This window comes from Cnephaeus nilssonii, assembly GCF_951640355.1.
Source record: "Cnephaeus nilssonii genome assembly, chromosome: 14".
Lineage (NCBI taxonomy): Eukaryota > Metazoa > Chordata > Mammalia > Chiroptera > Vespertilionidae > Cnephaeus > Cnephaeus nilssonii.
In genome coordinates this window covers 179,984-240,931 of record NC_137085.1, presented here as the reverse complement: position 1 = coordinate 240,931, position 60,948 = coordinate 179,984, and the positions used below count along the sequence as shown (strand labels likewise).

General features: G+C 65.2%; 2 protein-coding genes across 7 annotated transcripts in view; both read right to left on the bottom strand.

Moving 5' to 3' along the window:
- Positions 1–2,698: 2,698 nt before the first annotated feature.
- On the bottom strand, positions 2,699–46,667 carry NACC2 (NACC family member 2). Of its 4 annotated transcripts, none has more exons than XM_079790499.1 (7): positions 46,324–46,665; positions 24,587–25,018; positions 24,064–24,238; positions 8,733–8,897; positions 7,545–7,650; positions 7,125–7,222; positions 2,699–6,447 (listed from the first exon to the last, which is right to left on the bottom strand). In XM_079790499.1, exons 2-7 carry the CDS (start codon positions 24,950–24,952, stop codon positions 5,930–5,932), a joined length of 1,428 nt encoding a protein of 475 aa, XP_079646625.1. In that variant the 5' UTR covers positions 24,953–25,018; positions 46,324–46,665; the 3' UTR covers positions 2,699–5,929. The 4 variants fall into 4 exon arrangements, with proteins under 4 accessions (XP_079646625.1, XP_079646626.1, XP_079646627.1 ...); XM_079790500.1 differs by having other exon boundaries at positions 24,064–24,235; XM_079790501.1 differs by having other exon boundaries at positions 24,064–24,220.
- A 10,980-nt stretch (positions 46,668–57,647) lies between these two features.
- TMEM250 (transmembrane protein 250) overlaps positions 57,648–60,948 on the bottom strand; it is a 3,901-nt gene continuing 600 nt past the window's right edge. For 2 of the 3 annotated variants that reach the window (XM_079790504.1, XM_079790502.1), the window contains exon 2: positions 57,648–59,733. In XM_079790504.1, coding sequence (XP_079646630.1) covers positions 59,215–59,691 — 477 coding nt within the window. In that variant the 5' untranslated portion in view covers positions 59,692–59,733 and the 3' untranslated portion in view covers positions 57,648–59,214. Of the gene's footprint in view, positions 59,734–60,288; positions 60,437–60,948 lie in introns of all 3 variants that reach the window. The other variant, XM_079790503.1, reaches the window with a different exon arrangement.

Here is a 60,948-nt window from a genome sequence, read left to right as displayed (position 1 = left end):
CTCAGAGGCCCTCCACCCCATGTGGACATCGGGAGGGGTCCGCCGTGGGGCCCCACTTTGGACCCAGAGCAGGGCAGTCATTCCCCTGGGGTGGACGGTGGAGAGACAGGCCGGCCCAGCACCTGCACCCGCTCCTCTCTGCAGCCCCAGGACCCTGCAGCCCGGCCCCGAGCCCGAAGGACCCGTCGGCCCCCGCAGTGCCTCCGGAGGGGGGGTCCCCATCCCGCCTCCCCATCCCGCCCTGGCCCATGGCCCTACGGTGGAGAGCGGGGCCTTCGTTTTCACCCCACGAGGCGGGCGAAGAGGGGGGCCGCCACGCCAAGGCCCGGAGGGAGGACAAAGGGCTCTGGTCCTGCTGGCTCAGCACCCTCCTCCCCGGCAGCACAAAGGGCTGGGGGAGGGGAGGCTGGGGCTCGAGGACGAGGGCCAGGCAGGTTCGGATGCTTCAGCCAGTGTCTTCGGAGGCTGCAGGGGCGGAGAGGCCGCTGACGCACGGGCCGAGGGCTTGGAGCACGGGCAGGGGCCGCTCCGCTCCCAGACCCAGGAGGCCTGGGTTCTACCCAAGACGCCCTCACATACCCGCCCCCCCCCCCCCCACATACACACACCCCGTGGGCCTCAGCTGCCCTGGCCACAGAGGGCCGAGCTGGCCTGATTGCAGAGGGCCGAGCTGGCCTGGCCGCAGAGGGCCGAGCTGGCCTGGCCGCAGAGGGCCGAGCTGGCCTGGTGGGGGACTTGTGGGGGGCTTCGGGGCCCTCCTGACTGTCCACGGCCCACAGGCTGGTGTCTCCACTGGCCCAGGTGGGTGACCCGGAACCCACCCCGCCCACCGGCTTCGAGGCCTGCGGGGAGGGGCTTGCCCCCGGCTGAGTGGATGTGGGGGGAGCTGGGCGGGGTGGGGACAGGCCTCCTGGGCCTCCTGGGGGAGGGCTGGCTCAGGACGGCCCAGACCAGCACCCGTTGGTGCCGAGTCCCCAGCGAGGGCCCTTCTCCTGACCATGTCCATCCCCCTCCAACCTGTGCCTGCTCCGTGTGCCCAGGGGACCCCCTCACCTGGGGAGACCCCCACAAAACAGGGCCACCGAGCCCGCCCCCGAAACAAGCAAGCAGTGAGCCCCATCTCGCAGGCCGGGTGCTGCGAGGCCCGCGAAAGGCGGGGGAGACCCGGTGGGAGACCCGGTGGGGGTGGCCACCCTGGACCAGACCCTCCCGGGACAGGGGGAGGAGGCCCCGCCGGCAGGTGTCCGCTGTGGGAGGCAAACGCAGGGCCAGCGACCACACCCACCGATCGCCCCGATGCCAGGCCTGGCCGCCGGGGCCCGGGGGAGCTCAGGCAGGCGCCCTGGCTCCAGCAGAGAAGAGGGGCCAGGCCTGAACCCCACCCGCCTGCAGGGGGGACACTCCCTAGGCAGCTGGGAGGTGGAGCCCGCGCCGCTCCGGGGCTCCCAGGACCAGGTGACCGGCTCGCCCACCTGCAGTTCCCCCTCAGCCCACCGGGGGCAGGCCGGGCCCAGCAGGAGGGTGGGCATGGGAGGCAGGCAGGTGAGCCGGGTGAGGTGGCCCGCCCCGGTTGCACACAAGAAGGAAATGAGCCCTGGCCAGTGTGGCTCAGTGGATAGAGCATCGGCCTGCGGACCGAAGGGTCCCGGGTTCGGTTCCGGTCAAGGGCACGCACCTCGGTTGCAGGCTCCTCCCCGGCCGGAGCCCTGGTGGGGGTGCGTGCAGGAGGCAACCAATCGATGTGTCTCTCTCACATCGGTATTTCTCTCTGTCTTTCCCTCTCGCTTCCATTCTCCCTACGAGTCAATGGGAAATACCCTCAGGGGAGGATTTAGAAAAAGGAAGATAAGGAGGCCCTCAGCCAGGCCCGTGACCCCGGCCATCCTGCCCAGCAGCCCCTCCCCTCAGGAGACTTTGTGGGGGGAGGGAGAGGGGCCAGGTGCGGGCAGTGAGCAGCGAGCCTCCCCCCCCGGGGCTCCCGGGTCCTGAGGACAGCCCAGGACAGCCGGTCACTCTGCCGCGAACAGCCCAGCCCCCTCCCTGGCTTCTCAGTGTCCCCCCTCAACCCTCCCGTCCAAGCACAGCCCAGGCCACGCGGGTTTGAACTGACTTTATTATTCTGTAAATGTGAACTTTACAAAGCGCTTTACAATGACCGGTCATGTCCTTCTGTCTGTCTGTGACGGACATCCACTCCACGGAGTGGCTCTGAGCACGCCGGCGGGCGTCTCTGTGGGCTGAGTTATTGGAACAGCGTCAGCCACGGCTAAGAAGCGACAGCCCGGAGCCTGGCGCAGCAAGAACCAAGGTTTCCTCCTTCTTAAAAGAAAGAAAAAAGCAAAAAAAAAAAAGGCGAGGGTCTGAGGCCGAGGGCGGCCGCAGTGGTACATGCGTGGAGCCGACCTCGTCCGGCACAGGCGTGCGTGTTTGGTTTATTGGTTGTTAACAGTCGAGAGTTTCAGTGTCCCACACCCCACACCAGCCTCACAACCACCGGCTCCTGCGGAAAGCCCGGAGGACGAGGGTCTGTTTGCTCCCAGTGTCATCCAAAGGTTCAAGTCAAAAATATTCGTACGACGTTACACTCAGCTCTTTTTCTTGTCTGCTAAAAATAGTATTGCGAGTTTTGGCTTCTGTGGACGTAAAAATTACAGTCATGTGCAAAACGCGAACAAGGAAGCGACTGATCAGAATTTGAGCAGGTGGTCCAATCCGAATCTTTAGATTCTGCGTAATTTTCCTTTTCAGGTTTTTTTTTTTTTCCCCAAAGAAACACAACAAACAAACAAACAACCCAAAACCTTTGCCACGTTAGAAACAGCTTGCACCAGCCCTCACGGTCTCGGTCCCCGGGTGCTGCGTGGGGGTGCCGTGTGGAGCCGCTGGTGCCGGGTCCGGCAGCAGCAGTTAAAGCTCAGGGCACCTGTGCGCCCCGTTCTGCGGGGGTTACTGCGGCCGAGGCAACAGGCTTTCTCCAAGTTTTCAGGTGGTTTGTGGGTCATCGGCCTTTTCCTATGGCAAGATATTGCCATAAAAATCACCCGTCGAAGGGGAATCTGAGCAGCCACTGCCGGGGAGGCCGGCCCTGGGCCAATCCTGCCACCGAGGGGGACACACCAGGGCCGCACCCCAGAGTCCCTCACCCAGGGACCCCACTCCTGTCTTCCTCCCAGCTCTCAACACAAACACAGAATGAACTTTCCTGGAGGAGACGCCCACGAGGCTCAGGAGCCCTGCCCGGTCACCCACCTGCAGGGTCACCCACCTGCAGGGTCCCCCACCCCGGAGGCCGGGAGGGGCCGCAGGCTCACCCCGAGGGCTCTCCCGGCCTTGCGTCCGCAGCCACGTCCCGTCAGGGCACATAAGACAACAGGATCCAATGCACAGTTATTGACCACAGAGAACTCTGGCCGAGGCCAGACACAGTGCAGAAAACAAGACAGAATTCAAGTACCGAGGCAGCCGGCCGTGGCCGGGGGACCCCGCCGTGCTCACAGTATCCGTCCCATCGCTGGTCCCGCCCGTGGGACCGAGGGACCCTTGCACTCCACCACCCCAGCCGCCTCCTGCAGGAGGGTGGGGAGCGGCCGGACCCCGGGCCCTTGGCCGCCGCGTCAGCTACACACATGGGTGCCTGCTCCTCCCCGAGGCGCCGCTAGGCCTCACTCCGTGACAGATGCGTGGTGGGTGCGTGTCGCTAACAGTCAAGCTCGGGGGGAAGGCGCAGCTCCTCACAGACACTGAGTGGCTTGTCTCTCGTCTACAGGGCGTGGGGTCAGGGTGGCCGACAGGACAGGAATGAGTCGTCGTGTAAACAGAGGAGGGAGGCGGGTGGGGAAGAGGGAGAGGGGAAGGTGCTAAGGCACTCTGGAAGGCCCCGCGAGCCAGGCCGCGCCGCCCCCAGGAACGCTTGGGCCGGGGCGCCAGCACATACAACCATCAGCCACGCCCGCCCGCCCGCCCACGCGCCGAACCCACGCCCACGCGGGACACTTAGTGCAAAACGCCGGCCTGGCCCGCCCGGCCGGGAGCTCAGACCCGTTCACATTGAACGATTCAAGTTTCACCTCGCTCGGCCTTCCTCCCCCGGGCCCACAGAGCGGACGGCGATGGTCAACCATTCAGGGGCAGAGGTCACGGGACATTGTGCTGGCCTGAGCCGCGGCCAGGCCTTCTCTGTGCGGCCACCGCCGGCCAGGGCACCCTCCCTTCCTGGCCCTGGGCGGGCGCCGTGCCCACTTTGGGGTGGAGGAGAGAGAGGGAGACAGAGTGAGCCCCCTCTGTCCGTAGCCGGGAGAGGGGGGCCCGAGGGTCCCCAGGGAGCGTCAAATTAAAGTGCAAATTTGGGTCGGGGAGCAAATCAAGGAAACTCCGGCGGGGAGATGGGGGGAGTCAGCCGCACCCACCACCACCTGCAGGGCCCTGAGTCCACCTGAGGGTGCTGAGGGCACGGCCTCCTCTCACTCCCAGGAGGACCCAAGTCTGGTCCCTCATGGGCTGGGGCGGGGGGTGGGTGGGCGAGGCCAGGTGGCTGGTCTGAAGCCCCCAGAGACGCAGTCCCTTCAGGCGCAGGACCCCGGGCAGGGTCAGCGGTGGAGGGACTGAGCTCAGCCCCAGGTGGCTGCCCACCTAGGGTCCCGCCCCCCAGGTCCCCACCCCTTCCGGAAGCTGTCAGATCTATCTGGAGGCCAGGCACACATGTGGCGGGGCTGGGGGGTGGGGGGCAGGAGGCTCCATGCAGCCTGGGAAGGAGCCCCCCACCCCCGCCCCAGGCTACCTCACCTTGGGACCCCATGTGGCCCGGCGCTGGGGGGCTCGGCTCTGTGGGTCCTGAGTCACACACGGGTGGAGGGCCGGGGAGGCAGAGCCGGGTCAGGGCACCTGGCAACGCTGCCGGGACTCAGGACTGCGAGGGCGGCAGGAGCCCTGTTCCTTCCCCCAAACCAGCAGCTGAACTGCAGAGGGAACATCGCAGCCTCAGCGTGGGGCACCCCCCTCCCCCGGTCAGAGCACAGCACGGGGGCCCCACTCTGGCCCAGCTGGCTCCTGCCTCACCAAGCAGGCCCCCCACCTGCAGGCTGGCCCCTGAGTGGCCTCCCCCTCAGCACACACTCTGGCTGCCTGTCCGGGGGCCGCCTGCCCCCGACAGGTGAGTAAACCCTCACCTGTGTACAGAGGACCCGCCCCCAAGCCACAGTGGATGGGGGCAGAGACACCCCGTCCTCCCTCTTTTGGGTCTGAAAGGTTCCAAGTCGTGCATGGAAGAGCTGAATTCAGACCCAAACACACACACACAGAATCCTAACAAGGCCGAGCGCCGGGCACCCGGGTGGCGGCCCCGCCCCACAGGCCAGCGGGCAGCCTGGCCGGAGCCGGGGGCGGGGGGGGGGGGCCCAGGTGCGAGGGGGTGGGGGCGGCCGTGGGGGCGGAGCCCAGGTCCAGCCAGGAGCCCTTTCTCCTCTCCCTGGGATAGCAAGGCCCATCACGGCTCCGTCACCCTCCCACACGCACACGGACCAGGCCGGCCTGACCCCCGTTGCAGGAAGAAGGAAACACCAGGGGTTCAGCCACAGAGGGGCGGGCGGGGTCCCTGGCTTCGTCCTGGCAGAGGGGCAGGAAGGGGTGGGGGCTCGGGCAGGGCCGGGCACCGGGGCCCAGGGCCCGCCGGCCCGTTCCGTCCGAGCAGGGGGTGAAGCTACACGTGGAGACGGACCTCGAGTATCAAGGGGCCGGGCCGTTCGGGCGGCAGCCAGGCCTCCTTGTTTACAGTGTCCCGAATGCACTGTCTCCTTCATGAACCTTAAATACAAGCAGAATAAAATCACATTGTTTTCAGGCAACAGCCGTTCAGTAGGTGAGTGGCTTGATCACATTTGTTTCTATTAGTAACGCATGCAAGCAGCTAGTCCCGTCCCCGGCGCCCGGCCCGCTACAGAGTCCCCGCGTAGGCGCCGTCTGGCCTCCGGGCCGAGGGCGTCGGGGGCCGGGAGCCGGGGCCGCCCTGCTCGAAGGGCTGCGGGGGGCTCTGGCCGTCAGGGGGCAGCGGCTCGGGCGCGGCCACCTCCTGGATGACGGAGCCGGCCCCCTCGGCCTCCTCTCCGGCCTCGAAGGGGGGGTTGGCGGGGGCGCCCAGGTCGACGACGTTCACGGCGTCAGTTCTCAGGGCCACGATGGCGGCCGCGTCGCCCCGCCGCTCGGCGTACAGCCGCTGCTCGAACACCTGCGCGGCGGCGGCGGCGGCCGCAGCGGCCGGGAACTCGGGGTCCAGGGCCACGCCGGCGGCCGAGGAGCCCATGACCGTGCGGTACATCTCCACGCCCTCGGGGAGCATGGACTTGATCTTGGGCAGCCAGCGCTTCCGGACACGGCGGGCGTTGGTGCACATGTCGGCCGCGATCACGTTCATCTCGCTCTCCTTGAAGCTGGGCGCGAAGTTCTGGCAGTACACTGGAGGGACGGGGGACGGCGTGAGGGGCTGCCCTCAATGGGGGGACGGGGGACGGCGTGAGGGGCGGCCCTCACTGGAGGGACGGGGGACGGCGTGAGGGGCGGCCCTCACTGGAGGGACGGGGGACGGCGTGAGGGGCGGCCCTCACTGGAGGGACGGGGGACGGCGTGAGGGGCTGCTGCTCTCGGACTCCAAGCCGCCCCTCTGCCCGCCGGCCGCACCCACACTGTGCCGACTGCACAGGCCCCTTTTTGCTCTCAAACAACAGATGTTGTTTAAGCAGAAGCTGTGGCGTCTGCACCCCTGGCCACAGGAGGACGCACACTGGCCGTGGCCCGCCCGGCACCGCGGGCTTCTCCCCAGACGGGGGGCGGGGCGGCGGCGTCTGCCACCGCGGTGCCCGGCCTCACCCCATGCACCCAGGAGTGGGAGGCAGAGCCGCCGAGCAGATGGCAGAGGCTCAAAATAACCGCCGTGTCAGTAAAGCGTTTTGTTCAAAACGGAAAACCAGATCCATTTCGCGTGTTGAACCGTCCCACAGCTGCACTCCTCACCCCTGGGGACCTGGCTCCCGGGAGCCGGGCCCCCGAGAGCCATCCTTCCTCCTCCCCCGACCCCAACCGACCCGGGGAGGCCACCCCTCCGGCCGCGTCCCCCGCAGGCCCCGGGCCCTTACGTTTCACAGCGTTGAGGACCCGGCTGTCCAGCGGCTTGCGGCTGGGGTCGCTGGTGGACGAGCGGATGCCGGTGCCACAGCTGTTGGCCAGCGTGTTCCTGGGAGGGAGGGAGGAGGAGGCAGTGCGGCCGGGCCACAGCATGGCCTCCCCAGGGACCGCGCTCACCCCCGGGGGTGGGTACAGTTGGGGGGGGGGGGCGGCCCAGGCCCAGCGGGACGGGAGGAAGGAATGCCCTCGGGGAGGGCTGCTCTGTGCACCCCTGGGTGGAGGCGGCGGCTCCTCGCTTTGGGAGGGTCCCCAGGCCCGGACCTGGACCCTCCCCCACGTGCTGGGTGCTCGGGGTGAGGTCAGGAAGGGGGGGCTGGCGGGAGGCTGGCGGCCCGGGGGCGGGGGGGGGGGCCTCCGGGCGGGGGACCTACCTGTCGAAGAAGGTGGCGAGCAGCCTGCGCAGCAGCACCTTGTGCTTCACGCCCGCGCACAGGTGGCAGTTCATGAGCTGGCCCCGCGTGATGCAGACGCCCGAGCCTGCGCCAGACACACAGTGAGGCCGCCGCCCGCCCGGGCACAGAGGGCGGGGGGCGGGGGCAGGATGGGGGCAGCGGGGCCTCCTGAGCTCCGTGAGCAGGACCTGCCCAGGCCCGGGGCCCTGTCACCTGGGAGGCGGCCTCGGGACTCCCTCGAGGGCTGAACCTGAGCTACCCGCCCAGCCTCCCTCGAGGAACTCCCCGGCTGGCCCCCGAGATGCAGACACGGAGGTGGGTGAGGGCGGAGGCCGGGCAGGGCTGCAGGTCACCAGCGAGGGTGCCATGCCGTCAGCATCGTCTCCCCAGACAGCCTGACAGCCTAAGAGCAACTCCCACTGAAAAGAAAACCGCCGCTGGCCGGCCTGGCTCAGGGGGTGAGCGTCGACCTAGGAACCAGGAGGTTCCGGGTTCGATTGCAGACAGGGCACAGGCCCGGGTTGTAGGCTCGATCCCCAATGGGGGGCGTGCAGGAGGCAGCCGATCCATGATTCTCTCTCATCGTGGATGTTTCTCTCTCTCCCTCTCCCCTCTCTCAGAAATCAATTAAAAAAAGAAAAGAAAGAAAGAAAAAAAATAAAAATAAAAAAAGAAAAGAAAAGATAAATATTCTGACAAAGACATGGCCCTGATGGGCTTCTGACCTGCTCAGAACGCCCGGCCCTCACCCTGCAGACACGGCAAGGGGCATCATGGGGGTCAGGGGCACTCCGGGGGTCGGGGGGGCACCATGGGGGTTGGGGGACACCATGGGGGTCAGGGGGGCACTCCGGGGGTCGGGGGCACTCGGGCTCAGGGTCTGGGTGGGGGATTCCAAACTGCGTTCGACTTGGTTCTACCTTCGCCCTAAATTGCGACACAGTCATGGCGGCCGCCCCGCCATCAGAAGCCGGCCCAGCCCAGGGGATGAGATTGAAATGCTGATTAACGCCCCTGACTGACCCCTGATGGCACATTCTGAGAGGAAATGAGAGGGACAGAAGGTGCTCTGTCTTTCCTTCTGGCGGACGGCGATGAGGACATTGCTCACGGCTCTGAAGGAAAAATCACCCGCGGGCTCGGCTCCCAGGGGCCGGGGCGCCTCACCTGCCACCAGCTCCAGCTTCTCGCCCGGGTCGCCCTCCGAGTAGAGCTTGGGGTGGCAGCGGTACCCGATCTGGCTGATGAGGCTGGCGGGCAGGGCCACCAGGTCACGGCGGATGAGAACACAGGAGCGGCTCTCCAGCGGCACTGGCTCGGGCTTCTCTGGCACTGCGGGCACAGAACCCGCGGTCAGGGGTCCCCAGGAGCCGCCTGGGCAGGGGCGGAGGGCGGAAGCGCCTGCCCTGCCCGCCCAGCCTGGCGGAGCTGCTGTGCCCGACTCTGCACCCTCCCTGCCCGCCCAGCCTGGGGGACCCCTGCCGTCTGCAGGGAGGACCAGAATGAGCAAGTGGGCGGAGGAAGGCAGGGGAGGCATGCCCGCCCGGCCGTGGGTGCCCAGAATAAGTCACCGAGGCCCTGGGGGCTCCTGGGAGCGTCGACCTCAGGTAGGGGGCTCCATCTTGTCTGCTAAGCACTTGCCGCCATAACGACAGGTGGCAGCTGCGAATGTTCCTGACAAACCCCCCGGGGGAGGGAGTGGGGGTGCAGTCAGGGATCCCTGAGCGACCAGGCCCGCAGCTACATGGGGGGATGGGGGCCGGGTGGGGGCTCAAGGAGGCAGGTCTAAAGGGCACTTGCTGGGCACCCACCACGCCCACTGCTACCCCAGGGCCAGGAGACGAGGGGGGAGGGCCAGGCAGGGTGGTACCAACACAGAAGACAGAGGGCCCAGCCCCACCAGGTCCGAAGCCGCCCCGAATCCCCACCAGGGGCCCCAGGGCCCTTGGCTCGGACCCTTTGCAGGGAGGTACCGGCCAGTCCGTGACTTCAGTCCAGCTGCGGCCCAATTCCAGGAGGAGAAAGGGGATCCCCTGGCCCCCCAGTTAGCAGGCCTCGGCCCGCACAGATGAGGGCGGAGTTGGTGGGCATTCCCCAGGAGGCATGTGGGGGGGACACAGCGGGTTGGGGGGGATCAGCCGAGAGCAATAGAGAATCTTCCAAACCCGGAACCCCCCGGTACTTGGGGCGCAGGAACCCCCACGGCATTTCACAACAATTCCCGCCCCCCCGCCCCCGCCGCCGTGGGGATGGCGCAGCAGACAGGCAGCCTGGCGCCCACGGCGTTTACAGAGCCCTGGGTCCGCCCCCCATTCCTGCGCTTTCTCTAAACAGCACGCCACGTGCCCTGCGGGCCCCCCAGCCCAGCCCCCAAGAGCCAGAGACGTCAGATCCAGCACAGGCGAGTGCTCGCTATTCCTGCTGGGCCCGTGCCAGTGCCACGCCAGCTAAAAATACCAGCCCCAGGGGCGCACCTGCAGAGGTGCCCCGATTCCTCCCCGTTACACGGGGTTCTGGAAACCGGGGAGCTGTGCCAGGTGTGAGGGGCGGCCGTGTCCCTGTGGCCTCTGGGTGGGTCACTCAGCCTGGTGGCGAGGGGGCAGCCCCTGGTGGGCGGGGGCGTGGCCGCTGCAGAGACTCCGCCCAGGACACCGAGGTCCCCGAGCAGGGACCCAGGGGCCTCCTGCCACCCCAGGACCGGCTCCTGAGTGGGGCTGCGGCCTTCACCACCCACGGCCCCACTTCAACCAGCAGCCACGGGGCCTCCGGGCGGGGGCTCCGAACAGCGGGCACAGGACACGGGCGGGGGCTCCGAACAGCGGGCACAGGACAGGGGCGGGGGTTCCGAACAGCGGGCACAGGACAGGGGCGGGAGCTCCGAACAGCGGGCACAGGACACAGGGCGGGGGCTCCGAACAGCGGGCACAGGACAGGGGCGGGGGCTCCGAACAGCAGGTACAGGACATGGGGTATGGGCTCCGAACAGCGGGCACAGGACACGGGCGGGGGCTCCGAACAGCGGGCACAGGACACGGGCGGGGGCTCCGAACAGCGGGCACAGGACACGGGCGGGGGCTCCGAACAGCGGGCACAGGACAGGGGCGGGGGTTCCGAACAGCGGGCACAGGACAGGGGCGGGAGCTCCGAACAGCGGGCACAGGACACAGGGCGGGGGCTCCGAACAGCGGGCACAGGACAGGGGCGGGGGCTCCGAACAGCAGGTACAGGACATGGGGTATGGGCTCCGAACAGCGGGCACAGGACACGGGCGGGGGCTCCGAACAGCGGGCACAGGACACGGGCGGGGGCTCCGAACAGCGGGCACAGGACACGGGCGGGGGCTCCGAACAGCGGGCACAGGACACGGGCGGGGGCTCCGAACAGCGGGCACAGGACACGGGCGGGGGCTCCGAACAGCGGGCACAGGACAGGGGCGGGGGCTCCGAACAGCGGGCACAGGACAGGGGCGGGGGCTCCGAACAGCGGGCACAGGACACGGGGCGGGGGCTCCGAACAGCGGGCACAGGACAGGGGCGGGGGCTCCGAACAGCGGGCACAGGACAGGGGCGGGGGCTCTGAACAACGGGCACAGGACAGGGGCGGGGGCTCCGAACAGTGGGCACAGGACACGGGCGGGGGCTCCGAACAGCGGGCACAGGACAGGGGCGGGGGCTCCGAACAGCGGGCACAGGACACGGGGTATGGGCTCTGAACAGTGGGCACAGGACACGGGGCATGGGCTCCGAACAGCGGGCACAGGACACGGGCGGGGGCTCCGAACAGCGGGCACAGGACACAGGGCGGGGGCTCCGAACAACGGGCACAGGACACGGCGGGGCACCTGAGAGGAATGAGCTGTCGTCGAGGGGAGTGTTCTCGCGGTGGGAGGGGTCCCGGCGGGAACAGCGCCGCCTCACGAGCGGCGGGCAGTCACACGGCCAAAGAAAACGCAGGTGTGGTCAAGGGGCACATGGTGGCCCTCCAGGGGGTCCAGAAGGGTCCCCGTGTGCCGTGGGCCCTGCTGTGTCCGGCCAGTGAGAAGGACAGGCGGACAGTCCTGTGCGGATCCCACTCAGCCCAGGCCCTGGCGGACTCAGACCCACAGACACAGGAAGTCGTGGAGGGAGGGGGGAGGGGGAGGGGGCGTGAGTGTTCAATGAGTTTGTCTGGCAGAGTTTTTTTGGGACGATGAGAAGGTCCTGGAGATGGTGGTGGCTGCCGCCCAACAGCTTGAACGTACCCAACGCCGCTGAGCCGTGTGCTTAGAAAGGAGCAGGATGGCCCGGCCGGCCTGGCTCCGTGGTTGAGCATTGAACTATGAACCAGGAGGTCACAGGCCGATTCCCAGTTAGGGCACAAGCCCGGGTCTTCAGGCTCCATCCCCAGTGTGGGGTGTGCAGGGGGCAGCCAATCAATGATTCTCATCACTGATGTTTCTCTCTCTCTCTCCCTCTCCCTTCTTCTCTCAAATGAATAAAAATCCATTTTTAAAATATGAGTAGGGTGCCCTGGCCGGGTGGCTCAGTTGGTTAGAGCATCGTCCCGAACGTCAAAAGGTTGTGGGTTCAATTCCCAGTCAGGGCACATACCTAGGCTGCAGGTTTGATCCCTGGTCGGGGGAGTACAGGAGGCAACTGATGTTTCTCTCTCACATCAATGTTTCTCTCTCTCTCTCTCCCCTAAAAAATAAATAAATAAATAAAAGCATATTCTCAGGTAAGGATTTTTTTAAAAAATATATTTTATTGATTTTTTACAGAGAGGAAGGGAGAGGGATAGAGAGTCAGAAACATTGATCAGCTGCCTCCTGCACGCCCCCTACTGGGGATGTGCCCGCAACCAAGGCACATGCCCTTGACCGGAATCGAACCCGGGACCCTTCAGTCCGCAGGCCGATGCTCTTATCCACTGAGCCAAACCGGTTTCGGCTCAGGTAAGGATTTTTAAAAAAGGGTAAAATGGTCACTGTGATGTGTATTTTACCACAAGAAAGGAAAAAACGTACAAAGTCCCTGGGGAACCACTGGTGAGACCTCGGGGCAGCCCGGGCAGCCCCCCTTTGGGGGCCCCACCACAGGAGTGGAGCGGGCAGGGACAGGGAGGGGTGCCCCCTCCGCAGAGCAGATGCCTCTTGTTGGAACGGCAGAGCGGGAAGACGACCCCCCGGTCCTTCGTTACCTAGAAAAACACAATGGAAACCGGGCGGAGGAAGGAGCTGACGCACACCAGACGGAGGCAGCCCGTGGCCCAGAAACGGGGCCGTGTCCACGAACACGCTCGGCGGGTCTGTGACAGAGCGCACACGCCACTCCACGGGGGGGGGGGGGGGGGCGCGCCTGGTCCCCAGGCAACATACACAGAGACGCCCCCGGTCTCAACCTCACACCTCGCACAGCGACAACAGAAAGGGATCGCAGACCTGAACCTCAGACACAGAAGGACGAAACTTTCCGAAGAAAACGGGAGGCGGTCTCTGAGGTCTCGGGTTCGGCTAAAAGCGTGGCCATGGCTACAAGCGCCCCCCAGACAACAAGTACCTGACACACGGGGTCGATCCGACGGACAACTCCTGTCTGGGACGGTGGGAACCCGCTGGGTGTGGCCGGAGGGAGGAAGGAAGGAACGCGAAGGTGGGAACAGCACCCAAACACCTGAGTACAAACACCCGCTCCCCGGGCCCCGCCCCCCGAGGTGAGACAGAGGGGGCCACGGCGGGTGCCCAGGGCCTCCTGCTTGGGAGGTCCAGGCGCAGCTGCTGGGGACGACGCAGGGCGGGCAGCCATCAGACGCCGCGCGTGCTGCAGCATCGGCGTGCCGCCGGGAGGTGACAGCCCCCCCGCCCCAAACATGGAGCTAAAGGACCTCGAAACCCAAGGGAAGAGCACATGGACCTCAAAGAAAGAAGCAAAGTGAACGTGGAAGCACATGTGAGAGAAAGACAACCCGGAGGCTGGTCTCAGACAGGATGGTGGGGGTCCCTAGCAAGGCTCCATGAAGAAAAGCGGGGAGACGCAAACCCCACCATTACGGCACCACCGGGTCTGCGGCCAGGCCAGCGGGTTCACCGTCAAGGCCACGGGCAGGCGCTCCGGCCACATCGGCTTCTGCTGCACACACATCCTTGTTTGCTTTTATTTATTTTTATTTTTTATATATTTTATTGATTTTTTTACAGAGAGGAAGAGAGAGGGATAGAGAGTCAGAAACATCGATGAGAGAGAAACATCGATCAGCTGCCTCTTGCACACCCCCTACTGGGGATGTGCCCGCAACCAAGGTACATGCCCTTGACTGGAATCGAACCTGGGACCTTTCAGTCCGCAGGCTGATGCTCTATCCACTGAGCCAAACCGGTTTCGGCTGCTTTTATTTTTTAAAAAAATATATATTTTTATTGATTTCAGAGAGGAAGGGAGAGAGAGAGAGAGAGAGAGAGAGAGAGAGAGAGAGAGAGAGAAACATCAAAGATGAGAGAGAGAATCATGGATCGGCTGCCTCCTGCACGCCCCCACTGGGGATCAAGCCAGCAACCCGGGCCTGTGCCCTGGCCAGGAATCGAACCCTGAGCCCCTGGTTCCTAGGTTGACGCTCAGCCCCTGAGCCACGCCGGCCGGGCTGAACTCGTGATCATGAAACGTGCAAATGCTCAGCTCTGAGCACTGACCAGGGCACCCCAGCAGCAGTGAGCAAACCCCGCACGGAATCCTGACTCCAAGCCCCGCCCCCACCCCCCACCCCGAGCTGGGGAGGGGAGGTGGGCACCGGGACTGCTCTGTGGAATTTGAGACACACTTTAGAATAGAAACCTCTATATTAACACCAAGTACATAACAGAGATAAACGAAGGAGTAAAAAAAAGAAGTAGGGGGCCCTGGCCGGTGTGCTCAGTGGATAGAGCGTCGGCCTGTAGGCCAAAGGGTCCCGGGTTCGATTCTGCTCAAAGGCACGTGCCTCGGCTGCAGGCTCCTCCCAGGCCTGGGCCGTGGCCGGGGCACGTGCAGGAGGCAACCCATCGATGTGTGTCTCTCACGTGGATGTTTCTCTCTGTCTCTCTCTCTCTCTTCCACTCTGACAATCAATGGAAAAAGACCCTTGGGTGAGGATTAACAAAAAAAAATTTTTTTTTTAAAGAAATGGGGGGAAGAGGGATGTGCTGCTCCACAGACGGCCAGCGGATAAACGCCAAAGGGCCGGTCGACGGCCACTGACGGCTGGTGCAGGCTGGGCGGCTCAGCTCTTCTCGCAAAGCGACGGCAGTAACTCTACCCGGCGGAGGTCACCGCACGCACGGAATGATCAAAGGCAGCATCGCCCACACGGAGCCAGGCGGGTATCGGGTGCCTCCCGACACGGCACACGGAGACAGACGCCGCGTAGGATCCCGGCCGAAAGGCGCAACCCACGTCCAATCACGAGACGGAGCTGGGCAGGCACGCAGAGGGACGCTCTCCAGAATAACCGGACCGCGTTGGCCGGGAGGACCGTGTCACGCAGGACGGAGGGTGGGAAGTGACCCAGGATAACGCGACCGAAGACGATAGCCCGGGGTGCGATGTCTGATTCCGAAGTCAGTGCTGGGTCCGAGGCTCACACTGCTGTGGGGCCACAGGGAGACAGCCGGAGGGTTTAAACCTGGGCTGTGCGTCACCAGCAGCACCGCGGAGACAGAACGTCCTGGGTGTGTTATGTAAATATGTCTGTATTGATTTTAGAGAGAGTGCAAGGGCGAGGGGGGGAGGGGGGATTTGAGAAACATCGATCAGCTGAGGAGGAAAGCTGGTCAGAAACAGATCGAGACATGACAAAGAGAATTTTTAAAAGTGTAAACATGGGAACTCAAGGGGGAGAAATAAAAAGAACAGATAAGCCAAAACCAGTTTGGCTCAGTGGATAGAGCGTCGGTCTGTGGACTGAAGGGTCCCGGGTTCGATTCCGGTCAAGGGCATGTACATTCGTTGCGGGCACATCCCCGGTAGGGGGTGTGCAGGAGGCAGCTGGTCGATGTTTCTCTCTCATCGATGTTTCTAGCTCTCTATCCCTCTCCCTTCCTCTCTGTAAAAATCAATAAAATGTATTAAAAAAAAAAAAAGAACAGATAAGAACAAAATGTAATGGCAGATAAGACCGGTGAACAAGAAAAAAGCCCCAGAACCGTTCCATCTGAAGCCGGGACGGGAACGAGGCTGCACGTGCGGAAGTGCCGGCCTCGGCGGCCAGGGCGCAAACACTGTGTCCAAAAGGCTAAGCCCGTGGTCGGCAAACCGCGGCTCGCGAGCCACGTGCGGCTCTCTGGCCCCTTGAGTGTGGCTCTTCCACAAAATACCACGGCCTGGGCGAGTCTATTTTGAAGAAGTGGCGTTAGAAGAAGTTTAAGTTTTTAAAAAGTTGGCTCTCAAAGGAAATTTCAACCGTTGTCCTGTTGGTATTTGGCTCTGTTGACTAATGAGTTTGCCCACCACTGGGCTACGCAAACCCCGAGCAGAAGGCACACACGTGAAACGACACAGAGTCACGTCACCACCAGGGTAGCAGCCGCTTGAAAAGAAAGACACACCTGGGAACAGCGACGGGGACGCCAACGCCGCTGAGAGACGCACGCCGCCAGGAGACGAGAGAGAAGGACGGTCCCCCCAGAATTCCATTTCCAGCAAACACAGCCTTCGAAGGCGAGGGCGTCGAGCCGCATGATGCAAATGAATCAACTTTATATTAATGTTATGCTCCCACCAGGCAGATTATGTTAAAAGGCGGTACCATGACATTTTAACACTTTTCCCAGAATTCACCACGAGCCCATCACTAGGATGGTTAGACACGCGAAATGCTCTGAGCAGAAGGAGGGTGCTACCAGATGGAAACGCCAATCTACACAAAATATGTGGAACAGGCCGAGCATGTGGGCAAACAGAAAAGGCTTTTAAAAACATTTTTTTAAATATATTTTATTGATTTATTTTTTTTTTTACAGAGAGGAAGGGAGAGGGATAGAGAGCCAGAAACATCCATGAGAGAGAAACATCGATCAGCTGCCTCCTGCACACTCCCCACTGGGGATGTGCCCGCAACCAAGGTACATGCCCTTGACCGGAATCGAACCTGCGACCCTTGAGTCCGCAGGCCGATGCTCTATCCACTGAGCCAAACCGGTTAGGGCTAAAAACATTTTTTAAACGTCTTCAACAGAAAATGGGACATCCACATGAACACAACGGAACCTGGCCAGCCGGTGTAGCTCAGTGGTTGAGCATCGACCTATGAACCAGGAGGTCGCCAGCTCATTCCCAGTCAGGGCACATGCCTGCGTTCCAGGCTCCATCCCCGGTGAGGGGCGTGCAGGAGGCAGCCGATCCATATTCTCTCTCACCAATGTTTCTCTCTCTCCCTTTCCCTTCCTCCCTAAAAAAGAAAAAAAAAAATCAATGAAAAAAAAACAGAACGTTGGCTCATACTTTACACCTTATACAAAAATTAAGTCAACATGAATCATAGATTAAATGTAACCGAAGCCATAAAATATCTAGACGCGAACGCAGGAAAAAAACTCTGCCATCTTATTTAAAGACCTAAAGTCAACACCAACGCATGGTTTATAAGATAAACAGCTGATCGTTTAACTTCATCAAAATAAAAAACAAAACTATGAAAGACACTAGTAAGAGAATAGAAAGACAACCGTGGTCTGGAAGAAATGTTTACAAGTCACATGTCCAACCTAGGACTTTGGTCTGTAATATGTAAAGAGCGCACAGCACTCAACAATCCTCAGTACTGAACCCAACAGGAAAGGGGACTCGCCGAGGCAGGCCCTCGACCAGGAGAGGGAAACAACAGGCGTGGAAGACGTTCCTCGTCCGACGAGACAGAAAGACAAAAGCACCACAAACTACCGCCCCACGCCGGCTTCCGGATCACAGGACAAAACCGAGTGTCGGCAGGAGCAAGGCGACGGCGCGCTCAGGCGTGGCTGGTTCCTATACAGCTGAGCACACGCTCGCCGAGGACCCGCAGTCTCGCTCCTCGGCTAACTGACGCAGGAACAGGAACTCTGACGTGTGTGCAACCCCTGGGCACAGGGGCCTGCAGCCGCTTTATTCACAACTACGAAAAGCTCAGCCGCCTAAAGACCCTTTAACGGGCGAATAAGCAAACGGCGGTGCGGCCAAACAACGGAGCTGCGAACTCACACAACAACACCGACGGGTCTCGGGCGCTTTCTGGCTCAAAGGGACGCTTTCTGTTCGACTCCATTTCAGGGACAGAAACCAGATCCGCGGAGGCCGGGCGTCAGCAGGAGGCGGAAGAAGAGGCGGCCGAGGGCCCCCTGAGGGGCCTCCGGCCGGCGACACTGTTTTGTGTCTGGAGTGTGGAGGTGATCACGTGACGACGGGCAAGTTCAGACTCAGAGGACCGTCCGTGTTTAAATTTTAAAAGGGACTAAAATGGTGAAAAGATAACCGGCTGTTTCAAGTAAAAACAACAACACGACAAGGCTCGTTGCACACGAGGAAGCAAAATGCATGACAGCGGCACCAGGGCCGGGGCGGCGGTGGGGGGGGGGGGGGGGGACACGTCGAAGGGCTACGGTTTTGTTGTTAATTTTGGGAAGTTGTTGTTTGTTTTTAAAGATTTTTTAAAATTGATCTTTAGAGACTAGGGAGAGGGAGAGAGAGAAACACTGATGTGAAAGGGAAACATCGACCAGCTGCCTCGATCGGTTACCGGCTGTGACGGGACTAGGAAGTGCCTGGGGTGAGCTGAGGAGGCCGGCGTACACCGGCACCGCTGACGCGGGAAAGGGTGCCACCCCGAAGCCAACGGGGGCGGGGGGGGGGGGGGGAGCTGGAGGAACGCTAGGAGAACGTCACCCCAACACGTGCTGCTAAAGAGAAACCAGAGGCAGACAGAAGCCAGCAGCCACATCGCGGACGTGAGCCTGAGTCCATCGGAAACCGTCAGAGGCTCACGGCCGCCGGCGCGAGGGAGAGCCCGCCAGGCCGAACACCAACGCTAACCGTCCGTGGGAAATGCGAGCTGGGTCACAGGTGGGTTAAAGAGATGGAGACGCCCAGGCCACAGGCAGCAGGTGCACGGGAGCCGGACCGGCTGCGTTCACACCGAAGTCGACCAGAAATGGGTCAGTTCCACGAAAGACACACCCCCCCCCCCCCCGCCCTGTGGCGGGAGCGAGATGGAAGAGAAGGCCACGGTCTGTATCTCCAGGTAAACAGTGTGTCATTAAGAACGCCCCACAACTGTCCGGCTGCTGTGCCTCCGAGGCTGAGCATTGACCCATGAACCAGGAGGTCACCGGTTCGGTTCCCGGTCAGGGCACATGGCAGACATGTGGGAGGCAGCTGATCAATGGTTCTCCCTCATTGATGTTTCTATCTCGTTATCCCTCTCCCTTCCTCTCTCTAAAATCAATAAAAATATATATTTAAAATTTATTTTTTAATTTCCCACAATTGTCCTGGCCAGTGTGGCTTGGTAGTCAGTTCGATTCCCAGTCAGGGCACATGCCCGGGTTATGGGCTCCATCTCCAGTAGGGTGCGTGCAGGAGGCAGCTGATCAATGTTTCCCTTTCACAGCAATGTTTCTCTCCCTCTCCCTCTCCCTCTCCCTCTCCCTCTCCCTCTCCCTTATTCTCTAAACACCAATTTTTTAAAAAATCTTTAAAAACAAACGAACAAGCAAACAAAAACTTCCCAAAATTAACAGCAACAAAACCGTAGCCCTCAGAGGCCTCACTGATGAACCAATCCCACCAAACACGTGAGGAAGAGTGAACGTCGAACCAACACCACGCGTCTCAGAAAGGAGGCAGCAGGGAGCCACGGTGAGCCACGTTCTGGTGCCAGAACCAGACCAGGACCATGTAAGAGAACTGCAGATAATTCCCTCCACGAGACAGAGGCAAAATCCCCCAGCAAACGGTTAACACGCTGAACCCAGCAGCACACGCACACGGAGACAGCGCTGTGATGCAGTGACCCAGCGGGGTTTGCCCAGGAATGCAAGGATGGTTCACAGTTGAAAACTGGCTGATGCAATACACCCGCTCAGCAAAAGTACGGCGGGAACCCACGTCGTCATTTCCACAGACGACAGAAAACCTCATCCATGATTAAATGGAAGAGAGAACCAGGAGCTGTTTGGCGGCTGGGAGTTAAACACGCACCTCCCGTGTGGCCCAGCGCTGTCACCTGCACACGATGGTCCCAGCAGCCCCACGCTGGGGAGGGAAGGGGGGTGGTGACAATATTCCCCCCAGGAAGCTACCCACGTGTCTGCACGGGGGAGACTGAGCGCCGAGAGCACCGAGGACCCACACTTAGACCCACAGGACGAATCTCAAGGTCCAGTAAAAAGTGAGGCCTGCTGCGTACGCCCCCTCAGAGACTCTAGCACAGGGGAACCTGCGTGGCAGAGAGTGGGAGGGGAAAGGCGGGGCGGGGGGGAACCCGGGAAACTCTCGGGGGGAGTCCAGCGTTCCGTGTCTTGAGTGACCGGGATGCCGGATTGATGACAGCTCCCAACAGCGTCACCGGCACCCTGGGAATGGGCACGTTGCGCTGCATGCAAACACGTTCATAAACAAAAGGAGAGAAAAGGCAGGGCGGACCCACGCGGCTCTGAGTCGGAGACGCACTCCGCCGGTGAGAGAAGCCAGACTTCGCTTACGGGACGTTCTAGAACAGCCAGAGGACCCGCGTGAGGGAGAGCAGGCCCGCTGCCGGGTGGGGGGCGGGGGGAGTGTCTGGGGGCCTCTCCCCGTGGCTCACACGGGTTCTTTGTTCACTGACCCCACTGGAGAGTGTAAGTCACCCCTCAGCTCATTGGTTCAAGGACTCGCAGGGCGTCCAGGGGGCTGAGGGTTAAACGTGCTGCTGCTCGGAAGCTGAGGGCCCTGTGTTCTGGCAGCCGAGGCCGAGGCCCAGGCACCCGGAGGCCGCCCCTGGAGGCTCTCAGGGACGAGCCCCCCGCCCCCATGGCACCTGGGGTGCCCTCACAACCCCATGGTGGGACGGACACAGGGACCGGCACCGCCTTCACCCAGAGGCGCTGCCAGCGTGTTATTTCAAAAGGAAAGTCACATCCCCCCAGAGGCCCAAGGCCAGGCCAGGGCCACGCACACGCTCCCGCCTCCTGCTGCCCACACGGGAGCACGGGGAGGGCCGGGAACAGCCGTGCCCAGGTGTGTGTGCCGTGTCCGGTGGGACAGCAGGGCCCGGGCACAGGGGCCCCGAGGTTCCAGCACCACCGAGGCTCACGGGCCCGGTCCGGGGCTGGACCTGAGCGGCTCGCAGGGGCCGGTGGGAAGAGCAGGAGCATCCTGGCGCACGCACAGCCCCCGGGGGTCCCCGGCGAGGGTTAACGTGGCAGCCGTGGTTTCTAACGAGGGAGGCGGGCCTGTTCTCAGACCTCCTCGGGGCAACATCTGCCTCTGGTTCCAGCATCTGCTGGGGCAGAGCTGGGCGGGGCCGCCTGCAGCCGGGCGCCACTGGAACGCTGGGCCAAGGCAGGTGGCCGGGCACCGGAGGGGGCCCTCTGCACAGGGAACAGGGCAGAAGACCCGGGGGGTGCCACACCGCCCACCAGGGCCCTGTCGGTTCACCTCCCCACCTACCTCTCCCCCCGGGGCCAGGGGGCGGCTGGCCCTGACTCGCTGCCAGCCAACCACGACAAACGCTCGTTCCGGTCCTATTTGCTGCCTGTCTCCCCAGTGTGAGGGCAGGGGCACCCCACCTCAGTCACCACTGCTCGCAGCCCGTGAGCACAGACCTGCCCAGGGAGCCGGGAGCCCACAGGGGCAGACCCCTTCCCCGCACCCGGGTGCCCGCCCACCCGAAACCAACACGGACCCCAGGCCCCACTGCCTGGACCTGCAGGCACCCACCGCTCTCAAGCCCCGGGAGCTGGATGGAGCAGGGCTGACCTGAGCCCCACGGGGGCCGGCCCCCAGCTACGCCTGGCGAGGAGGGGGGCCTTGTGAGAGGGGGCGGGGAGTCCCACTCAGCCCCTCAACACCCCCCCAGTCAGGGCCGTCCTTCGATGGGGCCTGGCACATGGCGTCACCGGCATCACCGGGCACTGGGCATGCTGGGAGACACGGACGAAAACAGGCGACAGGCGGGAACACGCCGGGGCTGCGGCTCCAACGCGATCGGCTCTCCGCATCTTTAATCCCGATTTCCAGAACGAGGAGCTGGCCGCAGGGGCACTGCCGCCTGTTCCCCGGGGGAGGGTGCCGGGGGGTCACCCGTGTCCCCGCTTCCTGTGGCGGGTGCTGCTCACAGACCCCCCATCCCTCCCATCGGCAGAGGGGAGACTGAGCCAGAAAGGAGAAGGGGGTCCCAGCGTCCTGAGAACATTCCAGATTCGGCCAGCCTAAAGCGAGCCCAGCCGACCCTCGGGGGGGGGGGGGGGGGCCCGGCTGGGACCCCATGCTGCTCGGCCTCAGAGGGGGCTGAGAGGGTGTCCCCGGACCTGGCCAGGCCAAGGCACGGAAGGAGCTGGGGTAGGGGGCCAGCACCCCAGGGGCAGCCGCTCGCCCGCTCACCCCCACGGCCCCCTCCCCCACTACCCTCTTCCCAGCATGCCCAGCGCCCAATGATGCCAGCGACGTCACTGCCAATAACCTAGATTTTAACCAAGAAATCACACCCCCTCCCTGCCCCACTTACGGCTCACGGAGGAGAGGGCCAGGCTGGAGCATCCTGGGCCAGCGTCAGGCAGCCCCGGTCCACCCTGCCCCTCGGGTCCCCCAGCTTCCCAACACCCGTCCTGCCTCCAACCCCCAGGGAGAAGGGGCAGGGGGCGGGGGGCTCGGGGCTCCCTCCTGCCCCCACCCATGGGAGAGCCTCTGCAGGCCCACAGCTTGGGGTTGGCCCAGGCCCTGGCCTCCTGGGACCGGCACCCTGTCCGGGTCCTGAGGGGGGCTGGTGAGAGGCTCAGGCACCTCCGGGCCATGAGACAGCTCGGCCTCCCCACCCGACCCCGGCCGCTCCATGGCCACTTCCGTTGGCTCCTTGGGAACCCCGTGGACCAGGAGGCCACCCGGCCCGGCGTTTCTCCTCCCCGACACGCCACGTGGCTGCGGGGGTGCCGGGAGGGCGGTCCCCAGATGTGCACCATCACGGCCCCCAGCGACAGAGCCTGCCCTGACACCCTCCCCCCACTCAGCTGCAGCCTGAGAACAGGGGAATGAGGGGCGCGGGGTCTGCCCTGGGCCGTGGGGCCTGCCTCCCGGGGAGGGGAAGCCATGCGGCTGCCCAGTCCGGCGCTCTCCGCGGCCCCTCCCGGCCCCCTGGTGGCTGTCCGCACACACAGGCAGGTGCCTGGCGGTCCCTGCAAGGCCTGGGGCCCATGTGGCCTCAGGAAGGCCAGGCCACTGCCTGCAGGTTTCCCGGTCAGTACCCATGGGACTCGCGCAAATACAACCGCACGCGTTTAAGGAAAGCAAAGACACCTCGAGAAAACCCCCAACCCCCGCCACCTGTGGGAGGGACCCAGCTGGCCAGCCTGGAGGCCGAGACCCGGCCATCCAGTTCTCGATGGCTCCTGGGGCCCAGCCGCCCCAGGGCCCAGCTCCGGCTGCCCTGCCCTCAGGACGGATGGAGGAGCCCCTCAGGGCACGAGGACACAGGGGACGGGCGGGGGGGGGGGCGGGCACTGCCCTCGGGCCCAGTGCTGGGCGCTGCTTCCCGCTGGCGCATGTGTCCGGATCCAGTGCCCTGGACACGGGCCCGCATGCAAACCAGGGCAGGCAGCGGGCCCAGGCACTCCGCCAGATTTCGGGGAACACAGGAGACAGGGGGACACCCGATCTGGGGCCCCCACAGCGGGACCCTCTGCCCGACAAACCCTGAGCCCTCTCCAGGGACCGTGACGCAGTCTGCAGCGCAGGCGCCTAAATGAGGGCATCTCGGGTTTGTAGGCCCCAGTGGGGCAGCCCCCCTTCAGCTGGGCCCCGGGAGGGAGCGGCCGACGGGATGGGTACCGGGGAAGCTCTGCCTTTACTGAGGAGCAGACAGGGACTCTGAGGCCTGCAGCAGGTGAGTGACTGGCCTGGGTCACACACACACAGTGTCTTGTGAGCCCTCGGGCAGGTCCCTGGTCCACTGGGGCCCTCAGTCTCTTCGTCTGCCCGATGGGAGGCAGGGCCTTCGACAGGCTTCACTCGCTGCCAGCGGGCTCTGCTCAGCTAAACGCCCTCCTATGGCCCCTCATCTCATCGAGGATCAAGTTTAAAGCCCTCAGAGGAGGCCCTGGAGCCTGGCCCAGGACCTGCCCCGCTCAGGTCTCGGCTCCTGCTGGCTCTGCTGTCTGGGTTTTGGGGCCCCCTCCCCCCTCCCCCCCTCCCCGCACACCTCCAGCACCGTGGCCTCCAGCTGTCCCCGACCACCTGCCTGACACCCAGCAGGGGTCAGGCTTGCTTGTGCCCATGTGGGGCCGGGAGCTGGGCCACGCCGGCCGGGGGCGGGCGCGGCGCGTTACCTGCGTAGCTGCCGGTGGCCTTGATGTACATCTGGCCGTACTGCTCCTCCACCATCGTGTCGTAGGCCTCGTCGTCCTCCTCGTCCTCCTCGTTGTGGTAGGAGGTGGGGCTGTCGGTGGTGGGCAGGCTGCTGGCGCCCGGGCTGGTCCGCTCCCCCTGGGGGTAGGGCACCTGCTGGATGCCGGGGATGAGGGTGGCCAGGCTGGGCACCCCGTAGTAGGAGACGCGGGGCAGCTTGAGAGGGGCCGGGCCGGCCGCCACCGCCGCGGTGCCCGCCGCGCCCGCCGCGCCATCCCGGGGCCCGGACTCCAGCGGGCGCTTGGCCGCCGGGCCCGGGCCGGCGGCCGGAGGCAGCTCCGTGGCTTCGTGCTTCACGCGGGTCAGCAGCGGGATGGGCACAGAGGGGGACACGACGTAGGGGGGCCCGGGGGCGGCCGGCGGCAGCTGGTGGCAGGGGCTCTGGGGCTCGGAGCTGGCGTCCTCCATGGCGGCGGTCTGCGAGTCGCAGTGGGGCGAGCTCACCTTGAACAGCAGGTCGGTGCCGCGCTCCACGATGTGCTGGATCTGCAGGAAGCCGGCCGTGTACATGACCACGAGCTGCTCGCTGGCCGCCATGGTCAGCCGGCCGGTGTAGCAGAAGGACAGGATCTGCTGGAAGCAGGCGGGCGGCACCGAGCCCGGCAGCTCGAAGGCGCTCTTGCTGTTGCCGCTGAAGAGGTCGCGGAAGTAGAGGCTGCTGGCGGCCAGCACGGCCCGGTGGGCCTTGAAGGCCTGGCCCTTGACCACGATGGACACATCGCAGTAGAGCCCCAGCAGGCGCTGCTCGTTCAGGCAGCCCAGCACCGTGTTCCCAAAGTTGGGGATCTCAATGTGCAGCATCTGAGACATGGCGGGCGGCGGGCGAGCGGGGGGTGCCTCCGACTCTCAGCGCGGGAGCGGCCCGAGCGGGCACATCTGTGGGAGAGAGGCGGGGGCCCCGGGTCAGCTTCCTGGACGCCCAGGGCCCCCCGGCAGGGCCCACCCACCCAGTTCCCCGAAATGCACACACCCTGCCCGTGGCTCCCAGACCCCCTGCAGCCAGAACTGTCCGAGGTCTTGGGGGGACCTGCTCACGGGTGACCCTGGCTGGGCCCACGCTCAGAGCTGCACAGAGGCTAGAGGCCCAGAGCCCGCGCCGCCCCCAGGGGAGAGAGCGAGCCCTCGGGAGACACCCCTCGGAGGGAGACACCCCTCGGAGCAGAAGACGGAGCGAGGCCTGCACCGCGGAGCAGGGCCATCAGCCCACGGCGGGGCGGGAGGGGCCGGGGCAGGGCCGCCGCTCACACAACTCTTTCCCAGGAAAAAGTTAGCAGCAAAGCAGCCCCTCACCCGCCTTTCCCCAGGGAGGGGCCGGAACCCGGAGCGAGGGGCGCAGCCCCCCGGCACCCCCCTCCCAGGCTCTGGGCTTCTGGTTTGTTTTCCTCAGAGCAGCAGCGCAGGGACGGCTGGGGGCGCCCGGGAAGTGAGGGGGAGCTGGGAGAACTCCGGGGCTGGGCTCGGCCAGCTGTGCCCTCCCGTCCGTCCTGCAGAGGAGACTCCAGGGCCAGAGGGGCTCGGTCCAGAGCGGCCCGGCAGGAGCCCGGCTGCGGACCCACGGGGAGCCTGTCCCAGCCCCACCTGCACCGCCCCGGCCCCTGCTCCTAACCCGGCCAATCCTCATGGCTCGTGTCCCCAGCCCGGGTGACTGCAGGGTCATGGGGGACTGGAGGCAGGGGCTGGCCGCTGGGATGCCGCTGGCTGGGCGCCCCGGGGCTGGGGCCGGGCTCCGGCAGTGGGTCCCGCGGGGATTCTGAGGGGGCAGGGGCGGACGGGCCGCAGAGGGCGCCGGCTCAACTCCGTGCTGCGGAGCCACACAAAGGGCTGCTCTGTCCGGGAGGAAAGTGCCGGCAGCCGCAGAGGCTGGGCGACCAGCGGAGGGGGCCGAGCGAGGGCGGGGCGCCCGGACCCTGACGGAGTTGGGCAGGTGGGCAGCCACGGCGGGGGCCCCCCGCGGTGCCCCCCGCTGCGGAGAAGTTGCCTGCCGGGCCAGAGGGAGACCTACCTCCGGCCGCTGCCGCTGGGGGCCCCGCTGCCCGCTCAGCCCGGCAGGGGAAGGGGCAGGCTCGCCCGCGCGCCGGCCGCCTGTGCCCGCAGCCGCCAGCTGCTCCGGGAATGCAGCAAACGGAGCGGGAGCCCTTGGGGTGGGGAGGGTGAGGAGCCGGGAGGAGGGGGAGGGGGAGGGGGCAGAGCCGCGCGGGCTGGGCGGCCGGCTCAGCTGCACCCAGCCCGGCTCTCCCGGGCAGCGCACAGCATCTAAATGAAGAGGCCGGATGCGGACGGACATCCAGGCCGCTCGGGGATGAATAGCCGCCTTTGACTGGGGAGCCCGAGCCCATGCCAGCTCCCTGCCCGGCTTTAAAAACAGTGGCACGCCGTGCCAGAGGAATGCGCGGCTCCGGGTGTTGGTACAAGACAGACTTTTGATGACTCACTGCAATGCAAACAAAGATGGCAGAAATACTGTACTGTACGCCGGGACGCTCGCGGTGCCGCGGCAACGGAGACAGCCTGGGAATTTATGGTGCAGTTTTGCATATGAATTGCCCAGTAAACGGCGCCCGGCCGTGCAGCTCGGCCCGGGGTGTCAAAGCATCTAAACTATTCCAAACAGTCTGCAGAGCTGGCAGAGCCGCGCCCGCCCCGCCGAGGGGGCCGGGGCTGGGGCAGCGGGGCAGGAGCCGGGCGAGGGAGGGGGCAGAGGGAGGGGAAGGGGGCAGATGAGGATGAGGCCGGAGCCGAGAGCCAGGAGACCCCAGACCCCGTGGGGAGGCCGAGGCGGCGCCCCTTCCCTCCAGTGCCCAGGGGGGCCGCGCCCCACTCCCTGCTTCTCCTTGGGGTCCCAGAGCAGCAGGCCCAGCAGGTCCCGGCCAACACCCCCACCCCACTTGCCCAGGGGAGTCACCGTCCCCCAACCCTCACCTGGATCAGAACGTGAACGCTGTGGGGCAGCCTGGCCCCTCGGAGGACCTGCCCCAGCTGACAGGGAGCAGAGACCCCTCCACCCAGGAACAGAGCGGCCAACCAGCCTGTGTCCCCACCACCGACTGCGGCCTGGGAAGACCACGGCAGCCACAGGAGGGCGAGGTCGCCATGGAGGTGGCCCAGGTCTGGTCCCTGCAGCGATGCATCCCTGTCCTCACCTGAGGGTTAGCCCTGGGGGCCAGAGCAGGGGAGGCCGCAGGGAGGAGGCCGGACAGGCAGGCCCATCCCGCACCCCCCCACCCCCACCGAGCCTGCAGGCCGCGGGAGAGGAAGCCATGGGGCTCCCTATCCCCACCCCCCAACTCCGCTGTGGGCTCAGCTCCTGAGACCAGATGAGAAGCAGCGGGGGGGGGGGGGGGGTGCGCGAGGAACCCCAGGTGAGAGGAACTAACCACCCGCGGGGGGGGCAGGGGCCACAGAGGCTGTGCCCCCACACGGACGGGACTGATGACTACAAGCGGGTCACACAGACAGGGACTGGGATTGGGGCGTTGGCAGGAGCGGCCGGGCTGTACCAGCGAGGGGATGGACTCGGACCCCCAACACGCTGCGACCGGCAGCTCCACACCAGCCAGGCTTCGGACCCACGGCGGGTCCAGCGGGGCCGAACCTCGGGCCTTTCCTTGCCTGCGCTGGACGGTGGAGGCAGCCCGGGTCCCGTGGGGCCTGAGTGTGTGAGCCCAGAGGGGCCACAGAGGGAAAGAGAGGGACACCCAGAGGCGGGGATGGGGAGGGGAGGCGGTGCAACCCTGGCCTGGGTGCAGGGCTGGGCCCCGGGGTCCCAGGACTCAGCCAGCCTCTGCTCACGGAGCTACGCCAGCCCCCCCATACGGAGCCACCACTGCCTTCAGGCCCTGTCCACTGCCGCCTCCTCCAGGAAGCTCACCGGGTGGCCTCATGAGCTGGGAGAGTGGGTGGTCTGCCCGATGCCTATGGAGCATTTACTGATGCTGGGCATGGCCGGGGGCAACAGGAGAGGGCCCCCCAACAGGCCTGCCAGGCCCTCAGCCCTCACTATGGGGAGCCTCCCAAAGCACAATGGGGTCACCTGAGCCAGACGGGGGTGGGTGCCTGGCCGGGGTGCGTGGAGGCCAGCAGAGGTGTGCTGTGCACCGGCCCCGCGGGTCCCAGAGGCCCAGGGCTGGGCAGGCCAGGGTCGTCCTAAAGGCAGCCTGGGCGACAGCACGAAGCCTGGCACCTGTCCCTCCAACAGCCGGTCCTGGGTCCCACGGGCACCACCCCCTATGCCAGGCCCAGGCCCAGCCACACCACATCCAAGTCCACGTCCACATGCATGTCCACATCCACGTCCACGTCCACGTCCACGTCCTGTGGCCTCGAGCGAATGACAGAGCCCGAGACCTCACCCGGCACCAAGACCTCACGGGCACCAGTCAGGTGTGCCCTCGGGCGGTCACCGCAGGGTCCAGGGAGGCGACGTTGGTAAAACCCTCGGCTGGGGCGGGTACACTCTCCACCAGGTGAGCTGTTACCTGCCGCGACCTGGCGGGAGGGCGATGGTCCAGGTGGGCGTCTCGGCCACACCTCCACCCCTCCCGCCTGGGCCCTGCGTCTCAGGGGCCCGCGCCCCAGGGCTGGGACCAGACCGCTGGCCCAGAGAAGGGACCATTCTTCCCGGGAAGGTGGGGGCTGTCTGGGTCCCTGGGGATCGAGGACAACTGGCGCTGTTGCCGCCGTGTCCTCGCGCCACCTGTGCGGGCGAGGCTGGCGCCCGAGGCCGGCCCAGGGGAGCCCGAGGCGAGCTGGTTTTAGGTTGCTTTCTTAGAAGCCTCGGCTGGGGCAGGAACAAAGCTGAACTTTAGGAGAAAAGAATAAAATAAAGGCTTGGTTTACCCTGTGCGGCAGCCAGAGGAGGGGGGCCAGGGCCTGAGCGGCCACCTGCCAGGAACGGGGCACCTCCTCACCTTCCCCTGCCGGCGGGCCTGCCTGGCCACCTTGTCCCTCCGCCCCTCTGCCCCCCCCACTGCTTCCCCAGTGACACCCCCTCTTCCGTTTCCCTCCTCCACGCCCCCCTCTGCCCCCCGTTTGCCTACAGAAGGTCAGGAGCCAGGCAGGGATCCCTCCATTCCCTGTGCCCATCCTCAAAGCGACTGCACCACGGAACCCCCCCCGCCAGAACGCCCTTCAGAATGGAACCCCCTTTTGGCACCCCCTGCTGACACCACGAAGCCAGAGTCCAGCGCCCAAAGCTGTGCCAGCCTGGGGGGCACCCCCCCCAGACCCAGGACCTCCCCAGGATGAGAAAACGTGGGTGACAGGGGTCTCTTCTCTGTGGACCCTCCCTCTGGACAGCAGGGACCCCGGCCCTGAGGTGTCGGCCCCCAGGCAGTGCAGCCCCTGCAAGAAGGGGCAGGGCACGGGCTCCAGGCGGCAGGCACACGTGTGCGCTAACACACACACACCCTCATGCACGCACACACACACGCTCGTGCACACACACACACTCTCATGCACGCACACACACACCCTCGTGCACACACACACACTCTCGTGCATACACACACACACCCTCATGCACACATGTGCGTGCGCACACATGCACTCGTGTAGGCACACATGTACATACTCATGCACATGCATGCAAACATGCACGCACACGCATGCATGCACACACGTGCACTCACGGGGCCAGGGATCAGCTGGGCTGAGTCCCACAGAAGCCCAACCGTCCAGCCCTGCTCCCCACCTCCCTCCCCAGAGTCTAAACCGCTTCCCGCGGCAAGGGCATGGCAAGGCGCAGGAACGCGGGGTTTAATTTCTGTGGGATCACTACCAGCAGGAAAGGGAGGTGAGATAAATTAAATTAAATAAAATGATTTTGCAGGATTTAATTTTGCCAATCTAATAAGAGGTCTGGACCTCGGCTAGCACGCAGTCATCAAACACACCCACAGAAGGGGGAGGGCCGGGTGCCCGGGAAACACGGCGGCCCGAGAGAACGGAGCCCTGGCACCCCACCTCCCCTGCCCCAGCGGGCCCTGTCCCCTCCCCGGGCAGCCCCCCCCCCCCGGCCCCCAGCCCTGCCATCTCAGCAGAAGCCCGCTGGTGGCAGGGACACCCCCAGAAGCGTTTGGGGGGAGGACCCGTGGCCACACCCCCAGGACGGTGTCTGGCAGGGAGGCAGCAGGTTACTCTGTGAGTCAGCATGCACACACGGGAGCACATGGAGCACACGCCTCAGGAACACGCCCAGCTGCTGCGTGGAGGCTGATGGAGTGGGGGGGGGGGGGGGATCACTTCGGACAGCGGCCTGCAGAGCACTGCCTTGCTTTTCCATCGCAGCCCAGGCCCCGGCGCTGCCTGCAGGAGGGAAGCGCCCGGACATCCTGGTGCAGAGCAGGCTGAGGGCGGGGTGGGCCCTCTGGGGGCCAAGGCGCCCGTTGGCTTCGAGGCTGCCCAGCTCGGACATGCCAGGCCCCGGGGGCTGGGCAAGGCACCCCCTGCCTCAGGCTTCGGTTTGCATTACACTGTTAATGCCCCATCAGCAGGGCCGGGCCTCCACGGCCTCACCCCTCATGGGGGCCGGCCGCCCCGTGAGCCCCCGAGAAGCAGGAGCAGGGCTCCCGGGCGGGGTCTCAGCTGCCGGGAGCCCCTCCCCCCGGGCCCCAGCCCACCCCCTCCAGGTGGGTGCAGAGAAGGAAACTGAGGCGCTGAGAGGGCCAGCCTCCTGCCGAGGCCTCGGGGCAGGGCCTGCACCCCACCCCCACGCTCCCTGCCTCCTGCCGTACCACCCAGCGGCCGGAGGACAGAGCCCGCGGGGCACAGGGGCAGCTGAGGCCCAGACCTGCCCAGCTGCCGGGGCTCTGCTGAGAGACAGGGATGCCACCCCAGCCTCCGCACCGGGCTGCTCTGCTCGGGAGGCCCTGGTGCAGGGAGGGGGCACACGGAAACCTCCATGGGCTCTGCCTGGGGCCCCACCTCCCAGGCCCTGCCCGGATCCCTGTGTCCCAGCCTGAGAGGCAGAGGTGAGAGGCCTCAGGCATCCGGCCAGGCACCTGGGCAGCCTCCACCCCAGACCACAGCCTGGACCGGCTGGAAGCATAGAAGCCGGTTTTAACTGCATAACAAATGTCTGCCTGGAAGCTTTTCTTCCCAAACAGAGAAGGCGGCGTGCCAGGGTCTGCAAATCCAGAATGCGCTCATCAGGCCTCCCCGGCGCCCAGGAGAAGCACCACCAGCCCCGTCCCCAGACACCAGCACCAGCCAGGCACCCCCACCCCAGCCCCGAGGCCCAGGGCACCCCCACCCCAGCCCCGAGGCCCAGGGCACCCCCACCCCAGCCTCAAGGCCCAGGGCACCCCCATCCCAGCCCCGAGGCCCAGGGCACCCCCACCCCAGCCTCAAGGCCCAGGGCACCCCCATCCCAGCCCCGAGGCCCAGGGCATCCCCACCCCAGCCTCAAGGCCCAGGGCACCCCCACCCCGGCCCCGAGGCCCAGGGCACCCCCATCCCACCACCACCAGGCCCCATCAGACCACAGCCACAGGGCCCCGGGGTTGGGTGTGAGCTAGGCGGACACCCCGTCAGGTGGACAGGGCCCTGCGTCCCGCAGCACAAGGCCTGTGCAGGGCTCTGCTGAGGGTCCAGGGGAGGGTCTTTGGGGCTGGGCTGAGCCCACGTCCGGGGAGGAGGCAGCCTGGGGCTCATCTGACACAACTCCCTCCCAAACACTGACCTGAGTGTGGGTGGGGGTGTGGGTGGGGCCTAGCAAACAGGGGTGAACCTAGAGCAACACCAGCAGGGGTCACTCAGCAAAGCGCCCACCCCGCCCTGTGGCCCCCACCGGCCCCGCCTCCAGCCCCGAGCCCCACGGAGTCCGCACGCCGGCCAGGAAAGGGTTCCAGAGGTTTCCGGAGAATTAAGCGGTGTTGTGAGCAGAGCCGACAATCTCCCCGTATTTGTAATTTAAATAACGTAAGCTTGAAGAGTGTCTCCCTGGGGCGCAGTTTAATAACTTAAAAAGCCAGCTCGCTCCTGGGCTGGCGGCACCTCCTCCTCTCTCATCACCGAGACAGGGTCGCCCCTCAACCCCCGTGTGTGGGGGTCTGGGGCCGGGGGGCTGGCAATGGCAGCAGGGGCTGCCCAGGCTAAGCTGGCGGGAGCTGGGCTCCCCTCGGGCCCACGCAGCACCCCCTTCCCCGCCCTCTGCTAGTGAGCCTTGGGGGTCTGGCGGCGGCGGGGAAGGGGGGGGGGGGGTGTCCCAGAGACGCTGGAGGGCAGGGGTCCTGGAGCCCTCCCAGCCGTGGGCGGAGGAGCAGTGGGGGTGTGCCAGCCGGCGGGGTCACTCAGCTCATTAAGAAGCCGCCCCCACACGCTCCCTCGTTAATATTCATCACTCTCCTCATCTGCATATCCTGCCATAAATAGTCGAGGTAAGACACAGCTCCTGCATTTCTAATTACGCTTAAAAATCTGATGTAAATCAGCCAGACACACAAACACTAAATCAGCCACCGTGGGGGGGCGATTACACGGAGACACGGCCCCCACGCCCGCCCACCAGCCCCCACTCAGGGCTGGCAAGGTGGCGGCGGCCGGCGGAGCCCACCTGGCCCGGAGCTGGGCGGCCCAGGCCACGCCGTGTTGCCCTCAAGTAGGAGACAAGACGAGCGTGGGGCAGGGGAGACGCCCGCAGCACCTCAAGGACACACCACCCCTCCCCCGGGGCCCCCCAGCCTGCCCCACCTTCTCCCAAGGGGCTCCTCCCGGCCTGAGACACCCAGCCCTGGGCACGGCCTGGGCACGGCCTGGCTCCGTCTTCCTGTCCAGAGGGCATCCCGGCCCTCACGGCGGCGCAGACACAGGTTCAGGCCCCGTGGGCAGCGGCAGCCGGAAACCAGGGCACCTGGGACAAAGCACCATCCATGAGCTGGGGAGGCGGGCAGCCCACAGCAGGTGACCGCCCCCCCCCCCACGGGTCCCGGCCCCCAACGCCAGGGCCGCCCGACCTCCGTCTGGGAGCTGGGCCCTGGGCAGGCCCAACCCGGCTCCTCTTGGGTGGGGTGGTGGGGCCACCTCAGGGACCCCGGGAGGCACGGGTCCGGGGGACACGAGGGTCACCATCTGCCTTTAGAGAGAGATGCAGAGATGCCGCCACTGCCCGCCTCTGCCTGGCATCGTGCCCGGACCTATTTTTAAGCCCATTTACTAGAAATCCCACAAATTAAAGGAAATACGGATAATGCAGTCAGAATCCTGGGGGCCGAATAAAAGCTACGCATAATTGTCCTCCTGCTGCCGTGTGAGAATCTTAACCGCAAACCCGGTCTCCCCAAAGCCCTGCGCAGCGGCTGTGTTAAGGAGAGAGCCGGGGGGGGGGGGGGTCTGTGCTCACCGGTATCAGAGGCCATAAAAGGTAATTACTGATATGAAAAATAAAGACCAGAGATACCACCCTGACTTTATGGCCCAGGTACCGACACACGGCGCGTTCTTTCCAGAAGGCGGGTCCAGGCTGGGGCGGCCCCTCTCCTCAGCGAGGCAGCTGCCGTGCAGGATGAGGTGAGGGCGCCAGGCTGCCATGGGGATCCTCCCTCACCAGCGCCTGGCACCGCCCGCCTCCAGCGCCCAGCCTCACCCGGCTGGTTCCTGTGCCCGGAGCCCCCAGCCTCGCCCCAGCTGGTTCCCGTGGCTCCCCCCGAGCCCCGTAGCAGGGGCTGCAGACACCGACTCTGCACAGCCGGCGCCTGGGGAGGGGCAGGCAGCGATTTGCCAGGACCAGGGTCCCCACGCTCACTCCAGAAAGGACCAGGACACAGGGGTCACCTGAGGTGAGGGGGGCAAGGCCTCCAGTGGGTCCCCAGGGTCAGGCCCAGGCCACTCGCTCACCAGCCTCGGAGGCGAGTCAGGACAGAGGCCGGGCAGCCGGGTGCTCCAGGCAGAGGGCATCGTGACGCAGCGGGTGGGCAGCCCCACCGAGTCTCGTCTCCGCTGTGAACCCGGGAGGCGCAGACCGGCCTTTGCTGACCCTCTTACCCTTTTTATTGTTCATTTTCCCCAAGACTGTTGTTGGTCTGGTTCTCAGCCACGTCCGTAGGGCCGTCTGTACCCTGGTAACCTGTGGTTTGAACCACCAGTGGCCTCGGCCACGGGCCCAGCGCCTGGAGACCTGGGAGCCAGCGCGTGGGGGGGCAGTGGCTGGGGCTGGCCTCGGCCCCGGGGACGCCCTGTGGGGTGGATGACGGCACCTCGACCCTCCGATCGGTCCCGTCTGTCCGTCCACGAGGACACGGCTCACTTCCCCTGCGAAGGAAGCCTCGGGGCCACGAGGAAGCCCAGGTCGCTGGCAGTGGCCTCGGTGGCTCCACAGGTGACCGTGCGCGGTCTCCGGGCCCAGGTCCCACCGTGGCTGAGGCCGGCTCCCTGTGGATTCACACTGCGGGGGGCGCCTTCCCGCCTCCGGGGGTTTCATGACTCACAGACTCTCTGAAAGGGCCGTGTCCTCTGGGGCTGAGATAATGAGCCATAACGAGTAGGTCAGAGTTCGAGAAGATGGAGAAACAGAACTTCTAACATTTAAAATGGGCATTTCAGGGTCAGGCCTCGGACGGAGGGGGAGCGTGTAGGAGGCCACCAGTCCATGTGTCTCCCCCCCTCCCTGCCACTTCTTTCTAAAAATCAATGGAAAAAATACCCAAAAATTAAACGTGTTTCTATCCAGCTACAATAAACAACCTGAAAATGAAACGTAGAAAACAATTCTGGCTGCCCCAGAACCTGAGAGGAGACAGGGGTGACCCCCGCATGGAGGTACGGAAAATGGGGGGAACCTCTATTTCCCTTGGTTTATACCTCAAAAGAAGCCACAGGATGTTATCATTTTGGCTAATTTGCTTGGTTTTGATGAGTTTCTTCACAAGGCAATTTTTACTTATTTTTGTTTATTTATTTTTATTGATTTCAGAGAGGAAGGGAAAGAGAGACAGAAACATCAATGATGAGAGAGAATCATTGATTGGCTGCCTCCTGCATGCCCCCCCTACTGGGGGTCAAGCCCGCAACCCGGGCACGTGTCCTGACGGGAATCGAACTGTGACCTCCTGGTTCATAGGCTGACGCCCAGTCACTGAGCCACATTGGCTGGGCTGGCAGGTGGGTGACGGGCAGTCCTGGTCCCACAGTCCAGGGCCCAGAGGGATGCCTGGGGGGCTGGGGAGGCGGCACCCTGAGGGTCACCTGGCCTGCAGCCCAGAGAGCGGGAGTCACGGCCGTCGCCATCACGCACGCCGCAGTCACCTGGCACCTCGGTTCCCAGCGGGTCCCTCGGGAGCACTGACGGTAAATATGTTAATCTGAGCTCAATCACGGCTTTGAAACAAGGTGCGTGCTCCATTAGTGATGGCTCAGCACCGGGAGACACACTGAGTGTCGGAGCGTCCGTCCAGGGCAAAGGGGACCGAGCACACGGGGGTGGGGGGAGGGCGGGCGAGGGAGTCGCGTGGGGGGGCGAGGGGAGGCCGCTGCAGGCTCCCCAAACATGAGCCGCCGGCACCCTGAACCCCGGAGGCCAAGCCTCGCGGGAAATGCCCTTCGGCTTCTGGGCAGGTGACGTTCCCGCAGCGCAGGCCGGACTCCGGGGCCAGGCAGGTGGAGCAGGGCCTGTGCCCAGGTCACTCGGTCCCTGGTCCTCCAGCCGTGACCGTGTCCAGGTGCAGCCGGGAGGCAGGACCTGGGCCCGTGGCCTGAGGGCCTCTGCCTGCCCCACAGAGCCGGGCTGGCAGGAGCCAGTGTGAGCGATGGGCAAGCCTGCGGGCGGGCCTGGGACGCCCCCCCTCCCCGTGCCCCACCCCCGGAGGCTTGGGGACGGCTGCCCGGTCGGTGGCTGCTCGATGCATGGAGGCGGCAAGAGCGCTGAGCAGGGACACCACAGCCCCAGGTCAAGGACCTCAAATAATCTTGGGACAGAAACCATCTGTCGCCCGAGCTCGCAATTCCGGAACTGACCGGAAGGAGCTGCCAAGGAAGGAGGGCTCCACGCTCGGAACGAGACAGGCACCGTGGTCCCAGCAGCCCCCGGGGCTGCCGACCCAGAGAGAAAGCCGTGGGGTGAGCAGAGGGGGAGGGGCGGGGTCAGCGTGGGGACTTGACCTAGTTAACCTATGACCTGCCCTGCATACCGTACTCCCTGCTGGGGCGACAGTCCGGCTCGGGCATCGGGCACCGGCGCTGGCACCTCCTCCCGCCGGCACGGGCGTCCGGCGCCACCCTCCCTGCCCGGCGGCGTCCCGAAGGCGGCCTGGGCACGCGTCCTGGGGCTTCCGCCTCGCGGCTCTGAGGAACTCCCTCGTGAGGCTTCTTGGAAATCAGCGGCTGTAACGTAATCACAGCTGCCGGGCCCTGACAGGCCGCTCCGCGTCTCCTTCAGTTATAATTATTACCCAAGTCGGTGAAGACACGGCGAGGAGGAACCGAAACCCTGAGGGATGCCCAGGGGCCTGGGGGGGGGGCACCCCGCTGCCCTGCCCTCCCCTCCCCCGCCGCCCCGGACCAGGAGCGCAGGCCTTCTGCAGGGCCGGGCTGTCTACCTGTGCACCTGGCCCCGGTGAGCAGGCAGAGCAGGTGAGGGCGGGCGAGGGGCAGGGCACCTGCTGTCTCCGTCCCGCCCCAGCCCCTCCAGGGCAGCACCTGGAACCAAGAAGGCCCTCAGCCGCGAGGCCCAACCCCTCTGGACTGGCTCCTTCTGTGAAGCGAGGGGTACCAGACACCCTCCAACGACCCTGGGTCCTGGCTGACCCGCCTGCGGCTCTGGGCAGCTCACCACAGAGCCGGCTGTGACCACCGGACGCCGCAGCGAGCAGGGGCGGGTGGGCTGCAGGCGTGATGACGGGGCAGCGGCGGTGCCATCCCAAGCCTTGGCCTCGTGGCCTCGTGGCCTCAAGCCCACACCCAGGACCGAGCCCCCACGCGGGACCGGGAGAGCCAGAGGGACCAGACCCTAGAGCCTGGGAGGGAGTCCCCTGATTTGGGACTTCGGACCTCAGAACCGGGAGAGCATAAATTTTATTTATTTATTAAAACATGAATTTTTAGAGAGATCTACTGATTTGTTGTTCCACTTATTAATGCTTTCATTGGATGATTTTCTTAAAAATAATTTCACTTGTTTTCTTACTTTTCTACCTTTTAAAATATATTTTTACTAGAGGTCTGGTGCATGAAAATTCATGCACTGGAGGGGGGGGTCCCTCAGCCCGGCCTGCCCCCCTCACAGTCCGGGAGCCCTCAGGGGCGGGAGACGACCCGGGGATCAGGGGATGGCGACGCCCCCATCACACCTCTGCTGCTGCCACTGCCGGCAGCGCAAGCCTGAGCCGGCCCTGGCTACCTGAGCCTTGGGCGGCCCTGAGCAGCTGGGGGGCTGCGGGGACTGGGGGACTCCGGAGGCAGGCGTGGAGCAGTTGGACCTGCCTGGGGGTGGGCCCAGCCGTGCCGCACGCCTGCTGCCCCAGCGGGGCTGAGGGGACTGGGAGCTGCCATCTTGTGGCTGTGGGTGCTGCCACCTTCGAGGGCATGACAGTCAATTAGCATATTCCCTCCTTATTGGCTGTGGGTGCCGCCATCTTTGTGAGGGCATGACAGTCAATTAGCATATTCCCCCTGATTGGCTGTGGGCACTGCCATCTTTGTGAGGGCGTGATGGTCAATCAGCATATCCCCTCTTTATTAGATAGGATTGATTTCAGAGAGGAAGGGAGAGGCAGAGAGAGAGATAGAAACATCAGTGATGAGAATCGTTGATTGGCTGCCTCCTGCACGTCCCCTACTGGAGATCGAGCCCACAACCTGGGCATGTTCTATTGACTGGAATCGAACCCAGGACCCTTCAGTCCATAGGCCGACGCTCTATCACTGAGCCAAACCAGCTAGGGCCACTGGCTGATTCTGTGTGTGCCCTGATGGGGATCGAACCCGCAACCTTGGCGTATGAGGACGACCCTCTAACCCACCGAGTTGCCCGACCAGGGCCCACCCCACTGGTGGCACTTTGTTCAGCTGCCCCGGGAGCACACAGCCCCCACCCCACGTGGGCCTCGACCCGGCTGGCCGCGGGCTGAGCCGCTCAGACCCAGACCACGTCTGCCAGGACCAGGTGGCCCCGGAGCCGCTGGGGTCGGTGAGGAGACGCGGCCTACGGGAGGCCGCCTCTCTACGCACCCCACTTCTCATGCTCGCCGTCCGCAGGAGGGGACGCCAGGCTGGGGACACCTCCCCTCCTGCTTCACCCTCCTGGGCACTCAGCCCGGAGCCCAGAGGAGGGGGGGGCAGTGCCCCGCAGCCTGGCCCCCCCCCCGGGGCCCGTTCTCGGGACCCCCTGCCCTCGCCGGTGGCGCTCGGCTCTCTTCTCTTTGCTGGTTTGGCGTCTCCCCCAATTTCCTGGCTTGCTGTTCTTCTTGGGGGTGGGGGTGGGAGAAACACAGGCAGAGAGGTCAGAGGGCCACGTGGTGGGGTCTCTGCTCCAGTCTGGGGTCCACAGGCCACACGCCTCCTCCCGGGACCCCTCACAGGCCGCGGGCGGGCCAACCAAACCGGGTTACGACAACGAACACGCATTCCGCGTCCTGTCCCCACCCCACGTGACCACGGGCACGGTCTCGGGCGGATCCCCCTCCATCGGCGGCCCCGTTTCCTGCCCTGCACCCCAGCCCTGCCCCTGACAACTGAGCCCCCCGGACCTCCCGCCTGCACGGGCCCTCATGCCCGCCGGGCGCTTGTCGGTCCGTGCGTCTGGCTGTCCGCCTCCTGGGCAAGCTCAGGGCTGAGCACATGCCGTGCCTCAGCGAGTCCCCCCGCCCCCCGCTTCTGAAACAGCGCCCCCTCCAGGCACTGAAGGGTTTCTATGTGCCCGGCCATACTGGGTTGAAGAGGGTCTCCCCATGAGCCCACCCAGGACCTCAGAATGCGACCTTATTGGGAAACAGGGTCTCTCGGGACTAGTTAGGGATCTCACAACGAGCCCCCCTGGACTTAGGGGCCCGTATCCAGTGCCGGGTGTCCTGGTAAGAAGAGGGACCTTTGGGCACAGACACAGAAGGAAGACAGCCACGGGACCGTGGACACGAAGATGGGAGCCCCAGGAGGAGCCAGCCCTGCCCACGCCTCGATGTGGACCGTGGCTCCAGAGCTGAGAGGGTTCCTGTCTGTTGTCTCAAGCCCCAGGTTCATGCCCGGGGAGCTCCCAGGCTCACGCCCCCTCCGCCCCTCCCACAGGGAGCAGACCTCACTGCCCTCGTCTGGGAGCTGACAGACCCCACAGCAACCCCCGGGGCAGAGGTCACAAAGTGGGGGGGCCACACGGAGGAGGTGGGCTTGGCAGGAAAGGGGGAGGCGGGCGGGTCACAGGGGAAAGCAGGCAGGGACCCCGCCCACCCTCCAGCAAGGATGTCCGCACAGAGCCCCCCCGGGGACAGGAAGCGGGATGCACCCCCTTTGTTTCTGCCTCAGAGCTCACCGTCTGCACCCTCCACTTCACACGTGGGGAAACTGAGGCCCAGGGCCCCCCAGCAGCACAGTGAGGGGTGGGGTTCAAATCACAAGACAACACTGGCCCTGGGCATGTCTCCACTGAGTCCTCACAACAGTCAGGCCCCGTCCAGTCCCAGCAGCCCCTGAGCCGTGCCTGCCCCTCGTCTGAGCCGCTGGGGGAGGGGGGCACCTGGCACCAGGCCCCCTGCTCCCCGCCTTGCCGTTCGCGGTGATTTTACCAGGAGGCGCAGTGTGGCACGAAGCACGGCTGGTGGCCGGCACTGGGGTGCAGGACCCCCTAAGGTCCCATGGTTGCCAGGCGGACTACAAAGGGTCCCGCTCTGTGGGGTCAGGAAGATTTTCACCCCAAACCAGCTCTGCCCAGTTTCTTCAGTAAGTGGGCCAGAGGGCGATGGAAGAGATCTTGAAGCTGGCGGACTGCAGCCTGCCCCCATCAGAAGCAGCGGGGGGACAGCTGGTGACGGGACGAAGCAGCGACCTTCGCCAGCTCCTGCCCCTCCCCAGGAAGGCGCTGCTCCCCCGGGCTGCCCAGGCCCTGCAGAAGGCCAGGTGTGAGTGGGTCACAGGGTCGCCTGCCGCGGAGGCCGGTCCGGGGCAGGAGCTGAGGAGCAAGTGCCGGGAGCTGGGAGCCCGGAGTCCCAGGCCCAGCTTCCCCCACGGCCTGCCTGTCAGGGCCAGCGCGGAGGCGTCCCTCACTTAACAAGCACCGTGACCCGGCGACAGGCCCGGGGGGTGGGGGGACACGGCGTCCTGCACGGCTCTCACCCTGCTCCGGAGCCTCCTCTGGGTCCACCCTGTCCCGATGCCCCTCGTGTCCTCCCTGAGCCCCCCGAGTCCCCCCGCCCCCTCCCGCCACGGACCAGAGACGAGGCTGTGGGGAGGGCACTGTCCTGAGACACAGCCCAGGGATGGAGGCTGGGGGGCCCCGGGACAGCAGTGCCCCCCCCCAGGGACCCCCCATCCCGTCCTGGGAGAGTTGCTGGTGGGCAGTGCGGCCCCTGAGGACGCGCCGAGAGCCGTCCCTTCGATGCTGTTCCCGCACAGGAAGGCGTTGCAAACACAGACACGAAATCTGGTGGTTGCAGCCCCGCCGCCAACCACCTGACGGGGTTCCCCACACGGCCAACCGTTGGGCCTGACGCCATCCTGCCAGCCTCACCCCGTGGGCGCCGCCCAACCCGAACCACCGCCAGCTCCGGCATCAGGGGCACGTCTGTGCAGAGAAGGTCCTGGGGCACCTGCTGCCCACCTGGCTGGGTCCCGAACGCCCTGGAGGTGGGCAGAGGGGCTCCCCGCACCCCGCACCCTGCCCAGCATCATGCTGGACGCCCCAGGGCCCAGGAAGCCAGGCTCCCAGGAGACACATGGGCGCCGCCGAGTCCTGAGAACGCAAGGCCTGGGGCTCCCAGCGCCCCTCCCCCAGCGCCCTCTCCCCAGGACAGTGAGCTCACCCTCACGCTCGCTCATCCACACCCAACTGTGGCCTGTGGCACCTCCGAGAACCAGGAGACATCCCTGGCAGGTGACCGGGCCTGGCAGCGTCCACACCCCAGGTGCCCCCTGGGGCAACAGTAGGAGCAGGGCCCCTGGGAACAGAGCTCCACTGGGGAGGGGAGAGGGCGGGGTGGGCTGAGGGGCAGGGCCTACCACTTGGTACGGCCCCCCTCCGCCCCCCGAACGGGGCAGAGGAAGCCAAGGGCTCCCCTCTCCTCCCTACAGTTAGGAGCCAGGCCACCTTCAACCTCTATTTTCTTAAAAGCTTTTTTTTTTTATTTTTTATTAAAAAAAATCCAATTATAGCACAAATCTCTCAGCAGGGGTCAGTGTGGAATAAGAATAGCCAGAGTTAATGGACATGACACAGGCAAGATTAATGCCTAAAGGGTTTCCGAAGTTGTATGATGCAGATTTCATTAACATTTTAATTGTAATGTATCTTTTTAATCTTCTCTCACCCTAATGGTTTTATATCCAAAAGAAGAAATAGGAAGAAAAAACTGCTGACAACAACAAAAAGTATCAACATACAAAATTTAACAAAGGCGCTAGCAGTGCGACGGAAACCAAATTGAATGAGCACAACTATGTTAACATTCTGGTTTTCTAACAGCACGAAAGTCAGGATGCAGCCAAAGCCATCCCTTCCCCGTTCCGGCAGGGGCGGGCGAGGACGGAGCCAGGGCGGCCGGAGGGAGGGCCCAGCACCCGCCTTTCTGTTCTCCATGGCGGAGGGGGCTCCCTCTGAGGCCCCAGCAGCCCCTGCTCCCCACTGGCGGGACGCCAGGAAATGCCAATCTTCAGAACATACTAGCCATCAGGGCGGGAGCCCCCGGTACCACAGGATGGGGAGGGGTGCCCCATAGGAAGGGGCATTTGGTGGGGCAAGGGCTGGGCCGAAGACAAGCGGGCACCCGCCCCCCAGGCCCACGAGGAGGCCCAGAAGGCTCTGAGCGGCACCACTACCTCCAATTTCCAAAGGTGTTTTCTCCAGAAATACAACCAACCCTGACCACTCAGGGCCCGGGCTTTTATTTATTTATATTTAATATATTTGTAGTGATTTCAGAGAGGAAGGGAGCGGGAGAGAGAAATAGAAACATCAATGATGAGAATCATTGATCAGCTGCCCCCTGCATGCCCCCTACTGGGGATAGAGCCCGCAACCCGGGCATGTGCCCTTGACCGGAATCGAACCCGAGACCCTTCAGTCCGCAGGCTGATGCTCTATCCACTCAGCCACACCAGCCAGGGCCAGATTTTTATTTTCAATCAATAAACGCTCCTAGAGCAGCAAGCTTGTGCTTGACCCTTCGCCCCCAATCCAGCTCCCCCAGGACCACACCCCCAGGTCCAGGCGGCCCTCAGGGACCGAGGCTGGGCCTGGGACACAGCCCGAACTGTGGCTCACCCCAGTGACTATATATGGGCACTTTCAGCCCCTTCGGTCCCCGCCCCCGGCACTGCCTGCTTCCCAGGCTCGGGGCAGGCACTGGGCGGGGCCCAGGAGCTCCCGGCCCATCCATGGCCATGTGCCCTCCTGGATGCCAGGGCCCTGGCTGCGGGGGAGGGGCAGGATTCCTTCGGACAGGCCAGAGCCAGCCTCGGCTCCCCCTGAGACCGGGGAAGCGTCTCAGAGAAAAGAACACGTCCATCCTCCCTGGAGACTGGGAAGCAGCCTCCCCTTAAAGGAGCATGTCCCTCACTGGCTCCAGCCCACTTCCCGGGGGGGGGGGGCGCCCTGGGAAGGCCCCCCAGGCCAAGCCCGTGCTGCACAGAGGCCCCAGGCCAGGCCTGCTCACTCAGCCTCCCAGCACCTAATAAGGAAGCTACCATGTAGCGCCGTGAGACACAGGGAGGGCTCAGAGAGGGTGAGCTACCCCCCCAACTTCACACAGCTTCGGGGCGCACATGACCTGGGAGAGACTGAAGGGCTGGTGCTCTTTGCTTGCCTGCACACAGGCCCGGCCAGCGGTGGGGGCGGGCGGGGCCGAGAGCCCAGATGCCCTCCCAGTCGTTCTGTTCCCCGTGCTCCCAGCCCGGGCAGCCATGGGGCACGGGTGCCCCGCCCCCCCCAGGATGCCAGCCACAGGCACCAGGGAGCCATGCTCAGAGTTCCTGTCCCTGACCCTTCTAGACGCGGCGTGTCCGCCCCGTCCCCCTGGGGAGACCCCCACGGGGTCACCTGCTTCCCAGGCCTGATCTTGAAAGACAAAGGCCAGCCCCGCGGAGAGGAAGCCGGCACCCACCACCCACCGTGTCCGCAGCTGCAGGTGCAGAGGCAGCCGCGCCCCCAGCATATCTCACTGATGACCTCATCCGGCCCGGCCTGGTGAGAGCAGGAATTGCTCACAGAGAAACCCAGGCCGAGGCCAGGGCCCGCCTGCCCCCGAGGTGAGCTGTGCCTCAGGCCGGTTTTCCCAGCCCGCACCCTGGGTCCAAGGCTGGAGGGCGGGAAGGGCACGACCTCTCGGCACACACAGAGAGAGGAAACCGGGAGGGTGGGGCTGGGAGAGACACAGGCCTCACCCAGGGGTGGAGGTGGGCCAGACGGCTCCCCTCAGGGAAGAAGAGAGGGTGCCCTAGAGGAATGAGGCCCAAGGGAGCCGGTCCCACACAGGCCCTGCCGGCCCCTCACCAGCCGTCAGACCCCGGGCCCAGCAGACGCCACGAGCCGCTACAGTGCGCTCTGCGCAGCCTCTGCTCAGCGGGAGCCGCCGGGGTCTAGCAGGGGCTGGGAACACCTGCCCGGGAACCCCCAGTGGCACCACACCACAGGGTTGACTTCCCCTCAAAGACCAGGCCTGGGAGCCAGCCCCAGGCTCCTGGGCCGGCAGGCCACCCTTCCTCAGTGTCACACGTGGGGCGGGGGGGTGGGGGGAGCAAAGGGCCTGGTTCTCCTGAGGAACGTGCCGGAGTCTGGAGCGAGGGCCTGATCAGTTCTCGCTGGGTCTGAGGGGTTGGGCAGACACTCACCACTCGCCCCCTCACCCCACCCCCGCCAAGGCGGCTCCTCTCACCCCCACAGCCCAAGGGAACAACACCAGCCCCAAGAGACAAGGCCAACCAGAGCGCAGGTGAGAGAGCGCAGGTGAGAGAGCGCAGGTGAGCAGCAGGGCAGGTGAGCGGCAGGGCAGGTGAGCAGCAGGGCAGGTGAGCGGCAGGGCAGGTGGGTGGCGGCAGGGAGGCGGAGGGAGCCGGGCCCCAGGTGTCTGAGGTCTGTGTCCCAGCATTTGGGGAGCACGGGCCTCAGGGGGCGAGGTGCAGAGTGCAGCGTGGGAACCCCCGAAAGGGCCAATGCCCCGTGCTGACCTTCTGTCCCGTGAGGGGCCCTGGGCCCAGCCCAGCCCATGACACAGGCCTGGCGAGCAGGACCCCAGAGGGGAAGGTCCGAGGGGACCGGGCTGTGAGGGCCACTGCCATCGTCCCTCTTACTGGCACCGCACGCTCACGTTTGGTGAGAGAGGAGAGGTTTGCAGGTTCTGCAGTCGCCATGAGCCCACCTCCCCAGGGGCCCCTCGGGCACACGTCTGTGACCAGAACCCGGGGGCGTCAGTCAGCCCAGCCCCGGCCCCGCTTGACATCCTGCAGGAGACGGCGTGGCTCGCGCGGCGGGGGGTGGGGCGGGGTGGGGTGGATGAGCGAGTGTCACCAGCTGGTTATCAGACAACGCGTCCAGCGCCGTGCCGGCCTGGGTGTGACCAATGACCACGGATCTCCGGCCACTGAGCGGGGACAAGTGATACCTCGTTCTACGTCTGCACGCCTCCCGGCGGCTCCCGGGACAGCGGGGTGAACCCCTAGGTCTCATCTTCTGTGTCCCTGGCTCGGGCTCCAGCTCAGGTGCCACCCAACAGGGGAGTGGCCCCGGGGGAAATGCCCGCAGCCTGGGGGCACCGTGGAGCGGTTCAGTGCGCCACCGGGGAGGGAGGGCGTGCTGGGAGCTGGGAGGAGCGCGCCGCCTGACCCTTCTCCTCCTCCTCGCTGCCAAGCCTCGTTTCCTCATCCGTAAAATGGGCCAACAATGGAGGGAGGCAGCTCTCCGGGTCCTGTGAGTCTGAGTAACACAGCCTCCCCTGGAGGGAACCTCCGCAGACCAGCCAGCCAGCCACGGGGAGCAGGAGGGGGCCCCTGAGGGGGAGGCAAGGAGAGACCCCTTTACTGGATGGTGAGCTCTGAGCTGGGGGGGGGCAGGAAGCTGCTATCCCCCACCTCCCGGCTCACCCACCCCAGCTCTCCACCCCCCCAACCCCCCCCCCACGGGCTCAGGGACCATGAGCAGCCAAACGAGGCCCGGCTGGGTCCCACAGTCCCGGGAAATGCCCCGGGAAGAGGGCGCCAGATGCCCATGGGGGCCCGGAGGGGGAGGGGGGCCGAGGGAGCCCAGCTCCGGGGAGCGGCCTGCAGCAATCCCCGGGAGAGCCGGCACTCACCAGCCCAAGACAGGCTTCTCAGAGCCCAGCGTGGAGCCGGAGGTGACCTCTGACCTCGTGACCCGCTCACCCCGCAGACCGGCCGGCGCAGTCCCCGGCCCGGCCAAGAGTCGTGCGCGGCCAGCTCAGGGCTCACACCTGGGCTTCCCGGAGGGGCCCGCGCCCCAGACCCCCGCACGCAGGACACGACTGCGACGGCAGGTGGGACCCCTCCTGGCAGTGCAGCCGCCCCGGACTCCCCCAGTGTGTGTGTGGGGGGTACCCCCGATCCTCCCTCCCCAGATTGGGGTTCGTGCGAAGACGACGGAACCGGGGCAGTGATGCCCTTAAAGGGGTCCCACCGGGACCGGAAGGAGAGGTGCAAGGCCCGACTGATGGGGACCCGCCTCGGACCCTAGTCAGGGTGGGAGGGTGCGTCCCCCTAGCCCTGGCCCCGGGTCCAACGCACCCGGGCTTCCCCGCCCGCCCCGCGGGATGCGCTCGACCGGCCCAGTTGCGGGGGAGGAGAAGGCGGGAGGGGGGGCAAGTGTCCCGAGAGGCCGGCGGGAGGGAGACGCCCGAGGAGGGGTGCGGCTCGGGGAGGGCGCCCCCCAGACCCCGGCCCCGCGCACCCCGGCCGGGCGGGCGCCGCGCGAACTTGGGCTGCGGGCCGGCGGCGGACACTGCGGCAGCGCGGGCGGCGCGGAGTTCGGGGAAGTGCGGGGACCCCGCGCCGAGGGGGCGCCTGCGGGCGCCGAGGGGGCGCCTGCGGGCCGAGGGGCGTACCTGCGGGCCCGGCCCGGGGCGGCCTGCGGCGGGGCGGCCGCGGCGGCAGGAAGTCTCGCGTCCGCGCTGCGCTCACATGGACTTTCTCCGCCTCGCCCGGCACCGGCCGCACCGCGGGGCGGGGCGCGGGGAGGCGCGGGCGGTTAAAGGGACAGCGCCCGGCCGCGCGCGCTCGCCAGCAGGTGGGCCTGGGAGGGGGGCCCGGGAGGGGTGTCCCGGGGAGGGGCGACCCCGTCTAGGGAGCCGGGAGGGGGTGGCCCGGGCGTGGGGCCAGGGGCTCAGGGGGAGGCGGCAGCCCCCCTCCCCGCCCCCCAGCGCCGCCTTCCGGAGCTCCAGGCGTCCGACTCTGCACCGCGCACTGGGCCGGGGCGGGCAGCGGGGCAGGTGAGGGCCGCGGCGCCCACCTGCACGGACCCGGGAGGCCCCCGGCCGCCCCCCCCTCCACTCCCGCCGGTGCGCCCCTCCCCGCGGCGGCCGCGGGTGCACGGAGCAGCCTGCAGGATGCGCGCCCAGTGGGGTTCCGGGCCGAGGGGGTGCGCGCCTCGCCCCGCTGACCCTGAGAGGCCAGGAAAGCTGCGATGCGGGAGCCCTTGGGCACAGGCCTGGCACTGCGGGCGGCGGGACGGGGCTGCCTTCAGGCGGGTGTGAGCCCGGCTCACCCGTGAACTGAGGTGCGGCTCTAAAACAAGTGCAGCAATAAAGCCGCCCACACACCCGGAGGGACCCACAAACGCCGCCCCCAGTTGCCTGCACCTGCCCTGGAGCCTGGGGTCAGGACGGCTGCACTGGTCCCCCAGCTGAGGCGGCCTGGCTCCCTCACCCCCACCCCCACCGGGGGCCTTGCAGGAAAATGGGGGTGGCACCAGGACAGTGGTCCCCAGCACGGGGTAAGTGAAGAGCAAGGCGCCTCCCCGCCCCCCCCAGACCACATTCTGGGGCCCGTGGGGGTCAGAGGCTAAAGCCCTGCAGGACAGTTAGCCAAGGTCATTCCTAGGACAAATGTCAGAGCCTTCGTCCAAATATCCCTGGTCCCCAGGCTCATGCTAGGTACTTGACCTTGGTGGTAGACTGACCCCCAGTCCCAGCTTGAACCCTCAAGGACTCTGGGCACCCCCCGGAACCCCACTTACTAGACATGGCCCCAGGTCCCACTGCCATCCAAGCCCTCAGGGCAGCCTGTCTTCCTGAGACGTCAGGTGGTGTGGCCTGTGCTCCTGGCCCAGGAGGTGCCGGTGAGAGAAGCAGGTAAACTGCCCACCCCAGGGGCCAGCAGAGCTCGGGGCCGGGTGGGGGGACCATGCCTGGGTCCCGCAGCTCCGCCGCCCAGGATTCCCGGGGCTCCTCAGTGCTGTTCATGATGTCAGACATGCAGACTCCCCGGGGTCCTGGGAAGTTGGCTTCCACATGTGACAGGTGTGAGCAGAGGCAGATGCTACCTGCTTCCAGCCATAAGCAGCCATCCACTCCCTCAGGTCCTCCCATAGCCGGGGGGGGGGGTGTGTGTCACTGAGGAGGGGACCCACACAGGACCTGGAGGGGTGACTGCCTCACTAGCAGCAGGTGGGGACAGGGCGAGGGGGTAGCTGGGGATCCTGGGCACCGGGGAGCCGCCCCAAGTGCTTGACACTCAGGTTGTCATCGCTCATTTTCTAAATGTCCACGAGAGTCTTCCTTAGTGAGGACATTTGGAAAATATTAAAGTATTTAGAAGACAGCAGACAACTAGAAACCTCAAGGACCGTGGGGCTGGGCACAGTGTCTGTGGGGCTGGGCACACCTGCCCTACACTTACACCCGCACGTCTTCAAGCCTCTGCTGCGTGTTCCGTGTGTATGTGTGTGTGTGTGTGTGTGTCCACCATAGTTTTCACAATGATCTCTTTTTCCTCCTGTTTTACTGAAATGCAGCTTGGATGGGCTCACTCACACAGGGTCCCCGATATGCCTTACTGGGCGGAGAGAACCCGAACCCCCGAGGGGTGGGGCTGAGAAGCTCCCGCCCTTCATTTGATCTGTGATTATTCAGATACTGGGGGGGGGGGGTCCCTCAGCCCCACCTGCACCCTCTCCTAGTCCGGGACCCCTCAGGGGCTGTCCACCTGCCAGCACAGGCCCCGGGGGGATCGGGCCTAAGCCAGCAGTCAGACATCCGTCTCGCAGTCCGGGGCTCTCGCAGTCTGGGACCCCTTGCTCCCCGCCCGCCTGTAGCAGCGGTGGGAAAGGCCTCCACCACCTTGGCTGTGCTCGCCAGCCGTGAGCCCGGCTTCTGGCTGAGCAGTGCTCCCCCTGCGGGAGCGCACTGACCACCGGGGGCAGCTCCTGCATTGAGCGCCTGCCCCCTGGTGGTCAGTGCACATCATAGCGACCGGTTGTTCTGCCAGTCCTTCCACCGGTTGGTCGATTTGCATATTAGGGCTTTATTATATAGGACTGTGACCAGTCAGCCTGCTGCTGGCTGATATGCAGGCGTGGCCCTGAGGGGTCTGATTAGCTCTGAGCCCCTCCGAGGTGCCCACAAGGGTCAGGGAGGCCAGCCTGGCATCTGGGCCTGAGCTTTCCTGCCCTGAGGCTTCACCCCCCTTTTATTCCGAGAGCATCTGCCTGGGGGAGGAACATCACAAGAGATAAATCTGCACATGGATGAGCCACGGGGGGGGGGGGGTGTCAGGGTCGGGGTGCTGGGTGCGTTGGAGCCATGCTTTGGCCTGGTCACCTGTCTGTGCTCCGCGGAAGCCTTTGGTACCTGAGGGGTGAGGGGCTCCGTGTGAACCGAGACCCACTGGGCCACACCAATCCCTTCTCGCTCCACTCTCGTTCCTGGGCTCCAGGTAGTTCAGACCCCCCCCACCCCACCCCACCCCCCGTCTGCGGCCACCAGGGCTCTGCGTGGACCTCAGGGGTGCACGGCCCTCGCACTAAAAGCAAGTGGGTGGGTCCGCGTGCCGCAGCCCCGTGCTAGGAAGAGCTCACTTCCTCCATCCGAGGCTCATCCCAGAGAAGGAAGAGGGCGTCAAAACTCACGCAGCCAGCTGCTGCCCTGGCCTGTCTGCCTGGGTGGTTGGCTGCCGCCTGGAACGGGACAGGGCCCCACGGAGCCCCTCACCCCACAGGACAGGGCCCCACGGAGCCCCTCACTGTGCTTCAGAACTGCCCTCCCACCTCCACGCAGAGGACGGCAGCTGGTCCTGGAAGCCCCATTCCTCCAGCTGCCGGGCCAGGCACCTGGGGCTTCTTGTCGCCTTTCCGACCCCAGATCCAATCTTTCCCAGGCTGACGGCTCCGCCTTAAAACTGGGTCAGGAACCCAACAGCTATCCCCTCTCCTGGCCCACTCCCCTGCTCAGGCACTGCTGCAGCCCCATAACTGACCCCCCTCTCCCGCCCAGTCTATGTGCACAGGCAACGGGAGACGCTCATGACCATGGCAGGGCACACCCCTCCCCTGCTCGGGCCCCTCGGTGGCCCCACACTCAGCCCGGCTTGGTCCCTCGGCAGCTCTGGCCCCGTGGGACAGGCTCCCCCAGTGTTCAGGGCCCTATCCCTGGCCCCGGTGGTGCCTGGCATGGCTGCATCACGAGGGCCCAGACCGCTGCCCACCTGTCTGAGCTCTGGTGCCTCTTCCCCGTCCTCAGTGTCCAGGGCGCCCGGTCAGCAGGGAGGGAGCAGCAGGCAGGGCCAGTCCTTTGGCCGGACTGCTGGCCTGAGAACAGACTCCAGCACCACGGACGGCACTGCCCCTCGTTCCGTTGGCCGGTCCTGTGTGGGGACGGAGCCCCCCGCACACCCTGCACCACGGCCCCGTCTAGGGGTGCGAGTGGGTGTTTCATGGGGCAGAGTCAAGGGCGCGGGCTGGAGGGCCCTGCTGTCCACAGCGGTCACCATGGCCCCAAATCTGACAGTGCATCTTGTCGTAATCTCCCCGTTCTGGCCGCACAGCTGACCTGCCCCCCTCCTCCCAAGACCTTTGTGCGGCTTCCGGAGCCTCCCCTCCTCGGCCCTCCCCTCGGCCCTACCTGAGACCCGAGCGCCCTGCTGACCACCAGCTGTGGCCAGGCACTCGGGTGGACAGGGACAAACACTGGCAGCTCAGACCCCAGCTCCAGGGAACCTAGAGCCCAGGGAGAGTCTCCGGTCGGGGTCTGCAGGGGCGGCAGCAGGGCAATCCCAGGACCCATGCCTTCAGATCGGGTCTGGTCCTGTGAGGCAGACCGGGGCTGGGGGGGGGGGGGTGCCCTCGGGGTCTGCAGTGATGTGGCTGTTAGCAGAGCCCCCTCTCTGAGCAGGGCCGGGCTCCCCCATGTTGTATTAGCTGCTGGTGTCCTCGGTCAGGGTCAGCCCACACCATCCACTGACCCAGGGGTGTCCCCAGGCTGAATGCTGGCCCCTGACCTCTCTGGACCTCATTCCCGAGCCCCTGCCGGCCACCCCTGTCACCAGAACACCTTACAAAGGATCTGGTGCCTCTGCCATGGGGGGAGGGGGGGCGCATCCCCAGGACGAGGCTTCGGTGCTGTGGAGGCTGGAGCTCAGGCCCAGGAAGCCAGCTCCTCTGAGCCTTGCCTGGGGCCCCCCCTGCGCTGCCAGCCACACTGCTCACCACACCTGGCCTGACTGCCAGGAGCCCAGGGATGCGGCTCAGGAGCACAGCCAATGAGCACTCATCACCATGCACCGGGGCACCCAGGGGAGAGGAGCCCGCAGGGAGAGCCTGGGGTGCTGAGGCACAGGGCCCCCTGTGCCGATGGGGGAGCCTGCCCTGCCCCTGTCCCCCACCCCCCCAAACACACACTGCCAGCCCAGTGCTCCTGGGGCAGGACGCTCACCTGCTCCCGAGGGTGTGAGCAGCTGCAGACACTGGAGCAGGGCCTCTGTAACCACCCACAGAGCTGCCCCCCTCCGTCCCCAGGGGCGGGCTCCCTGGGCCTTACTAGCAGCTGAAGGGTGAACAGGCAGCTGGGTTTATACCATTCACCGTGCAGCCCCTCACTTCCAGAACCTGGGAAAGCTCGCCCGGTTCTTGTTCATTCACCGTACAGACCAGGAGGGAAGGCGTCCAGTTCAACACCTCCTCAGGCCCTCGACCTGGCCTGTAACTCAGGCACAAATGGGCTCCCGAGAGCAGAGGTCCCTCCACTCCCAAGAGGTCAGCACTGGGTCGGCCGCAGCCGCGCCACCCAGACAGGGACAGCTTGTCCTGCACTGGGCCCAGTGTGGGGCCACTGTCCGCACCTCCACCAGGGTGCAAGGGAGCCTGCACAGGGAGGCCCCCCACCGCCCTGGCTCACCCCAGCGGCCACACTGAGGGCAGGCCCTCATCCTTCGGCCGCAAGTTGCTCAAGGCTGCCTTGAAGGTGGGGATTGCACACCTGGTCCCGAGCTCCTCCTGGTCCTGGTCCGGGGGCGGCCTCTGCTTTCACAACCACCTTGTGCAGCCCACGCTGACCACTAGGCACAGCCACCTCTAGGGCATCCCGACCCAGGCTCTGACTCAGGCCCTGCAAGGCCTTGCGCCCTGTGTCCTGGGCCAAGGGCAAGCAGGGCCTGGGACGGGGTGTCTGCACAGGTGTGTCATGTTCCCTACCTCCTGGGCCTCAGCCTGGCCTGGGGTCGGCTGCCCCGGTCTGAGTGAGCGGGGCGTGCCCTGGCAGCTGAGGGTGCCCGGGGACCGGGGGGCATCTGTGAGCTCTTCCAGGAGGCCTGGACTCCATGGAAGGAAACTGGGTGAGTATTTTGGTCCCTGAGCGAGAATCAGGGCAGCACGTTGCCTGTGTGTGCCTCTTCGGTTTAAATCGGATCCTCCAAGCTTCTCCCTTTTTTGTCCTAAATTTCCCTCCAACATTTGGAGCAGCTGTTTGAGCAGCTGCTGCCTCCTGCTCCGGAGAGGCTGAGGGTCGGGCGGCTGCCGCGGTCACCTCCTCCTAGACGTGCAGGGTGGGCACGCGGCCTGGACACGGGTGAGAGCTGGGCACACACTCCTGGGGACGGGGCTGGACGGGGCTTGAGCGACCTCAGCGCAGCAGCTGGAAACACCCAGGTGAGACAGGTGGAAGGACTTCCCGGGCCAGGCCCTTGGGCGAGAGACGTCCTGCCAGGGAGGCCCAGCTCCGAGCACGGAGTGACCCTGGACGCGACCGTCCATAAAGGGAGCAGGGCACCTACTGACAGGCCGGGGACACAGGGACATGCTACTGTCTGCTTGTGTGTCCCCCCAAATTCATGCTGAATTCTAACCCCCAGTTGGTTAGGCTGGGCTCCTGGCGGTGAGGCTGTTGGGAGGTGACTGGGATCGGCGCCTGAGGAGGCTCCGGGGAGCCCCTGGCCCCTCGTCCCGAGGCTGGCGGTCTGTGGACCAGGAAGTGGCGCTGACACCAGCTGGGCGTGGGCCTGGGCCAGGGCCTGCAGCCCCCAGACTGAGAAGTAAATGTCTGTTGCTCCTGAGCCCCCATCACAGCAGCCTGACGGACGAAGACCGGGCGCCCCCCATCTGTTCATTCAACTGTGTGTGGGCGCAGTGCTTGGGGAGAAGGGCAGCGTCCTCCTCCAGGCTGACCCCCAGGGACCTGAGGTCAAACCGGAGAATGGGTTTGGGCCGAGGGCCTTTTTACCCAGAGCGGGGCCCACAGCCTGGGCCCTGGCTGCTCTCCCCCCGGGACGCTGCCTCGGGCTGCACTCTCCAGAGCCCTGTCCACTCCAGGCTGCGAGGCCCTGGCTTCCGCTCCCTTATCTCACAGGAAGGGATGGGCGTGGAGGGAAGCAGACACCTCGCAGCAGGCGCCGAACAAGGCCCTTCACGCGGGTCAGCTCAGACACTGGCCGTCTGACCTAAATGCGGGCGCCCTTGCCTCTCAGCACCAGGGGAATATGACCAGGGGCGCGGCCCCACCACTTCCTTCTCTCCAACAGCACCTAGAGGGAGCGCTGAGCACAGGGGGGCGGGGGCAGGGGCAGGACCCACCACCCTGCTCTGCCCAACTCAGGTGCACAGCCCTGAACTGGAACCTGAGGACAGCGGAAAGCACACATGCGCACAGGCACGTACATGCATGCACACACAGGCATGCACACAGACATATACAGGCACACATACCCAGGCATGTATACACATGCACACGCACGCACACAGATATGTACACGCGGGCATGCACATGGGCGCACACACGCATGCCACCCCAGTTGCACGGCGGGAGGAGTGTGAGGACCCAGGGTCTGCTCTGGCTGCATCAGCTCAGGTGTGGCCTCACAGAGGAAGAGGTGTTGTCTGTCTGCACGGAGGCAGCGGGGAGCACAGAAGGGTTATTCCAGGACAGTGTGAAAACATACAAATAATTCATGTCACCATGTCTGTCACGGGTTGTTGTGCATAATGAATTCATACTTCACACCCAGTTTTCCGTGGCTAGAGGTGGCAGGAGGCAGGAGCCTGGGCCTGGAGGAGCCCCCCACTCATTGTGGGAAATGGGGGAGCAGGGCCACTGGGTCCTGGGGCCAGGCCGCCTCCTAAGGCCACTCGGCTGCCCACTGCTGCTGTCCCTGGACATCACGGCCGGGCTGGCTGATGGCTTTCTGTGTAAACATGCACAAGGCCTCTCAGCCAGGGCTGGTGGTTCATGTTCTAAGAAAGCAGAGTGGGGCACGCACTCAGAGTGGGTGCGGCCAGCGTGCAGCTGATGGGGATGTGGCCGTGGACCTTTCAGACCCACCCTGCGGCGTCAGGGCTCCTGTCTGAGAGTCTCCAGGCAGACCACGGGGCGGTGGGGCAGGACCCACTGTCCATGGGGTGCCCGTGGCCTCTCCTATCCTCCCCCCGCGTCCCGCATCTTCCTGGGCCCCAGGCCTGCGCTGCTCCCCACCCTTCTCCAGGTGTCTGTCCCACCCACAGCCGTCTGCAGCGGGGACACTGAGGAAGGGCCTGTGCCCAGCTCACCAGGGCACTGGCTCTTTCTGCCCCGTGTCCACGGTGGGTTTCCCACCGCACTGAGGAGCAAACCCAGCCCACGCTGGCCCTGGGGATTCAGGCACATGCCGTCCCCCTCTGGCCAGGGCTGCTCACATCAGCTGGCTAGTCTCTGCCCTATCCCTGCTGGGTGGCAAGTGACCAGGGTTGGATGGGTGGGGGGTGGAGGAACTCTGCCCCCGACCTGGGCATCTGGGGTACTGCACGGGCCCCCGCGGTGGATCGCCATTTCTCGGCTTAGGACGCACAGTAGCCCGCGTACCCAGGCGCCCTCCTGTGGGGCCCCTCCTGCTGCAGACTGTGTGGGGGCGCTGGCTGCTGGCCCGCCGCAGCCGCCCCCAGCACAGCCGCCATCCCCAGGCGCAGTGCGGGCCACACACTGAGCCACAGCAACCTGCCAGAGGCCCGTGTGGCACAGTTGCCAGCAGGCCTGGGCATGCTGCCCGCTGGGGCTGGGGGAGGGGCCGGCCAGGAGATGCTGAATCAGCGGCACCGTCTGTCCCTGTGTGTCCCGGCCCCTCCCAGGGAGGATGCAGGATGCTGGTGAGGAAGGAGCTCCTCCTGCCCCTCTTTGGGGAGCTGCTGGGAGGCCTGCCAGCTTGCGGGGGTTGAGGGGGGCCTCTGGACAGTGGCTCCTGCAGCCAGCGCCCCTGTGCCCCTGCGTGGAGCCTGGTGCAGGAGGGCGGGGCCGTCCTGGGGGCGGGGCAGGGGCTAGCGGAGAGGCCCTTTCGAACAGCAGCAACAGGGAGACAGAACAGGCCTCTGCAGATGGAAGCGTTCCCTCCCAGAAAGTGCCGAGTCAGCACAGCGCCCTGCCATCCTCTCCCCTCCTCCAATCACAGGCTGGACGCGGGGACGCTCAAGGTCAGGGCACATCAATACCGTGGGCGGCCCTGTCCTCCACAGGGACACGGTCACACTCTAGGCCGCCAGCCTCCCGAGAGTGGGGGCTGTCCCTCCCCCCGCTGTCCAGCCGGCTGCCACCACCTGGGGGGGGCAGGGAGGTGGGGGACATAGGAGCCTGGACAGCACCCAGACTTTCTCAAATAAGCCTGTGGTTTCTAGAAACTTCCAAAGCATCACCCCATCCCGCCCCACCCCCTAGCCCCTCACACCCCGGCTGCTCATTTCCATCACCGGCCGGCGGCTGGGCTGGCTCAGCTCTTCCTGCCCAGGCACCGCCAGCACCTGGCCCCAGGGAGCCCCCCTCAGCTCTCGGGCTTTGTTCAGGGGAGAACTGCTCTCTCCTCCCTGCCCCTTCTCCACCCCAGCCCTGACCTCCCTCCCATCTTGAAGTCAGGATGCCTCCTGTTCTCCTGCCCAGCAACTGCCCTCCCCCAAACGTGACCGTCTTCTTCCTGGGCCTCTCGGCCTCCTGTGCCCGACTCCCACAGCCACTGCTCTTCCTGGGGCCACCGTGGTTTGGTCCATGCTGCCCACCCTCCACACTCCAGGTTGAAGACAGGGCTTCAGTGCCCAGCTCCGGAGCCCAAATCAACAGCCCGGGGTCTCCAGCCACCAGCCTGCAGGTGCTGCCACCACCAGGTGGCGTGGCCAACTCCGGCCTCCTGGGCACTCCCTGGCTTTGGAGTCCCCACCGTCACCCGCCTGCCCGTCCTGCTGTGCACTGGACAGGTGGCCCTCCTCACCCGTCCCAGGTCACGGATCTGACTGACCGTCTCCTGATCACTTCTCTACCTCAGTGCAGCAGGGCCTTTGGGGGGCGAGGAGGGAGCAGCAGCTGAGGCCTGGAGGCTCTGCCAGGATCAGTCCTGCCCCAACCCCTGCCCCAGCCCTGCAGGTGCCCCAGCCCCTGCCCCAGCCCTGTAGGTGCCCCTGCCCCAGCCCCAGCCCCTGCAGGTGCTGGTGCCTCCCTCCAGGATCAGGAAGCTTCCAGAAGCTCCAACCACAAAGGTCATTTGCTGCCCCAAGGCCTGCAGGCTCTGTCTCCCCCTCCAGCAGAGCTACCCGCCCCCGTGCCTCGAGGGCCCAACCCTGCTCTGGCAGAACCCTAGCTGGAGACCACGGCTCTGTGCAGGCCCTGCCTTCCCCGACCGGCCACTCTGTGTGGTGTCTTTGAAAGGGGTGACTGTCGTGCAGGGGACCGGGCTAACTCAGCCCAGAGGACAGGAGGGGCGTGCGCACACCAAACACGACGCTATCATCCAGGGAGGTGACCTGAGCCAGCTGGGCCCAATCTGTTCAGCATCGGCTGCTCGGCCACAGCAGCCCCGGGCCCAAGCTCAGGGCTCAGGGTCCGGTGCTCCCACACTGGACAGCACTGGCCCAGAGGACCCCTGGGGAAGGCCCTGCAACCCCCCAGAAAGAGGCAGAGCGGGTGGGGAGGCCGGTGTGGCAAGAAGACCAACCTGGGACGGCGCCGGCCGCCCCACCACCACTCCAGGGAGGCAAGCGCCGTGGAGGGCTCTCCCCGGGTGCACCCCCGAGCTCACTAGGCTTCTCACAGGAAGTTCACCTGTGGCTCCGGGCCGAGGCTTTTGAGGATTTCACCAACCCCACCATCAAAAGCTGGACACAAAATGAGTCCGTTTTTTTCTAAAACGTTTAGTTCCTCAAAAGTCCAGAAACAGCAGACAGGCCTCTTGTAACAGCCCGTCCCTCTCAAGGTCACTTTCCGGCCACTGGGCTGCTCTGAAGGACATCACCCTTGTCCCCTGCATAGAAGCCAGGGAACCTTCCCAAGACATTTTCTGAGGAATTGTGTGTCGCTCATGTTCCAAACCGCTTTCTGGTTGAATGAGACTGTAACTGGGAAAATATCCTCGACACAGGCAACAGTGTGGTGGTGAGCAGAGGGAAAGGGGGTGGGTGGTGGAAGAGGGTGCAGGGCTGATCAGCAGTGACGGAGGGGACTGACTGGGGACGCTGAGCACAACACGATGTACAGGTGATGTGCGCAGAACTGTACCCCTGAAGCCTACCTGACTGCATTAACCACGTCACCCCAACAAATACATTCAAAAACGGTGACTTTCTGTCTTCTTTCCTGCACACGCCTGTCCCTCGGGGTGACTGCCAGACCCCCTTCCCAACCCCCGGTCTATGAGGGTGTCCCCCGTCTATTTAAGGGCCCCACACCTCACCTGCTGGTGGAATTCAGTCCTCTGGAGCCCAGGCAGGCCCCCTCGGGCCGCTGACAAGTTCTCACTGCCATCCGCCACGTCTGCGGGGCAGGCTTCCACTGTGGACCCGTGGCCTCAGGTCAAGGCAGCCCCCCCCCCCCCAACACCCCTTCCCAGCACCGCAGATGACTGTTCTAAAACGTGCCAAATTTTACTTGTTTGTTGTTGTTAATATCCTTAAAAAAGAAAAGGAATAAACTTTTTGAGCCTCAAGCAATCACTCCATCAACACATTAAAAAAATAAGTTTAATGCAGCTGGCTCGTTTCATAAAGAATTTACAGGCACTCGAGACCCCAGGCAACGACTCGTTGAGCATGTCAACTCCTAGCACTGCCCACGTCCAGACCCTCCCGCCATCCCGATGGTGTGCACACGCCTGCCTCAGTCAGGGGACTTCGAAGGATCCGAGCAGCGAGTTAATTAACACAAAACAAAGCTTGTAGGAAACAGCATGACTCAGTGCAAAAGATGCTCCGCAGCGCTGAGGGGTCCCCGAGGGTCAGCTCCTTCCTCCGGGAGCCCCCACTGGCCTCAGGCTGACGACCGTCCAGCAGAGATGGCCGCAAACTGAGGGGCACGGTTACAGCCAAGTGCTTTTTGCTTTCTCTACCTGATTTGGGGTTCCTTCCAGTGGCACCTAACTGTCCTGACAGTTCCCCTGGGGCCACTGCCAGGGAGGTAAGGGGGCAACTTGGGGTGAAGCAGCATCGGCCCCACGCCCTGTCCCCCATCCCTGCCTGTTGTCCCAGCAGAATTATTCAGTGCCCGCCCACTGGCCAAGGAGGCCCACGGTGGCCACTGAGCGACACGGCCACCCTGTCCATCACTACAGAAGGACAGAGGAAGGTGGACAGAAGCTGGCTCTGGAGTGCGCTCTCTGTGACCTAAACACGTCCCCCAGGACCCCCGGCCCTTGGCTCCCTCCTGGCCACAGTCCCTGCCGACATTCCTGTTTGCTTTCCGCTACCAGCTGCTCTAACTGCCCCGGGGCAGGAGCAAAGGGCGGCCTCGCCCCTCACCCAGAGATCCAGCCCTGGGCCAGCCTGACTCCAAGTGGTGCCTCACACACAGGTGCACATGTAGCGCGCCGCCCGAGACCTCCGACATCTGCTCCAGACGCACATCCCATTTCTGTGTTCTGACCAAAAGCAGCCCCCAGAGCCAGAGGGATGAAGGCGCCTCCCCAGAAATCCACATGTGACTCCCCGACCCGCCCAGGAGGAAGACGGATCTGCCCTGGGCCAGACCCGTCTCCCAGCTGCTGGGGCTCTGACTCCCTGCTGGACTCGCCTGCACAAACAAGGTGACCCGGAAGGCTGGCCAAGACCCCACGGTGGCCACTGAACATGGCCACCTCTCAGGGTGCCGTAGGGGCGGCCCTGTGGCAGTGTGGTGAATGGAGCCTGATGCTTCTTCACGGCCGGGAAAACCCTGACAGACTGGCTCCTGGGCAGCACACCTCTACACCACCGGGGACGCCAGTGTCCTGGGGAGTGGACGGGGACACAGAGGCTCTCCAAGTACAGACTGATGGTAACTGCCCCCAAGCACGGCCTGGAAAAGTGCGGGCTGGAACCACGAGGTGAGTGCCCCTGAATGAACACACAGGAGGGTAGCGGACGGGAGGGTGCAGCGTCCGTGCACAGAAGTCACAGCCCATTCCTCTCCTGGGCAGAGACCCAGCTACTGGACGTAGCGTGAAAGACAAGGCCCTGACCTACCCTGTCAAGAAGCGGCCGGCGCAGGCATCGGCCCCACTGGTCACAGTAACCGAGCCGGCCCAGCCGCAGGCGCTCACATATCCACGAAGACCATGAAGCACCAGCCCAGGCCGCCCACCAGCAGCAGGGTCACGTGGATGCCGTAGACCAGCAGCTCGTTGAGCAGGCGGAAGTCCACGCGGCGGCGGCCCAGCAGCAGCAGCAGCACCGACAGCTTGAGCTGGAAGCGCAGCAGGACGCGCACGCCCAGGTACTGCAGGCAGAACAGCGCGGCCAGCGCGCCCCACAGCGCGGCCGTGAAGAGGCTGCAGCTGAAGTAGAGCAGGAAGCGGATGAAGCCGTAGAGCCAGCGCGCGCGCACGTACACGTCGAAGTTGTTGTACTTGGTGCGTGCCAGGCGGGAGGTGCGGAGGGGCCCGGAGGCCGCGTGCAGGCAGGTGGTGTGCGGGCCGTGGAAGGAGCGCACCCGCCGGGGGATGGGCATGACCGGCATCGGGGCCTCGGCGCTAGCTGGCGGCAGACGCAGCGTCCAGGCGGTGGTCAGCGTCATGGGCACCTAGGCCTGCGAGCCCGCAGTGGGGGAGGCGTGGGCCTGCAGGGAGCGACAAGCAGAGGAGCCGAGTCAGCCCTGGAGCAGCCAGCGAGGGAGCCCGTCCCTGCCGGGGGCATCTGCCAGCCTCGGGCGCAGGGAAACCAAGCTCAGGAGGACGGACCTGCCACAAATGCTAATGAGGACACTCCAAAGGGGCCCACAAGCACGCGGAAACCAAAAGTGCTGCTTTGACCAGTGACTGGGGAGAGGGGGAGGGTGGCAGTTGGGCCCCCTGGAGGCAGTCAACCCCGAACCCGTGGAGGGACAACAGGAGCCCCGGCGAAGCTCCCCCTTCCACAGGCTCTGCCAGTCCGTTCACTAGGCCCACCCTCTCGCTTTCATCTGGGTGCCCAGCCCTGCCTGGACTTGAGCCCCTTTCATCCAGGGGGAATAAAGTCCCTCAACGGCCCCCAACAGGACCAGGATGAGGGAGGGGGTGCCCCCAGGCACACACGGAGCAATTCACTTCAGCAACTTGGCACCCAGGTGCCGGGAGCTAGACAGCTCTGCAAAGTCTAAGAGGTGCGGTGGGAAGCGGGACCACTAAGGACCCACCATGCCTGGCGGGTGACGGCAACCGCCTGCTGGTGTGTCCGCAGGATGAGGGCGTGCAGACGGGCCTCGAGGATAAGAGCAGCAGCAGGGGCTCCAGGTTACGTGGTAATTGCCCTTTGAGGCTGCCCACGTCTGTGGATGGAAACAGCTGGAAGGGCAGAATGCGTACAGGTTGCCGGTCTGCCTGCCATCAGGAGGGCGGCAGCTGCGGCCCCGTACGGGGACCTCTCCAAGTGCCCTCTCTGGCCACCAGTCCAAGCAAATGGCTGCCGAGCTGAGCTGTCTGGCCGGAGGCGGAGGAGCGGGGAGGCCGGCATCCCCCCTCCTCCCCCTCCGCCCCACAGGCCCAGCCCTCCCCGCAGGGTTTGTCCAGAACCGGGTCTAACAGCAGCTGCCCCACTCTGGGCAGCTCCATCCAGCTCCACCTCGGCCTCGGCCTCGCCCACCCCCCAGGCACGGCATTCAGAGCCGGTGCCCTGGTCTGGAGGGTCACGCACAGCCGCCCCTCACTTCACGCTGCGGGACCGGCCCACCTCCCACCTCCACTGGGCCCGCGGGCAAAGCAGCTCCTGGTGCCCGAAGACGCCCACGCCTCGGGCTTGGCGGTCGGGGAGGTGGCCGAGGCCGCAGGCGGGACCGCCGCGCAGCGGCTCCATCCCG

Bases quoted from the DNA above. Each gene is read 5' to 3' on its own strand.
- NACC2 (XM_079790498.1), bottom strand. From the start codon at position 24,952: ATGTCTCAGATGCTGCACATTGAGATCCCCAACTTTGGGAACACGGTG. The intron at 7,223-7,544 runs GTAGGTCCCCCG...CCTCCCTCCCAG, and splicing joins CTCGCCACCTTCTTCGACAG to GAACACGCTGGCCAACAGCT. The intron at 6,448-7,124 runs GTAAGGGCCCGG...CCGTCCCTCCAG, and splicing joins GGTCCTCAACGCTGTGAAAC to TGTACTGCCAGAACTTCGCG.